General features: G+C 39.1%; 2 protein-coding genes and 2 pseudogenes across 2 annotated transcripts; 2 read left to right on the forward strand and 2 right to left on the reverse strand.

Moving 5' to 3' along the window:
* Window positions 1-579: 579 nt before the first annotated feature.
* Window positions 580-9,660, reverse strand: Eif1-ps6 (eukaryotic translation initiation factor 1, pseudogene 6; annotated as a pseudogene).
* Fth1-ps5 (ferritin heavy chain 1, pseudogene 5) lies at window positions 9,494-10,362 on the forward strand (annotated as a pseudogene).
* On the forward strand, window positions 14,832-17,489 carry Dpp3l1 (dipeptidylpeptidase 3 like 1). Its single transcript, XM_039106630.2, has one exon. The coding sequence runs from the start codon at window positions 14,866-14,868 to the stop codon at window positions 17,080-17,082; it is 2,217 nt and encodes a 738-aa protein (XP_038962558.1). The 5' UTR covers window positions 14,832-14,865; the 3' UTR covers window positions 17,083-17,489.
* A 37,409-nt stretch (window positions 17,490-54,898) lies between these two features.
* On the reverse strand, window positions 54,899-61,957 carry P22k15 (cystatin related protein 2). Its single transcript, NM_199266.2, has 4 exons — window positions 61,701-61,957; window positions 58,873-58,968; window positions 57,995-58,108; window positions 54,899-55,871 (listed from the first exon to the last, which is right to left on the reverse strand). Exons 1-4 carry the CDS (start codon window positions 61,935-61,937, stop codon window positions 55,788-55,790), a joined length of 531 nt encoding a protein of 176 aa, NP_954887.1. The 5' UTR covers window positions 61,938-61,957; the 3' UTR covers window positions 54,899-55,787.
* Window positions 61,958-72,089: the final 10,132 nt, after the last annotated feature.

Genomic DNA, 72,089 nt, shown 5'->3' on the forward strand with positions numbered 1-72,089 from the left:
TGGTCTTACCCTTCATGTTTCAGCATCCCTTCGTTAGTATAGATCTGCCTAAATATAATGCCCTAGTGGTGAGCTAGTGTCCATGACTTCTCTGGAAAGGTGGCCCTTTCTGAATTTTGCCTACCTGGTCAGACACCAGGGGTTCTTTTTATGGCCAGAGACTCTATATAGTGACATAGCTGTGTTAGTTACAATACTCTCAGTCACCTGAGCTGTTCAAATGGTGATACTCTTCTAGGGTTGGGGTCTCTCTCAAGGGAGTCCCAAGGAACTTCTGGTCACACATACCCATTACACAGCTGTGATTTGGGGGTTCTTGTCTTGCCTGAAACCCTGTTATTGCTTTGTTTCAGGGTAGAAACTGTCATGGATTATTGCTTAACCTATGTAAATGAGGTTCAAGACCTGGCTTTTCTCAGTTTATTGCATGAAGGAGTTACACTACTCCAAGGTAAAAGTGGACCCTAAATGAGTACATTAGACAAGCTGTAAGGTTTCTAAACTTGTGACAAGGGACACCAGGGAAATTCTACTCATTGGACGGAAATCCTCACTTAAGTTTCAGAGAGCTACAAGCACTTAAAATCCATGAATCTTCAACTGATCGTCCTTAGCCAGTCCAATTTCTATCAGGAACTGGCATATATTCTTTCATTGGTCATCTTGTAGCTGAATTATTTCTCCATATTCTACATGTTCAATTACAGTACAATTGCAAGCAAATTTCTTTTTAAACGCCTTCACTAGTTTCTTTTTAAAAAATTTTTATTAGACACATTTCTTTACTTACATTTCAAATGATATTCCCTATCTGAGTTTCCTGTCCATAAGCCTGCATCTCCTCTACTCCTCCTCCCCCATAGAGGTATTCCCTCTATACATCCTCCATATTGCACCCATCCCCATATTCCCCTGCACTGGGGTTCCAACCTTGCCAGGACCAATGGCTTCCCCTTCCCCTGGTGCCCCAATAAGGCTGTTCTCCGCTATACATGCAGTTGTAGCCCTGGGTCAGTCCATGTATAGTCTTTCAGTAGTGGTTTAGTCTCTGGAAGCTCTGGTGTATTGGCATTCTTGTTTTTATGGTGTTGCAAGCTCCTTCAACTCTTTCAATACTTCCTCTAACTTCCCCCAAGGGCGTCCTGTTCTCAGTTCAGTGGTTTGCTGCTAGTACTGTCCTCTATATTGGACATGCTCTTGAAATGTCTCTCGGGAGAGATCTATATCCGGTCCCTTTCAGCATGCATTTTTTAGCTTCATCAATCTTACATAGTTTTGGTGGCTGTAAATATATGGGCCTCATGTGGGGCAGACTCTGAAAGGCCATTCCTTCAGTTGCTGCTCTACACTTTGCTTCCACGTCCCCTCCCATGGATTATTTGTTCCCCTTTTAAGAAGGAGTAGGATCATCTGTATTTTTGTCCTCCTTCTTCTTGAGGTTCCTTTGGTCTGTGGATTGTATCTTGGGTAATTTGAGCTTTTCGGCTAAGTGGATACTTAACAATGCTTGCATACCAAGTGTGATTTTCTGTGATTGAGTTACCTCGCTCAGCATGGTTCTAGTTCACTCCATTTGCCTATGAATTTCATGAAGTCATTGTTTTTGATAGCTAAGTAGTACTCAATTGTGTAGATGTACCACATTTTTGAATCCATTCCTCTGTTGAAGGGCACCTGGCTTCTTTCCATCCTCTGCTTGTTATAAATAAGGTTGCTCTGAACATAGTGGAGCATGAGTCTTTGTTGTATATTGGCGCATCTTTTAGGAATATGCCCAGGAGAAGTATAGCTGGGTCCTCAATAAAGGAAATGTCCAATTTTCTGAGGAACCTCGAGAATGATTTCTAGAGTGACTGTACCAGTTTGCAAATCCATGAACAATAGAGGAGTGCTCCTCTTTCTCCACATCACTACCAGCATCTGCTGTCATCTGAGTTTTTGATCTTAGCCACTCTGACTGGTATGAGGTGGAATCTCAGGGTTGTTTTGATTTGCATTTCTCTGATGACTAAGGATGTTGAATGTTTCTTTAGGTGCCTTTTGGCCATCCATTAATCCTCAGCTGAGAATGTTTTGGTTTGCTCTGTACCGTATTTTTTTAATAAGGCTATTTGTCTCTCTGGAGTCTAACTTCTTGAGTTCTTTGTATATTTTGGATGTTAGCTGTCTATCAGATGTAGAATTGATAGAGATTTTTTCCCAATCTGTTGGTTGCTATTTTGTCCTAACAATAGTGTCTTTTGCTTTACAGAAGCTTTGCAGTTTTATGAGGTCCCATTTGTCGATTCTTGATCTTAAAACATAAGCCATTGGTGTTTTGTTCAGGAAATATTCCCCAGTGCCCATGTGTTCAAGACTTTTCCCCACTTTTTCTTCTATTAGTTTGAGTGTATCTGGTTTGATGTGTAGGTACTTGATCCACTTGGACTTAAGCTTTGTACATGCTGATAAGAATGGTTTGATTTGCAATCTTCTACATGTTGACCCTCAGTTAACTATCATCATTTGTTGAAAATGCTGTCTTTCTTCCATTGGATGGTTTTTGCTTCTTTTTCAAAGATCAAGTGACCATAGGTGTGTGGGTTCATTTCTGGGTCTTCAATGCTCTTCCACTGATCTATTTGCCTGTTGCTGTACCAATACCATACAGTTTTTATGACTATTGCTCTGAAATACTGCTTGAAGTCAGAGATGTTGAATCCCCAAAAAGATCTTTTATTATTGAGGATAGTATTTGCTCTCCTGGTTTTTTTTATTCCAGATGGATTTACAAATTGCTCTTTCTATCTCTATAAAGAACTGAGTAGGACATATGATGGGGATTGCATTGAATCTGTATATTGCTTTTGGCAAAATGGTCATCTTTCCTATATTAGTCCTACCAATCCATGAGCATGGAAGCTTTTCCATCTTCTGAGATCTTCCTCAATTTCTTTCTTCAGTGATTTTAAGTTCTTGTCATACAGATCTTTCACTTGCTTGGTGAAGGTCACATCAAAATATTTTATATTATTGGGGACTATTGTGAAGGGTGTCATTTACCTAATTTCCTTCTCAGCCTGTTTATCCTTTGAGTAGAGGATGGCTACTGATTGGTTTGAATCAATTTTATACCCTGACACTTTGGTGAAGATGTTTAAGTAGTTTCTTTTTATTGTATTCACCAGTGATCCCTTGGACAGTTGTAAGGGTCTTCCTGTTTCCCTGTTGAATTCTTATAAGGAAATAATCCTCAGTTCCAGCAGGAAGCTGGTCATCACCCTTATTTGCATCATCAGAGGGGTTGAAAGAGTGGAGGTTCTGGATAGCAGACCTACAATATGATTTCTTTTCCTTAGTGGAAATGGCCTGCTAATGCAGCTGCCAGAGAAGACAGGCTGCGGTTTTGGATGTGGGTGTTGGGGCATAGTGTTGGAAGCAGTGGGTTTGAGGGGGAGGCAGCTGAGTCCTTTGCAGCAGCTCAGTGACTAGGGTTCATAATTATTTTTTTAAAGCCTGGGTATTGACAAAATTGAGGTGTTCTAGACTCCAAACATAGGTAGATTTTTTCACATTCTTGTCTAATTTTCATAAAGGTATCAAAATACTCATTTAAGAGTGGAAGACAAACACTTTACATGTGTTTGGTCATAGAGTCATTGGAAAACATCTTTTGGTATTTCCTTTTCTTTATAAAATAATCTTTCTCTTTCTTTCTTTCTTTCCTTCTTTCTTGATGCTTTTCCATAGATACTGGGTATTTTTGAATTTTTTAAAATATTTTTATTCACATTTTAATTTATATTTCAAACCTTATTCTCTTTCATGGTTTACCATCCATAACCCCCATGCCTCCCCATCTCATCTCCTATCCCCCTTCTTCTCTGAGGGTGTTCCTGTTTCAAAAACCCCAAACCATTCCAGCCTCCCAATCCTGACATTTCCCTACCTTGGGTGATACAGCCTTGGCAGGACCAAGGGCTTCTCCTCCCATTCAGGCACAACAAGGCATACAGAACTCCAAATAAATAGGACCAGAAAAGAAAGCCCTCGCATCACAAAATAGTCAAAACCCTAAATGCAGAAAACAAAGAAAGATATTTAAAGCAGTAAGATATGATGGTAAAGTAACATACAAAGGCAGACCTATAAGAATTACACCAGACTTCTCACAGGGGCTATGAAAACCAGAAAATCCTAGGCAGATATCATCTAGACGCTAAGAGAAGACAAATGCCAGCCCAGGCTACTATGTCTAGCAAAACTCTCAAATAAAATAGATTGAGAACCCAAGATAATCCAAGAGAAAAGCAAATTTGCACAATAACGTTCTACAAATCTAGCCCTACAAAATATAATAGATGGAAAACTCCAACAGTGGGAGGAAAACTACACCCTAGAAGAAGCAAGAAACTAATCTTGCAACAAAACCAAAAGAAGAGATTCACACAAACATAATTCCACCTCTAACAAGGAAAATAACAAGAAGGAACCATGACTATTCCTTAATATTTCTTAAGACCAATGGAACCAATTCTCCAACAAAAAAATATTGACTAACAGACATGATATGTAAAGAAGACCCAGCATTTTACTGCATACAGGAAACAACCTCAGAGACAAAGAGAGGTACTACCTCAGAGTAAAAGACTGGAAAACAACTTTCCACACAAATGGTCCAAAGAAACAAGTTGGAGTAGCCATTGTAATATCAAATAAAATTGAGATTCAACCAAAAGAAAATGAATGACATTTCATGTTTATCAAAAAATTCCACCAAGTTGAACTCCCAGTCTTGAATAAGTTCCAAATGCAAGGTCACCTACATACATAAAGGAAACCTTATTAAAGGTCTTAGCACCCATTGTACCTCACACCATAATAGAGGGAGACTTCAACAGCCTCATCAATGGACAGATCATGGAAATAGAGGCTAAACGGAAACATATAGAAACTAAGAAGTGATGAACCAAAAGGATTTAACATATATGTGTAGAACATTTCATCCTAAAATGAAAGAATATACCGTTTTCTTAGTATGTCATGGTACCTTATCCAAAATAGGCCATAAAATTCCATAGTTACAGGAAGATTTAAATAATCACATGCACACTGTAAGATCACCATGGACTAAGGCTGGTTTTCAAAAACAAAACAAAAAAAAAAAATGACAGAAAGCCCACATATACATTGAGTTGAACAAAGCTCCCCCAAATGATAATTTGGTCAGGGAAGAAATAATGAAAGAAATTAAAGATGTTTTAGAAATTAATGAACAGGAAGACACAACATACCCAAAACGTATGGGGCATGATGAAAGCGTGCTATGAGAAAAACTCATAGGTCTGAATGCCTTCAAAAGGGAACATGAGCGAGCAAACATTAGCAGTTTGACAGCACATCTAAAAGCTCTAGCACAAATAGAAACCAATACACCCAAGAGGAGTATAAGGCAGGAATTAATTGAACTCATGGCAGACATCAACCAAGTAGAAACAAAAAGCACTATACAAAGAATCAACAAAACCAGGAGCTGGTTCTTTGAGAAAATCAGCAAGACAGATAAACCCTTAGTCAGCCTAACCAGAGGGCACACAGAGTCTATCCAAATTAATAAAATCAGAAATGAAGAGGGAGACATGACAACACAATCAGAGGAAATTTGGAAAACCATTTGATCGCACTACAAAAGCCTGTATTCACCAAACTGGAAAATATGGGTGAAATGGATAATTTTCTAGACAGATTCCAGGTCCCAAAGTTAAATCAGGATTAGATAAACTATCTAAGCTATCCGATAATTCCTAAAGAAATATAAGCACTTATTAAAAGTCTTCCAACCAAAAGAAGCACAGGACCAGATGGATTTAGGGCAGAACTTTCTGGAAGACGTCATATCAATACTGCCCACACTATTACACAAAATAGAAACAGAAGAATCACCACCCAATTCCCAATAAGCCAAAATTACGCTTATAGCTAAACCAAAGAAAATCTCAACCAAGAAAGAGAACTTCAGACGAATTCACCTTATGTGTACCCATGCAAAAATACTCAATAAAATTCTTGCAAACTGAATCCAAGAAAACAGCCCAATCTTATTGATTATTCCCTAAAGTTAAACTAGCCATTCTCTATTGATTTTATTCTATTTCAAGTTAGAATACAGTGTATTAGAACACCAGAAAATGTAGATTTTCACATATGACCATTCTATCTTAAATACAGTGCATACTTCTAGCTATGTTCTACAAATTTTTGCATGGCATCAGTAAATAAGGAAATTTACTGTATTTACATGGTTGTTCTCTCATTCTAGAGTGATGCTTTTTAAACAATATGGTTGTGTTTGCCTTTTTAAACTGTATTAACCTTCATTACTTTATTTCATCACATTCAATACATTTTTCCCTTGCTTCTTATCATGTGCTTTTATTATGCTCATTCTTTCAAATTTAGTTTCTTTGATATTGAATCAAGTAATAAGTAGATCCCTCCTATCAACTTTCCTCATCCTAGTCCACCATTCAGATAACCATCTATGGGCTTATTCGGAAAATTTCTATCTCTGTATATTCAATGTTAGTCCTGAGGTTTTTCCTCTGTCACATTAAACTTTCCTTCTTTAGCAATTTATATTTCTTATAATTTTTATATCTTTTAAAGGGATATTTTTCACAGTTATCATATGTTTTCTTTCTCAGGCTTAGTCTTTTTGCTAGAACATATTCAAAGCTAGTGATGACATGTGATCTTTTATTTGAATCAATTTAACTGTACGTCTCAGGTTCATAGATCCTGGCTCTTCACCATAAGAAAAGGTGATACTTTTTCCTTAAATAAGCTTTCTCCCTGGAGCCTTATCAGCTTACACTGCATACCTTAGACTTAGCAAGAGGCAGACAACCAGGGAAATGTCTTAATCCCTCTCCTTTTCAGAATTTTTGTTAGTGTATACTTACAAGTGTGATTCTGTCCCAAAGACAAGAGTGAAGTCCATAAACCCTCGAGTTATGAGGTAGCAACCGAGGTAGGAAAGACAATTCTCTTACAGAAGGAGTTTCTAGACAGTAACATGCTTTTGTCTAGAAAATAAGACCATGTGTCCATGGACTAAAGATGATGGCAATGATAAAAGTTTTGAATTGCAAACTCAGTGACCTCTTCTTCATCCCAAGCTTGGATTTGTATCTATCACATGACATCATTTATTCCAAAGTCAGTTGGGAGCTAACTTTCAGAAAAATTTATGTTTCTGTTGTATATATGGCTGGAACTTCTGAGTCAGGACTGTCCTGTCTGGATCTCATTTTTCTGTTGATATTGCAACCATATTCTATGATCTATATAATATCCTGATTCCCTTATTAATTAAGGGTTTTCTAAGTACTGTTGCTCATATGTGTCTGTTGATAAGTTTTAGTTGTATGGTTTATTTTCAGGACAGAGCAAGAAATATAAAAATAGCAGGGATTATAATGTACTTTAGTCATGATTTCCTCAGAACTGAATCTGGAGCTTTGGCAAACTAAAGGACAATACATGTAAGGGAGTTAAAACTGTCTGCTCTGTACTGTAGTTTTCTAGATAATGCTAGCTACATCTACCAAATATATCCCTGTTTTCTGTTATTTACCTTTCCTGTCTCTGCATCATCTCCAGATATTCATCCATTCCAAAGAATCCTTCCTTTCATTTCATTCCTTAGAGGACTCCTAACACTTATCCTGGTTTCTCAGCGTGTGCCTTTCCCAAATGCCCTTGCCATTCTTTCCTACATGCAAATTTCACATTAAAATGCTTCTGTAAACAGAGGACCTGATCATCTTCAAAGGCTTATAACCTCACATTATTTTTAGGGAAAAAATTTGAAGGCATGGATTTAATACCTGGAGTCCTGATTTTTCAGATCTAACCTCCTAACACCTGCATCAAAAATTTCAGTCCCTCACAGTGCTATTATATCAGGAGCTACAGGAAGTACCAACTTGCTGAGTTCGAATTTTCTTTTCAAATCAACTGAGAGTTCATTTATAGTAGAAAACGAAGTGACCCAGTCAGTAGTTATGAGCACCAATCTCTTTAGTCAAATTTGCCTATAGTTCTTCCAGAGCCTAACCCCACAAGGCCCAGATAAAAAGGAAATATAATTGGGCTTTTGTAATATCATCAGGGAAGTCAGAAGGTATTTTAACTGAAACAATATATACTTAATATTTACTAGTAAACGATGAATATTTCAAACTCTGAAATCTCCTAGTCCTGTACTTTTTGTAGTGATATTTATAGCATTGGTAGTATTTTAATACTATTTTTTATGTCAGATAAAGCACTAAATGTGCATTATCCATACTTATAGTCTTAATACTTGTCTTTAAGTTGTGTGATTTCTAAGCATTTCCTGGTGGTAGGGATACACACTTAAAGAGAGTATATAAACTCTTTGTATGTACATGATGATACATTCAAGAAGGTAAAGTTTGGACCTGACCTCGACCCACAGCTCACTATATTCAGATTACATGGGGGAGAGAGATGGACTCTCAGAAATGCACAGGGGAGATGACCACTTTTGCTCACATTCCTGGCCCAAAAGGAATCAGCCTGAAGCTGTCTGGATATAGGATCCTAGGAACAATCAGGGACAGGTTGTCTCTTGTTTATGCCTGTGCCTGGAGCTGAAAGCTGGTCTCCAGGAGCACTGACAAGTTTGAGAGCAGAAGTAAGACCACCACTTCTGCTCTGAGGGACCAACCTGAAGACCTCAGAACATAGGAATTGAAAGCAGTCTGGGAAAGGATCGCTCCACATTGTGCTTTTTCTCAGAGCTGACCTGGTTACGTATCTCCCCTGGGGAGAGAGCTGGATTCTCCAAAATGAGGACAATCCTGAGAGCACAGGTGAAACCACCACTTTTGCCCCCTTTTCTGGATCTAGAGGTATCAGCCTGGTGCCATTTGGACAGAGGCACCAAACAACAGTCTTGGACAGGATACTTCTGGCTTCTGCCTGGGCCCAGAGCTGACATTGTGACACAACTCTCTATACCCAGATATCACTGGAAAAAGTCAGCCTCCAGGAGTGCTAAAACAGAGGCTTACATGAGTATCAAGCTATTTTGAGAGATAGCAAGAGCAAATAACAGCAGAGATAACCAGATTGCAAGAGGCATGTATAGTACCTACAGAACAAACCAACACTACTTGGGAACATCAGAACACAGTTCTCCCACCAGAGCAAATATTGGATATCCCAACACACCAGAAAAGCAAGCTTTGTTTTCAAAATCATATCTCATGATGAAGATAGGGGACTTTAAGTAGGACATAAATGACTCTCATAAACAAATACAGGACAACACAGGTAAACAAGTAGAAGCCCCTAAAGAGGAAACAGAAAAATCATTTAAGGAATGATAGGAAAACAACCAAACAGGTAAAGCAATTGAACAAAACAATACAGGATTTAAAAATAGAAATAGAAACAAAGGATACACACTGGATATAGAAATCCTGGGAAACGTTCTCGCCCAGAGTCGCCGCGATTTCCTGCTTCAACAGTGCTTGAACTGAACCCGGTGCTCGACCCCTCCGACCCCCGCTGGCCGCTTTGAGCCTGAGCCCTTTGCAACTTGTCGCTCCACCGCTCCAGCGTCGCCTCCGCGCCTCGCCCAGCCGCCATCATGACCACCGCGTCTCCCTCGCAAGTGCGCCAGAACTACCACCAGGACTCGGAGGCTGCCATCAACCGCCAGATCAACCTGGAGTTGTATGCCTCCTACGTCTATCTGTCTATGTCTTGTTATTTTGACCGGGATGGTGTGGCCCTGAAGAACTTTGCCAAATACTTCCTCCATCAATCTCATGAGGAGAGGGAACATGCTGAGAAACTGATGAAGCTGCAGAACCAGCGAGGTGGACGAATCTTCCTGCAGGATATAAAGAAACCTGACCGTGATGACTGGGAGAGCGGGCTGAATGCGATGGAGTGTGCACTGCACTTGGAAAAGAGTGTGAATCAGTCACTACTGGAACTTCACAAACTGGCTACTGACAAGAATGATCCCCACTTATGTGACTTCATTGAGACGCATTACCTGAATGAGCAGGTGAAATCCATTAAAGAACTGGGTGACCACGTGACCAACTTACGCAAGATGGGAGCCCCTGAATCTGGCATGGCAGAATATCTCTTTGACAAGCACACCCTGGGACAGGGTGATGAGAGCTAAGCTGACGTCCCCAAGGCCATGTGACTTTACTGGTCACTGAGGCAGTGCATGCATGTCAGGCTGCCTTTATTTTTTCTATAAGTTGCACCGAAACATCTGCTTAAAAGTTCTTTAATTTGTACCATTTCTTCAAATAAAGAATTTTGGTACCCCCCCCCCAAAAAAAAGAAATCCTGGGAAAGAGATCAGGAGTCATAGATGCAACCATCTGCAACAGAATTCAAAATAGAAGACAGAATCTCAAAGGCAGAATATACCTTAGAAAACGTTGACACAACCATCAAAGATAATGTAAATTGCAAAAAGCTACTAACACAATACATCAAGGAAATTTAGGACTCAATAAGAAGGGCCAGGAAGTGCCTTTAACAAAATTACAGGAAAAAAAAAACTTCTCTAACCTAAAGAAAGATGCCAACAAACATACAAGAAGCCAACAGAACTCCAAAGAGATTGGACCCGAAAAGAAATTCCTTCATTGACATAATAAACAAAACAGTGAATGCACAAAACAAAAAAAAAAACACATTAAAAGCAGTAAGGGAATAAGGTCAAGTAATATATGAAGCAGACCTAACAGAATTACACCAGACATCTCAGCAGAGATTATGAAAGCCAGAAGTTCCTGGGAAAATGTCATGCAGACCCTAAGAGAAGACAGAAGCAAGTTCAGGCTACTATGTCCAGAAAACTTCTCAATTAACATTGATTGAGAAACCAAGATATTCTAAGGGAAAACCAAATTTGCTCAGTATCTATCCACAAATCCCACTCTATGAAGGATAATATATGGAAAACTCTGACACCAGGTGGGAGACTACATCCTAGGAAAATTCAGAGAATAATCTTCTTGCAACATACCCAAAAGAAGTGAGCCACAGAAACATAATTCCGCTTCTAACAACACACATAACAGGAGACAACAATCTCTATGTTATAATATCTCTGAATATAAATGGATTCAATTTCCCAATAAAAAGACATAGATTAACCGTCTGGATATTTAAAGAGATACAACATTTTGATGCATAGAGAAAACACACCGCAGTGACAAAGAAAGACAGTACCTCAGAGTAAAGGCAGGAAAACAATTTTCTAGCAAGTAGTCCCAAGAAACAAGCTGTAGTAGCTATTCTAATATTCAGTAAATATACTTTCAACCAAAGCTGTCAGAAAGATAAGGAAGGATATTTCATATTCATCAAAGGAAAAATCCTCGAAGATAAACTCTAAGTACTGAACATCTATGCTCCAGATGAAATGGCAACTATAATCATAAAAGAAAACGTATTAAAGCTCAAAGCACACATTGCACACATTGTGAGGACAGAAAATAGTTTGAGACTTCAAATCCCACTCCCAGCAATGGACAGATCATGGAAACAGAAACTAAACAGAGACATAGAGAAACTAACAAAAGTTATGAGCCAAATGGATTCAACATATATCTATAACACTTTCCATCCTAACAGAAAAGGATATCATTTTTCTCAGCAACTCATACTATCTTCTGTAGGGAGCGGCACATATAGATAAAAGATGGCGCTGACATCTGATGGTCCTTTGTGGTTAACACCCACAAAGCACATGTCCTGGCATTTCTCCGGCAGCTATCAGGCTGGAGTGATATTCATGCTAATGAGGTATTTCATGCTCCACCAATCCCTAGAGGACAAGTATATAGCCATAGCCTGTTTCGTATATAAGGCTGGTGCCTTTGTTGCTTGGGGTCCCCGTATCAACAATGAGGTGTTCCTGCAACAAAGGGCTGTTGAGAAGAATCCAACGGTGTTGCGTCTTCCTTGCTGGACGAGGTGGGCATTGCAATCTTCTCCAAAATTGACCATATAATTTGTGATAAAACAGGTATCAACTGATACAAAACGATTGAAGTAATGCCATGCATCCTTTCAAATCACCATGAACTGACTTTTTTTAAATAACAACAAAAATAACAGAAAGCTCAGTTCACATGGAATCTGAGCAATGTTATACTCAGTGATAACTTTGGGAAGACATTATAAAGTTTTTACAATTTACTGCAACTGAATCTACAACATACCCAAACTTATGGGACACAATGAAAGAAGTAAAAAGAGGAAAGCTCATAGCTCTATGTGCCTCTAAAAATAGACAAAGCTTACACCATTGGCTTGACAGAACACATAAAAGTTCTAGAATAAAAAGAAGCCAATACACCCATGAAGAGTAGAAGGCAGGAAATAATCAAACTCAGTGTGAAACCAACCCAGTAGAAGCAAAAATGAGTATACAAAGAATCCACAAAACCAGGAGCTGGTTCTTTGAGAAAAGGAACAAGATAGATAAACCAGGGCTCCAACTGGATATGTAGCAGAGAATAGCCTTGTTGAGGCACCAGTGGAAGGGAAAACCCTTGGTCTTGCCAGACTAACCAGAGCTCACAGAGAGAGTATCTAAATTAACAAAATCAGAAATGAAAGGGAGACTTAACAACAGAAACTGAAGAAATTTATAAATCATCAGATCCTACTGCAAAAGCCTATATTCAACAAAACTGGAAACTCTGGATGATATGGACAATATTCTACACAGATACCAGGTACCAAAGTTAAATCAGGATCAGATAAACCATGTAAACAGTTCCATAACTAAGAAAGTAATAGAAGCAGTTATTAAGAATGTCCCAAACAAAAATCCCAGGACCAGGTATTTTTAGTGCCAAATACTCTCAGACCTTCATAGAAGAAATTATACCAACACTATTCCTAATATTTCATAAAATAAAAACAGATGGAACATTATATAATTCCTACTATGAATACACAATTATGCTTATACCTAAACCACACGAAGACACAATAACTTCAGGCCAATTTCCTTTATGAATACTGATGTAAAAGTACTCAATAAAATTCATAGGCAAATGGAATGAACTAGAAAATAACATCCTGAGTGAGGTTACTCAATCACAGAAAAACACACTTGGTATGCACTCATTGATAATTGAATATTATCCAAAAAGCTCAAATTACCCAAAATGCAATCTACAGATCACAGGAAGCTCAAGAAGAAAGATGACCAAAATGCAGATGCTCCCACTCCTTCTTAAACGGGGGAAAATATTCATAGGAGGGGATATGGATGCAAAGTTTAGAGCAGTGACTCAAGGAATTGCCGTTCGGAGCCTGACACACATGCGGCTGTATATATATACAGCCATGAAAACTGGTTAAGATTGATGAAGCTAAAAGAGGCATTAGAATAGGGACTGGATATAGATCTCTCCTGAGAGACACATCCAGAGCATGTACAATATGGAGGTCAATGCTAGCAGCAAACCACCAAATTGAGAACAGACCCAATTGGGGGGAATTAGACGAAGTATTAAAAGAGTTGATGGAGCTTGAAACCCCATAAAAACAACAATGCCAACCACCAACCAACCAGAACTTCCAGGGACTAAACCACTACCGAAAGACTATACATGGCCTGAACCAGGGCTCCAACTGGATATGTAGCAGAGAATAGCCTTGTTGAGGCACCACTGGAAGGGAAAACTCTTGGTCTTGCCAAAGTTGAACCCCCAGTGCAGGGGAATATTGGGGAGGGCAATAAGGGAGATGTATTTGGAGAATACTTGTATGGGGAAGGGTGAGGGGAAGAAATCGTGACTTATGGACAGGAAACCAGGAGGGGGAATAACCTTTGAAATGTAAGTAAAGAAATGTATAATAAAAAATTTAAAAAATTCTCACAAAGAGAATTCAAGAACACATCAAAATGATCATCCATCATGATCAAGTAGGCTTCATCCCAGGGATTCACGGAGGTTTAAATATACAGAAATCCATCAAAGTAATCCAGTATATAAAAAATTCAAATGAAAAAAACCACATGACATCTCATTAGATGCTGAGAAAGCATTTGACAAAGTTCAACACCCCTTCATGTTAAAAGTCTTGAAAATGTAAGGAATTCAAGGCTTATACCTAAACATACTAAAAGCGATACATAGCAAATCTGTAGGCAACATCAAACTAAATGGAGAGAAACTTGAAGCAGTCCCACTAACATCAGGGACTAGACAAGGCTGCCTACTCTTTCCCTACCAATTCATCATAGTACTAGACGTTGTAGTCTGAGCAGTCAGAGAACAAAGTCAGGTCAACATGATACAAATCTGAAAGGAAAGAGTAAAAAAAAATCACTATTTGCAGGTGATATGATAGTATACTTAAGTGTCCAGAAAAGTTCCACTAGAGACCTCTTAAGTTTAATATACAACATCGGCAAATTGACTGGATATAATATTTGCTCAAAAATGTGTAGTCTTCCTTTACTCAAGGAATTAACAAGCTGAAAAAGAAATTAGGGAAACGACACCCTTCACAATATTCATAAATAATATGAAATTCCTTGGTGTGACTCTAACCAATCAAGTGAAAGATATGTATGATAAAACTTTAAGTCTCTGAAGAAAGCAATTGAAGAAGATCTCAGAAAATGGAAAGATCTCCCATGTTTCCTGGATTGGCAGGAATAATATTTTGTAAATGGCCATTTGGCAAAAAAAAAAAATCTGCAGATTCAATGCAATGTTCCTCAAAATTCCAAATCAAGTTTTCATAGTGTTAGAAAGAGAAATTTGGAATGGAGCAGCTGCAGCAGGGCTCATGGCAGATACCCAGTACATCCTGCCCAATGACATCGGTGTGTCTAGCCTGGACTGCCGGGAGGCATTCCGCCTGCTGTCACCCACAGAGCGCCTCTATGCCCATCACCTGTCTAGAGCCGCTTGGTATGGAGGCCTGGCTGTGCTGCTCCAGACATCTCCTGAAGCCCCCTACATCTATGCCCTGCTTAGCCGCCTCTTCCGTGCCCAGGACCCTGACCAGCTACGCCAACATGCCCTGGCTGAGGGCCTGACTGAAGAAGAGTATCAGGCATTCCTGGTCTACGCTGCAGGGGTCTACTCCAACATGGGCAACTATAAGTCCTTCGGTGACACCAAGTTTGTCCCTAACCTGCCCAAGGAAAAGCTGGAGCGTGTGATCCTTGGGAGTAAGGCTGCCCAACAGCATCCAGAAGAAGTCAGGAGCCTTTGGCAGACCTGTGGGGAGCTTATGTTCTCCCTGGAACCAAGGCTTCGACATCTTGGGCTGGGGAAGGAGGGAGTCACCACCTATTTCTCTGGGGATTGTGCCATGGAAGATGCCAAGCTGGCCCAGGACTTCCTGGACTCTCAGAACCTCAGTGCATACAACACCCGGCTCTTCAAGGTGGTCGGCCAGGAAGGGAAGTACCACTATGAGGTGCGACTGGCTTCAGTACTCAACACAGAACCTGCTCTCGACTCTGAGTTGACTTCCAAGCTGAAGAGCTACGAGTTCCAGGGGAATCATTTCCAGGTCACCCATGGGGACTATGCCCCCATCCTCCAGAAGGTGGTAGAACACTTGGAGAAAGCTAAGGCTTATGCAGCCAATAGCCACCAGGAGCAAATGCTGGCCCAGTATGTGGAGAGCTTCACCCAGGGTTCCATTGAGGCCCATAAGAGGGGCTCCCGCTTCTGGATTCAGGACAAAGGTCCCATTGTAGAGAGTTACATTGGCTTCATTAAGAGCTACCGTGACCCCTTTGGCTCCCGAGGAGAATTTGAAGGCTTCGTGGCCATGGTAAACAAAGACATGAGTGCAAAGTTCGAGCGGCTGGTTGCAAGTGCTGAGCAGCTGCTGAAGGAGCTGCCTTGGCCTCCTGCCTTTGAGAAGGACAAGTTCCTCACCCCTGACTTCACTTCCCTGGATGTCCTTACCTTTGCCGGCTCTGGCATCCCTGCAGGCATCAACATCCCCAACTATGATGACCTGAGACAGACAGAGGGCTTTAAGAATGTGTCTCTGGGGAATGTGCTGGCTGTGGCCTATGCCACAAAGCGGGAGAAACTCACCTTCATGGAGGAAGAAGACAAGGACCTGTACATCCACTGGAAGGGGCCGTCCTTTGATGTGCAGGTGGGGTTACATGAGCTGTTGGGCCATGGCAGCGGCAAGCTCTTTGTACAGGATGAGAAAGGTGCTTTCAACTTTGACCAGGAGACAGTGATCAACCCAGAGACTGGGGAGCAGATCCAGAGCTGGTACCGGAGTGGAGAGACATGGGATAGCAAATTTAGCACCATTGCCTCCAGCTACGAAGAGTGCCGGGCTGAGAGCGTGGGCCTCTACCTCTGTCTCAACCCCCAAGTACTTCAGATCTTTGGCTTTGAGGGAACTGACGCAGAAGATGTCATCTATGTGAACTGGCTCAACATGGTCCGGGCTGGGCTGTTGGCTTTGGAGTTCTACACCCCAGAGAAGGCCAACTGGCGACAGGCCCACATGCAGGCCCGGTTTGTGATCCTGAGGGTTTTGCTGGAAGCTGGCGAAGGACTCGTTACCGTCACCCCCACCACAGGCTCTGATGGGCGCCCAGATGCCCGTGTCCACCTGGACCGCAGCAAGATCCGGTCAGTGGGCAAACCTGCCTTGGAGCGGTCCCTCCGGAGACTGCAGGTGCTGAAGTCCACAGGGGATGTGGTTGCAGGGCGCGCCCTGTACGAGGGCTATGCGGCGGTCACTGACGCACCCCCAGAGTGCTTCCTCACTCTAAGGGACACGGTATTGCTGCGCAAGGAATCCCGGAAGCTTATTGTCCAGCCCAACACTCGCCTGGAAGGCTCAGAAGTGCAACTTGTAGAGTATGAGGCCTCAGCGGCTGGTCTCATCCGATCCTTCTGTGAACGGTTTCCGGAGGATGGGCCTGAGTTGGAGGAGGTTCTTACCCAGCTGGCCACAGCAGATGCTCAATTCTGGAAGGATCAGGTCCAGGAGGCCCCATCTGGCCAGGCTTGAGAAGATCTGTGTGGACTCTCCCCTTTCATCAAACCAGGGCTGTCTGTGGCCCTGAATTGTGTTTAGGAGGTGGGGGAAGGGCAGGAGCTCGGACTTTGGTGCTACCTCAGCTGAGGGTGGTGATGCTAACCCCTTCCATTTGTCAGCACTTTCCAGTTTACCATTATGTCCTCATTTCCTGGATCTGCACTGCCATCTGTGGCAGGAGCTCAACAGGGTGCCTAGTCTGGTTTTCCAAATGGGAAGGTGGCAGTTCTGAGAAGTAACTGTTCTAGATCCAGCAGGTGGCATGTGACAGAGCCAGGGCTCAAAGCATTCTCACCAAATCCAGTGCTCTTCGTGTATTACTTTTATAGCCAGAAAAATAAATATGACAACCAAAAAAAAAAAAGAAAAAAAGAAAGAAATTTGCATATTCATTTGGAATAACAAAATAACAACCAAAAAAAAAAGAATAGCTATAACAATCATCAATAATAAAACAACTCCTGGGAAATCAAAATCCTCAATCTCAATCTGCATTACAGACCAATAGTGATTATATCTTTACAGAATTGGTACATAGACAGGCAGGTAGATCATTGGAATAGTTTTGAATACCCAGAAATGAACCCACAAACTTATGGTCACTTGATCTTCAACAAAGAGCTAAATCCATCTAGTGTATAAAAGAGAGCATTTTCTTTTTTTTTCTTTTTTTTTCATCTTTATTAAATTGGGTATTTCTTATTTACATTTTGATTGTTATTCCCCTTCCCAGTTTCAGGGCCAACATCCCCTTAACTTCTTCCCCTCACTTTCTCTATGGTTGTTTCCCTCCCTATCCTCCCCACATTACCACCCTCCCCCCAACTATCACATTCACAAGTGGTTCAGTCATGGCAGGAACAAGGGCTTCCCCTTCCACTGGTGCTCTTAATAGGTTATTCATTGTTACCTGTGAGGTTGGAGCCCAGGGTCAGTCCATGTAAAGTCTTTGGGTAGTAGCTTAATTCCGGGAAGCTCTGGTTGGTTGGCATTGTTGTTCATATGAGGTCTCAAGCCCCTTCAAGCTCTTTCAGTCCTTTCTAGATTCCTTCAACAGGAGTCCCGTTCTCAGTTCAGTGGTTTAATGATGGCATTCACCTATGTATGTGCTGCATTCTGGGTGTGTCTCTCAGGAGAGATATACATCCAGTTCCTGTCAGCCAGCACTTCTTTGCTTCATCCATCTTACCTAGTTTGGTGGCTCTGTATGTATGGGCCACAGTTTGGGCAGGCTCTGAATGGGTGTTCCTTCTGCTTCTGTTCTAAACTTTCACTCCCTATTCCCTGCCAAGGGTATTCTTGTTCCCCTTTTAAAGAAGGAGTGAAGCATTTTGCATTTTGGTCATCCTTCTTGAGTTTCATGTGTTCTGTGCATCAAGGGTAATACAAGGATTTGGGCTAATATCCACTTAAAGGATAGGATTTTCTGTGTATGGTGCTGGTTCAACTGGCTCTCAGCATGGAAAAAATGCACATTGGTCCATCCTTATCAACTTGTTCAAATCTTAATTCTACGTGGATCAAGGACCTCTGCATAAAACCAGATACACTTAAGTAAATACAGTAAATTGGGGAATGGCCTTGTTCTCATGTGCCCTGGTGAAAATTTCTTGAAGAGAACAATAATGGCTTATGTTCTAAGATCAGAATTGAGAAATGGTACTTCCTAAAATTGCAAAGCTTCTGTAAGGCCAACGACAAAGTCTCTAGGGCAAAACGGCAACCATCAGATTGGGAAAATATCTTCACCAATCCTACACCTGATAGTGGACTAATATCCAATATATAAAAAGAAATCAAGAAGGTTATCGCCAGATAATCAAATAACAGTAGTAGTAGGAGCTTCAATAAACAGAGGAATTAACATGCTTAGCAAGCAAAAAGTGCCACTCTTTATAATGCTGATCAAGGCTAGATACATGGTCCAAGTGTTCCCATCTTAACATTTCTCTTTTCTATTTCTTGTAGCCATCATCCTCAAATCTCTGTCTATACCAAAGCTACCCTTCATCTCAAGTTATCCTCTAAAGGAACCTACCACATCTTCAGCTTCCTCAGATCTGACACTTCCTGCTTGTCCAGATCTGACACTTTCTTCTTGGCTTGCCATTTTAAGGTCTTTTTAGTCTTTAGCATGTAAAAGAGTGCTTGGATATACCTCAATCTTTTTTTCTTCTTATTTACCTACTTTCTCATTTAGACCAAACATTGATAACATACCAGGTATTTCAAGTTGGATACTGAACGAAGTAGGGAAGAAATTCTAAGTATGGCAGCAATATATAGCAATAGTAGAAGACAACTTAGGATGCCATCAAAAAGAAGATTGGTAGAGCAGCTGGATTTAATTCATTGGACACTTACTTCCTAAATAGCATTTTCTATTTGTATAAATGCTTAGTTTCACCTTATATTTCACTTTTATATTCCAAAGCACTTAGAAATTTATTTTACCTTAATTAAAAACAATAATTTGTCCTTAATTTCTTGATGGTTCTGCAAATTTCAGATATGGAAAGATGAAGGTGAATGTTTTAAAACAGTGTATTACCATGATAACCATGTCAGTTTGTGTTGACTTGTGTTGTATTTTTTGTTATAAAAAAATTAGACTCCTGGCACAAAGTTGAATCAATGTAGTTCAGTAGCCCTATAACCAAATCTGTCTACCCTCAAACATACTGTTGAGTACAAAATAGAAAAGTATTTAGGAAATTTGTATAAAGGCTCTGAGGGATAGGAATCAGCTTCATTCCTTCAACTATATTTGCCTCATTATTATATTTCTTCCTTCAGAAGGATAAATTTTATTTTTGCTGTTTGATTTTTGAGGTTAATGAATTTGGTTCTTATTCATTTAAATGTGTCAAGTTCCCCATCTCTTTTTTTCATGTAGTATTATTAAATCATCCACTAAACCTTTTAAACTTTCATTTGGGTCTCTCTGGTTATACTGACCCTCATGTAAAACATTTTACAGTGAAAATTTAATTTGTTCTCTACTTTGTCATCATTATAACGGATTTTCAGGCAAAGAGTGAGGGAAGATACCTCAGGATATTCCCAGTTTCAGGTCATTTACCAGCTTCCACGTAATAATGTTTATTAGACTATCTTATTTAATGCCATTAAACAATCCATGTTGGAAGTTCCACTTATTGTTTTATTGTGCCCCTCTAAGGTCGTCTTGCATAATAGATCCTGTCCCAAGTTGGTGTAGATTTGCAGAGACTTAATTAAGATAGAGGATTTATCTATTTTTGGAAAATTAATTTGTGGAGTGCAAAAATCCTGCTTAAAGAAATTTAGGTAATATCCAAATTGCAGCCATCAGTTTCTATATCCTTTATAGGGAAGGATATTTGGCTAGTATTAGTAACCAATTGAGTTAATTGATTTGTGTATATGCTCAAATTAATGTCCTTGACCAACAATTATGGCAGAGACACAGCCATTCTTTCAATCTAGTGTTCTAGGCAAATGGATTGATCTAGATAATATCATCCTGAGTGATGTAACCCAATCACAAAATAACACACATGGTATGCACTCACTGATAAGTGGTTATTAGCTCAAAAGCTTGAATTAAACAAGATACAATTCATGGACCACATGAAGCTTAAGGAGAAGGATGATCAAAATGTGAATGCTTCAGTTCTTCTTAGAATGTAGAACAAAAATATTCATAGGAGGAGATATGGACACAAAGTTTGGAGGAGGACTTGCCATACCTGGGGATTTAGCCCATATATATACAGCCACCAAACCCAGATAATATCGCTGATGCCAGGAAGAGAGTGCTGATAGGAGCATGTTTTAGCAATCTCCTGAGAGGCTCTACCAGAACATGACAAGTACAGAGGTGAATGTTAGCAGCAAACCATTGAACTGTGAATGGGGTCCTCACTGGAGGAGTTAGAGAAATAATTGAAGGAGATGAAGGGTCTTGTAATCCCGTAAGAACAACAACCAACCAGAGCTCCCAGGGACTAAATCACTACCCAAAAATTACCAAGAGTACATGGATAGATCCATGACTCCAGCTGTGTATGCAATAGGTGATTGCCTTGTTGGGTACCAATGGGAGAAGAAGCACCTGGTCCTTCAAAGGTTGGACCCTTTCCTCAGTGTAGGTTCAAGCAATGGTGAGGAGGCAGGAAGGGTTGTGTGGTTGGGGAAGGGGAATACCCTCATAATAGAAGGGTGAGGAATGAATGGCTATGAGGTATACAGATGGGAAACCAGGAAAGAGGATAACATTTGAAATGAAGTAAAAATACAAACCCTCCCTCATATTTTCTTGAGCACACAGTACTGCTGGCAGACATTTTTTCCTTTTGATAAAAGCATTAGACAGGCTTAAAAATATATCTGGACATCTGCAATAGGATTTCAGATCCATAAGAGATATTAGAGATCATCTAGCATCTTCAATTTTATATATAGAAACTATGACCCTGGACACAGAGGATAAGCTATGCTTACTGATCCATGTTGCAGAATTAGGAGGGAGTTTGCAAAATTGGGAAGCAAGGGCATCAATGTTGAATACCACCCACACTTTATAAATGTGAAATACTAAGAAATTGCAGAGACTCAACAATAGACTGTGACATATCTAAAGTTCACTAATCTGTTTGTAAAATTAAGTTTCTTCATCTGGAAAAATGGAGATGATAAGCTTTCCAGTCAGCCTGAATATACAAAGTATTATGTATTACTATACCTTAAAAATAGATTGGTAGCTATTTTCACTTACTAGCAGAGGTTTTTAAGACCCTTGATTTTGCTCTTTCTTACAGATTATGATGTTCAAGTCAGCTATTCGTGCTCTTACATTCCATTAGTCAACAAACCCCTGCTTCTTGCAATTACCCTTCAATGGTGTCCTTATGAAGCCTATGTAGATGATTAAGCCATAGTATGGGCCTCAACACTGAACTTGATATGCTACAAGCAAACCACAGTGAAGAATTCAGGAAATTCCACAGTCTATGACTTTGGATTTGAAAGGCAGGGTTTATGAATATAGAAAAGTCTTCTAGAGAAAGAATTGAAGGAGCTTAAGGGGTTTCCTACCCCAGAAGAAAAATACCAACCAACCACAGCTCTCAGGGACTAATCCACCCTCCAAAGAGTACACATGGAAAGACCCTTTGCTCCAGCTGCATACGTAGCAGAGGATGACCTTGTTGGGCACCAATCGAAGAAGCCCTTGGTTTTGCCAAGTCTAGACTACCCAATGTACAGGAATGTCAGGTTGGGGTTGCGGGAAGAGGTGGTTGGTTGGGGAGAGAATACCCTCATAGTAGAAGTGGGAGAGGTTATGTATCGGGATGGGAGTTCATGTACAGAAAACTGGGAAACGGGATAACATTTGAAATGTAAAAATTATCCTCTAGAAGGAGTTTGATGTTTCAAAACAAAAAAAATATTAAAAAAAGAAAAGACCTCTAGAAAGCTCTGTAATAATAATAAGAAAAAGGCCAGATGCATTCCATCATGACAGGCCCACTTTTTTATACACTTTTAGGGGAAGATAGTTGCATTGCTGTTGATAGAAAAGCATCTTTTCTTACAAGTGACATTTGAAAATGCCAATATTGCATGTCAGGTTGCTATATGACACATTATAAAAACAAAGTATTTCTGAATTTATTTATTTGTATTCAGATATCATACCATCCTATTTGAAACCACTGGCCATTACCCTGTCCTTTCAAGTATTGGTTCATCAATAAATATTGCAAATGCATCATGGATAGTGTATGTGTGTGTGTGTGTGTGTGTGTGTGTGTGTGTGTGTGTGTGTGTGTGTGTGTGTGTGTGTTTCTGTGTGTTTCCCTTGTTTTTCATGGTATGGAATTGCTTATTTCCTGTGGTTGCTTCGATCTCTGAGTCAAGGAAGAAATAAAAAAATAAAGACTTTCTAGAATGCAGTGAAAATGAAGACACAACACACTCATTTTTATGGGGCATAGTACTAGCAGTATTAAGAGCAAAGTTCATAAAATTATGTCCCTCCTTCAAGAAATTATCATCCTTAGACAGTAATTTTTTAAATTTTATTTTTCTTGGAAAATTTATGTATTACCATTTCTAATGTTATCTCCCTTTCCCCCTCACTCTGCTTCTATGTGGTTGCTCTCATTCCCAGCACCCAATTTTCTGTGTGGTTTTGTTTGTGAATAGATATTGTTTGAATTTGCCTTTGTCTTTTAATATCTCATTTTCTCAATAAACGGTGATTGAGAGTTTGACTGGATGTACTATTCTAGGAGGGATTTTTTTCTTTTTTTAGAGAATGCAAGATATCTGACCAGGATCTTTTATCTTTTAGAGTCTTTGTTTATAAAATAACTGTAACTCCTATAGGTCTTCTTTTTGATGCCACCTTACCATAATCTCTCATTGCTTTTAATATTCTTTCTTCGTTCTGCAGATGTTTTTATGTATTGATTATTATGTGGCAGGGGGATTTTCTTTTCTGGTCTAGTCCAATTTGTAGACAATAAACTTTTTGTTTGTTTACTGGCATCTTTTTCCTTTTTTTATTTGTCATGGAAAATTTATTTTCTGGGGCTATTTTGGTATGAATGCTTTTTGTACTTTTTAAATTTTTTTTATTAACTTGAGTATTTCTTATTTACATTTTGAGTGTTATTCCCTTTCCTGGTTTCCGGGCCAATATCCCCCCTAACTCCTCTCCCTCCCCTTCTCGATGGCTGTTCCCCTCCCGATCCTCCCCCCCCATTGCCACCCTCCCTCCAACAATCATGTTCACTGGGGGTTCAGTCTTAGCAGTCAGAGGTCAGAGTCCAGGGTCAGTCCATGAATAGTCTTTAGGTAGTGGCTTAGTCCCTGGAAGGTCTGGTTGCTTGGCATTGTTGTTCATATGGGGTCTCAAGTCCCTTCAAGCTCTTCCAGTTCTTTCTATCTTTTTCTTTACTTTGAGAAAATTTTCTTCCTTGTTGAAAGTAATTTGTGTGCCTTGGAGCTGGAATAATTCACTTCTGCCAATTCCTTTTATTCTTCTGTTAGGTCTTTTTGTGGTATTCCAGATTTCCTGCATGTTTTGAGTAAGGAATTTTTAGATTTACCCTTTTTTCTAATGTATATATTTTTTCTATTGTATCTTCTATGACTGAATATCTCTTTTCCAGTTCTCTTACTATATTCGTGATGCTTGTATCTCTTCTTGTTCATTTCCCTAGGACTTTCATCTTTAGGATTCCCTCAGATTTTCTTTTCCTTATTGCTTCTATGTCTATTTTCACATCATGATCTATTTTATTTATTGCTTCATCTTTTATTGTATTTTACTATATATATATATATATATATTTAACCGATTTGTGTTCTTCTTCTTTAAAGACGTTTAAATGTTTGATTGTATTTTCCTTTATTTCTTTAAGCGATTCATGCATCTACTCTTAAGAGGCATATATCATCTTTGTTAGATTGTATTTAACATCATTTTCTTCTGTTTCAGTTATTTTAGGTTATTAAGGGCTGCTGTAGTAGAATAGCTTTGCAAGAAGTTCTTATATTGCCATAGCTCTTATTGATTGTGCTGTTCTCAGGGCCTTTAGCCATTCATATGGTCTTTTTTCCTGAATGTTCCTGTTGTAGTTGGTATTGGGAAGAAAGTTAGCCTCAGTAGTCCATATGTGGCAGGCTTTGAATGGATTTCCTTATAATATGATTCCTAAGTAGTATGTTTCTATGGTTCAGGTTCTGCAGGTTTGATGAAGGTGGTCAGAAGGATGGTCGAAAAATGAAAGTGCTACTTGGAGGGCAGACTGCTCAGGGCATCTTAGGGTGCCCCAGAGGACTCACAGAGAAAGGGAAATAGGTGAGGGAAGAAAAGCTATCATGAATGGTTCATGCTCCCAGGTCTGATAAATGTGGAGGGTGATAGGAGGAACATGGGGGTCTACTTGGGACAACGGACTGCTGAAGGCAGCCTGGAGTGTACCACAGAACTTACAGAGCAGGGGAAATGGGTGTCAGAAGTAAAGATAATATATATTATTCGAATCACATGTTTGATGAACATGAGGTGAGATATGGCTGAAGAATGAAGGTGCCTCTGGGATAGCAGGGTGCTCATGGTCTAAAGTTCTCAGTGAGTAGAGATTATGAGTGGGCCAAAGAAAGCTTTCCTGTATGCTTCATCAAACACAGGCCTGATGAAATTTGCTGGAGGGAGATTTGAGTTCCAGAAAGTATAGCAGACTGTAGAGGATGGATTGTATATTAATTTAATAATGCCAGGAGTTCCATAGAAATAGCAGGAATCAAGTCAATAAATGACATTTCTTGATCCTTGTCAGTAAAAGGTCATTCTTCACAGCTCAGATTAAATTGTAAAATTATTTCAGGAAGATCACTTGCTAGAATTTAGCCTGTCCTAGGTGGTCCCTGTCAGTTTAATTTCCCTTTTAGTATAGATTATACTCAAGAGGTTATATTGTGTATCGTCTGAATTTCTTTTCCTTCACTCTCTTATATTTCTCACCAGTACCAATTTGTTTGCACAGTTGCATTAAGTCTTTTCTCTTGATATAATATGGGCTCATGAATAGGTGTTGACTTTTTTCAATGCTTTTTCAGCCTCTAAGGAGATGATCATGTGAGGGTTTTTTTTTGTTTGTTTGTCTGTTTTTTGAGTTTGTTTATATCATGGATTATATTGATGGATTCCTATATATTGAACCATTCTTTCATCTCTGCGATGAAGCCTAATTGACCGTGGTGAATGGTCATTTTGATGTGTTCTTGGTTTTGGTTTTTGAGAATTTTGTTGAGTATTTTTGCATTAATATTCATGAGGGAAATTGGTTAGAATTTCTCTTTCTTCATAGTGCCTTGTTTGGTTTAGCATGAGTATAATTGTAGCTTCATAGAATAAATTGTGTAAAATTCCTTCTGTTACATTTTTTGTGGAATAGTTTGAAGAATATTGGTGTTAGGCCAATATTAGACCTTCTTTGAAGGTCTGATAGAATTCTGTACTAAATTCATCTTGTCTTGGGCTTTTATTGCTGGGAGAGTTTTCCCCTCGTTTTATTAAATTGGTATTTCTTATTTACTTTTGAAATATTATTTATTTCCAGGTTTCCTGTCAATCAGCCCTTGCCCTTTCCCCTCCCCTGCTTCATGGGTGTTCTCCACACCATCAACCCCCCCTAGTGCCCCCTAACAGTCCCATACACTGGGGGTCCAACCTTGGCAAGACCAAGGGCTTCCCCTTTCAATGGTGCCCCATCAAGGCTATACACTGATAAACATGCAGTTGGAGTCCAGCGTTAGTCCATGTATAGTCTTTAGGTAGTGGTTTAGTCCCTGGAAGCTCTGGTTGTTGGCATTGTTGTTCTTATTGAGTCACAAGCCCCTTCAGCTATTTCAGTCTTTTCTCTAATTCCTCCAACGGGGATCCTGTTCTCAGTTCAGTGGTTTGCTGCTGGCAATGGCCTCTGTACTTTTTGTGTGCTGACTATGTCTCTCAGGATTGACCTGTTACCAGTTCCTGTCAGCATGCACTTCTTAGCTTCATCCATCTTATGTAGTTTTGGTTGATATATATAATGTGGGCCACATGTGGGGCAGGTTTGAATGGCGGTTCCTTCAGTTTCTGCTCTAAACTTTGCCTATTCTCTGCTCTAAACTTTGCCTGGTTGGCTGACTTTTAATGACTGCTTCTATTTCTTCAGGGGTTATGGGACTCTTTATATGTTTTGTCTGATCCTGATTTAACTTTGGTGCCTGGTATCTGTCTAGAAAATTCTTTATTTCCTCTAGATTTTCCAGTTTTGTTGCGGACAGGTTTTTTAGTAGGGTCTGTTAGATTTTTTAATTTCTTCAGGTTTTGTTGTCATGCTGGCCTTTTAACTTTTGCTTTCTGATTTTGTTAATTTGGATACTACCTCTGTGTCCTCTATGGCTAAGTGTTGATCTATCCTGTTGATTTTCTCACAGAATCATCTCCTGGTTTTGGGAAATATTTGTATAGTTCTTTTTGTTTCTGTTTGTTTGAGTTCAGGCCTGAATTTGATAATTTCCTGTCTGCTAATCCTCTTCGGTGTATTTGCTTCTTTTTGTTCTAGAGCTTTCAGGTATTTGGTCAAGCACCTAGTGTATACTCCGTCCTATTTCTTTTTTGAGGCACTCAGAGATATTTGTTTTCCTCTTAGCACTGCTTTCATTGTGTCCCATAAGTTTTGGTACGTTGTGCCTTCTTTTCATTAAATTCCAAACAGTCTGTAACTTTTTTATTTCTTCCCTGCCCAAGTTATCATTGAGTAGAGTGTTTTTTAATTTCCGTGTGTATGTGGGCTTTCTCTTATGTTTTTTTCATTGTTGGTATTGAAGATCAGCCTTAGGCTGATTTGACATGATACATGAGATTATTTAATCTTCTTGTATCTACTGAGGCCTGTTTGTGACTGATTATATGGTCAATTTTGGAGAAAGTTTCATGAGCTGCTTAGAAGTTATGTTCTTTTGTTTTAGGATGAAATGTTTATAGATATCTGTTAAACCCATTTGGTTATAAATTCCAATAATTTCATAGACCTCTGTTTATTTTCTGTTTTTATGATCTGTCCATCCATGATAGTGGGGTGTTGAAGTCTCCCATTATTATTCTGTTTGGTGCAATATATTCTTTGAGGTTTAGTAAAGTTTCTTTTATGATTGTGGGTTTCTGCCCTTGCATTTGGAGCATAGATTTTCAGAACTGACAGTTCATCTTGGTAGATTTTCCTTTGATGAATATGAAGTCTCCTTCCTTACCTTTATTGATATATTTTGGTTGAAAGTTGATTTTATTTAATGTGAGAATGAGTACTCCAGCTTGTTTCTTAGAACACTTAGTTTGGAAATTTTTTCTCAGCCTTTTACTCTTAGGTAGTTTCTGTCTTTGTCACTGATGTGTATTTCATCTGTGCAGCCAAATGTTGGGTCCCCTCTACCCATCTCATCTGTTAGTCTATGTCTTTTTATTGTGGAATTGAGTCTAATGATATTGAAATATATTAGGGACAAATGATTGGTTTTCCTGCTATTTTTGTTGTTAGAGTTGAAATTATGTTTGTGTGGGTATCTTCTTTTAGTTTAGTTGCAATTAGATTACTTTTATGCTTTCTCATGCATGTAGTTTCTCTCCTTGTGTTGTAGTTTTCCATCTACTATCCTTTTTATGGACGGGTTTGTGAAAAGATGCTATGTAAATTTGGTTTTGTCATGAAATATCTTTGTTTTTCCATATATGTTAATTGTGATTTTTGCTGGGTATAGTAGCCTGGGCTGGCATTTCTGTTCTCTTAGTGTTCATATGATATCTTCCCCTGATCGTCTTGCTTTCAAAATATCTGGTGAGAATTCTGGTGTAATTCTGATAGAACTGCCTTTATGTGTTGTTTCACATTTTCCCCTTTGTGCTTTTAATATTCTTTGTTTTGTGCATTTTGTGTTTTGATTATTGTGTGACAGAAAGTGTTTCTTTTGTGGTCCAGTCTATTTGTAATTCTGTAGGCTTCTTCAGTGTTCATGGTCATCTCTTTTCTTAGGTTAGGTAAGTTTTCTTCTATAATTTTGTTGAAGGTATTAGCTATCCCTTTACATTGGGAATCTTTGCTCTCTTCTATACCTATTAACATTTGGTTTGGTCTTCTTATTGTTTCCTGGGTTTCCTGGATGTTTCACGTAAGGAGTGCTTTACTGTGTCAATGGTTTTTATGGTATCTTTTGCCACTGAGATTCTCTTGTCTATGTATTGTATACTGTTGGTGATGCTTGCGGTTATGACTCCTGATCTCTTTCCTAGGTTTTCTATCTCGATAATTGTCTCCCATTGTGATTTCTTTATTGTTTTTATTTCCAGTTTTAAGTCCTGTTTTGTTTGTTGAATTCCTTCACCTCTTTGGTTGAGTGATTTTAAATCCAAATCTTGCTTTTCTTGTGTGATGGGGTATCTAGGATTTGCTGTACTGGGAGAATTTTGTTTTGATGATGCCAAGTAGCCTTGGTTTCTGTTGCTTATATTCTTCTGCTTTCCTTTTGCCACCTGATTTTTTCTAGTTCTACCTGCCCTTGCTGTCTCTGACAAGAGACAGTCCCTTCTCTGATTCTGGTTGTGTGAGAACTCATCAGCGTTCAGCTCTCTCTGTGATACCTGTGATTCTTGGTTCCTGTGATCTTGAGATCCTTTTGTATCAGAACTATTGATAATCAAGCTTTCTTAGGGTGTTGCAGTGGTGGGTGGGGAGCCAGAGCCCTGGCTTTGCTCCAGGCACAGTTGCAAACTGTGGTGAACTGGTGATCTGGCTGGGCAGTTGTTCATGTTTTCCTTGTTCCTGTGGTGTTCCCAGTTATGGGGGTTGTTCAGAAAGCTGTTGTGGCCTCAGTTGTGATCTTGAGAGTGTCAGAGCTCCAGTGTTTCTAGTTGTGTCTTGTATCCCAGGAGTCAAGCTTCCTCTGTGATTCTGTGATCCTGGGCATTTCAGAGCAGCTGGGAGTGAAGCCTCTTCTGGGTTTTGTGGGACTGTGATCCTTGGCCTTTTAGAGCACATGGGAGTGGAGCTTCCTCTGGGTATTGTGGGACAGGGTGCGAGCCTGTGACCAAGGTCTGTTCAGTGTAGTAATTCAGACTGTAAGGGTCCTGTGTCACTGACTGCATAAGGGTTCCTGCATCCCTGGATCCTGGGGTACCTAAATACTCTGGGTGTTGGGCCAGTTGTTGTAGCCTCCTTATCTGAGATTCTGGGCATGTTAGAGCACCTGGGTTTTGAATTTCCTCTGGGTGTTGTGAGACTGGGTGTGAAACCAGCGCCCAAGGTCTGCACAGAGCCCTATATCCTTTATTAAATGGAGAGTTATTAGACATCTTATAATGAGATGTGAAGTTGAGATTACTAACTCTCAAGTAATTAGTTATTGAGTTAGGCTGTGCTTTCCATTTCCCTTCCAAACTAATGCCACAATATTTTATAAGTTATGGTGATTTATAACCCTTTAAGAGCCTTCAACATCTGTTCTGTATTATGCTCAAAATATCTGTGCATGTAAAGCATTTGATGGTGTTGGGAAATCTGTTGGCTTTGGAGACTTGGAAAGTTCTTGGAAACTCAGACACAAGTAACTCATCTTTATTTTGAAAAAATAAAAAGGAGAAGGGAAAGTGTTGAGGGCCAGCATAATCTAAGGAGGTTTTTCATATCCCAATGTATGAGTAAAAAACATAGTTCCATCTTTAAAACCAGAAATATGTTTGGCAAAAGTAGTTATGGTCAGGTAACAGGTTTTTTGAAAACCTATGCCTGCACATTAGATAACCCAACTCTCCTTACCCTAATGTGCTATACAAACCAGTTTCAAGAGAGAATTTTCCCACACTGCGAGCATGCCATGTTCTACTTGTGCATCGTTGATTGTTTAGTCTCATCTTATTGTGTCATGCTTTTCTTTTTTTTTTTTTTCTTTTTTTTTTTATTAACTTGAGTATTTCTTATATACATTTCGAGTGTTATTCCCTTTCCCGGTTTCCGGGCAAACATCCCCCTCCCCCCTCCCCTTCCTTATGGGCATTCTCCTCCCAACCCTCCCCCCATTGCCGCCCTCCCCCCATAGACTAGTTCACTGGGGGTTCAGTCTTAGCAGGACCCAGGGCTTCCCCTTCCACTGGTGCTCTTACTAGGATATTCATTGCTACCTATGGGGTCAGAGTCCAGGGTCAGTCCATGTATAGTCTTTAGGTAGTGGCTTAGGCCCTGGAAGCTCTGGTTGCTTGGCATTGTTGTACTTTTGGGGTCTCGAGCCCCTTCAAGCTCTTCCAGTTCTTTCTCTGATTCCTTCAATAGAGGACCTATTCTCAGTTCAGTGGTTTGCTGCTGGCATTCGCCTCTGTATTTGCTGTATTCTGGCTGTGTCTCTCAGGAGAGATCTACATCCGGCTCCTGTCGGTCTGCACTTCTTTGCTTCATCCATCTTGTCTAATTGGGTGGCTGTATATGTATGGGCCACATGTGGGGCAGGCTCTGAATGGGTGTTCCTTCAGTCTCTGTTTTAATCTTTGCCTCTCCCTTCCCTGCCAAGGGTATTCTTTTTCCTCATTTAAAGAAGGAGTGAAGCATTCACATTTTGATCATCCGTCTTGAGTTTCGTTTGTTCTAGGGATCTAGGGTAATTCAAGCATTTGGGCTAATAGCCACTTATCAATGAGTGCATACCATGTATGTCTTTCTGTGATTGGGTTAGGTCACTCAGGATGATATTTTCCAGTTCCAACCATTTGCCTACGAATTTCATAAACTCGTTGTTTTTGATAGCTGAGTAATATTCCATTGTGTAGATGTACCACATTTTCTGTATCCATTCCTCTGTTGAAGGGCATCTGGATTCTTTCCAGTTTCTGGCTATTATAAATAAGGCTGCGATGAACATAGTGGAGCACGTGTCTCTTTTATATGTTGAGGCATCTTTTGGGTATATGCCCAAGAGAGGTATAGCTGGATCCTCAGGCAGTTCAATGTCCAATTTTCTGAGGAACCTCCAGACTGATTTCCAGAATGGTTTTACCAGTCTGCAATCCCACCAACAATGGAGGAGTGTTCCTCTTTCTCCACATCCTCGCCAGCATCTGCTGTCACCTGAGTTTTTGATCTTAGCCATTCTCACTGGTGTGAGGTGAAATCTCAGGGTTGTTTTGATTTGCATTTCCCTTATGACTAAAGATGTTGAACATTTCTTTAGGTGTTTCTCAGCCATTCGGCATTCCTCATCTGTGAATTCTTTGTTTAGCTCTGAACCCCATTTTTTAATAGGGTTATTTGTTTCCCTGCGGTCTAACTTCTTGAGTTCTTTGTATATTTTGGATATAAGGCCTCTATCTGTTGTAGGATTGGTAAAGATCTTTTCCCAATCTGTTGGTTGCCGTTTTGTCCTAACCACAGTGTCCTTTGCCTTACAGAAGCTTTGCAGTTTTATGAGATCCCATTTGTCGATTCTTGATCTTAGAGCATAAGCCATTGGTGTTTTGTTCAGGAAATTTTTTCCAGTGCCCATGTGTTCCAGATGCTTCCCTAGTTTTTCTTCTATTAGTTTGAGTGTGTCTGGTTTGATGTGGAGGTCCTTGATCCACTTGGACTTAAGCTTTGTACAGGGTGATAAGCATGGATCGATCTGCATTCTTCTACATGTTGCCCTCCAGTTGAACCAGCACCATTTGCTGAAAATGCTATCTTTTTTCCATTGGATGGTTTTGGCTCCTTTGTCAAAAATCAGGTGACCATAGGTGTTTGGGTTCATTTCTGGGTCTTCAATTCTATTCCATTGGTCTATCTGTCTGTCTCTGTACCAATACCATGCAGTTTTTATCACTATTGCTCTGTAATACTGCTTGAGTTCAGGGATAGTGATTCCCCCTGAAGTCCTTTTATTGTTGAGGATAGCTTTAGCTATCCTGTGTTTTTTGTTATTCCAGATGAATTTGCAAATTGTTCTGTCTAACTCTTTGAAGAATTGGATTGGTATTTTGATGGGGATTGCATTGAATCTGTAGATGGCTTTTGGTAAAATGGCCATTTTTACTATATTAATCCTGCCAATCCATGAGCATGGGAGATCTTTCCATCTTCTGAGGTCTTCTTCAATTTCTTTCCTCAGTGTCTTGAAGTTCTTATTGTACAGATCTTTTACTTGCTTTGTTAAAGTCACACCGAGGTACTTTATATTATTTGGGTCTATTATGAAGGGTGTCGTTTCCCTAATTTCTTTCTCGGCTTGTTTCTCTTTTGTATAGAGGAAGGCAACTGATTTATTTGAGTTAATTTTATACCCAGCCACTTTGCTGAAGTTGTTTATCAGCTTTAGTAGTTCTCTGGTGGAACTTTTGGGATCACTTAAATATACTATCATGTCATCTGCAAATAGTGATATTTTGACCTCTTCTTTTCCGATCTGTATCCCCTTGATCTCCTTTTGTTGTCTGATTGCTCTGGCTAGAACTTCAAGAACTATATTGAATAAGTAGGGAGAGAGTGGGCAGCCTTGTCTAGTCCCGGATTTTAGTGGGATTGCTTCAAGTTTCTCTCCATTTAGTTTAATGTTAGCAACTGGTTTGCTGTATATGGCTTTTACTATGTTTAGGTATGGGCCTTGAATTCCTATTCTTTCCAGGACTTTTATCATGAAGGGGTGTTGAATTTTGTCAAATGCTTTCTCAGCATCTAATGAAATGATCATGTGGTTCTGTTCTTTCAGTTTGTTTATATAATGGATCACGTTGATGGTTTTCCGTATATTAAACCATCCCTGCATGCCTGGGATGAAGCCTACTTGATCATGGTGGATGATTGTTTTGATGTGCTCTTGAATTCGGTTTGCCAGAATTTTATTGAGTATTTTTGCGTCGATATTCATAAGGGAAATTGGTCTGAAGTTCTCTTTCTTTGTTGTGTCTTTGTGTGGTTTAGGTATAAGAGTAATTGTGGCTTCGTAGAAGGAATTCGGTAGGGCTCCATCTGTTTCAATTTTGTGGAATAGTTTGGATAATATTGGTATGAGGTCTTCTATGAAGGTTTGATAGAATTCTGCACTAAACCCGTCTGGACCTGGGCTCTTTTTGGTTGGGAGACCTTTAATGACTGCTTCTATTTCCTTAGGAGTTATGGGGTTGTTTAACTGGTTTATCTGTTCCTGATTTAACTTCGGTACCTGGTATCTGTCTAGGAAATTGTCCATTTCCTGAAGATTTTCAAATTTTGTTGAATATAGGTTTTTATAGTAAGATCTGATGATTTTTTGAATTTCCTCTGAATCTGTAGTTATGTCTCCCTTTTCATTTCTGATTTTGTTAATTTGGACGCACTCTCTGTGTCCTCTCGTTAGTCTGGCTAAGGGTTTATCTATCTTGTTGATTTTCTCAAAGAACCAACTTTTGGTTCTGTTGATTCTTTCTATGGTCCTTTTTGTTTCTACTTGGTTGATTTCAGCTCTGAGTTTGATTATTTCCTGCCTTCTATTCCTCCTGGATGTATTTGCTTCTTTTTGTTCTAGAGCTTTTAGGTGTGCTGTCAAGCTGCTGACATATGCTCTTTCCTGTTTCTTTCTGCAGGCACTCAGCGCTATGAGTTTTCCTCTTAGCACAGCTTTCATTGTGTCCCATAAGTTTGAGTATGTTGTATCTTCATTTTCATTAAATTCTAAAAAGTTTTTAATTTCTTTCTTTATTTCTTCCTTGACCAGGTTATCATTGAGTAGAGCATTGTTCAACTTCCACGTATATGTGGGCATTCTTCCCTTATTGTTATTGAAGACCAGTTTTAGGCCATGGTGGTCCGATAGCACGCATGGGATTATTTCTATCTTTCTGTACCTGTTGAGGCCCGTTTTTTGACCAATTATATGGTCAATTTTGGAGAAAGTACCATGAGGAGCTGAGAAGAAGCTTTAGGATAGAATGTTCTATAAATATCCGTTAAGTCCATTTGGCTCATGACTTCTCTTAGTCTGTCGACATCACTGTTTAATTTCTGTTTCCATGATCTGTCCATTGATGAGAGTGGGGTGTTGAAATCTCCCACTATTATTGTGTGAGGTGCAATGTGTGTTTTGAGCTTTAGTAAGGTTTCTTTTACGTATGTAGGTGCCCTTGTATTTGGGGCATAGATATTTAGGATTGAGAGTTCATCTTGGTGGATTTTTCCTTTGATGAATATGAAGTGTCCTTCCTTATCTTTTTTGATGACTTTTAGTTGAAAGTTGATTTTATTTGATATTAGAATGGCTACTCCAGCTTGCTTCTTCTGACCATTTGCTTGGAAAGTTGTTTTCCAGCCTTTCACTCTGAGGTAGTGTCTGTCTTTGTCTCTGAGGTGTGTTTCCTGTAGGCAGCAGAATACAGGGTCCTCGTTGCGTATCCAGTTTGTTAATCTATGTCTTTTTATTGGGGAGTTGAGGCCATTGATATTGAGAGATATTAAGGAATAGTGATTATTGTTTCCCTTTATATTCATATTTGGATGTGAGGTTATGTTTGTGTGCTTTCATTCTCTTTGTTTTGTTGCCAAGACGATTAGTTTCTTGCTTCTTCTAGGGTATACCTTGCCTCCTTATGTTGGGCTTTACCCTTTATTATCCTTTGTAGTGCTGGATTTGTAGAAAGATATTGTGTAAATTTGGTTTTGTCATGGAATATCTTGGTTTCTCCATCAATGTTAATTGAGAGTTTTGCTGGATACAGTAACCTGGGCTGGCATTTGTGTTCTCTTAGGGTCTGTATGACATCAGTCCAGGATCTTCTGGCCTTCATAGTTTCTGGCGAGAAGTCTGGTGTGATTCTGATAGGTCTGCCTTTATATGTTACTTGACCTTTTTCCCTTACTGCTTTTAATATTCTTTCTTTATTTTGTGCGTTTGGTGTTTTGACAATTATGTGACGGGAGGTGTTTCTTTTCTGGTCCAATCTATTTGGAGTTCTGTAGGCTTCTTGTATGTCTATGGGTATCTCTTTTTTTAGGTTAGGGAAGTTTTCTTCTATGATTTTGTTCAAGATATTTACTGGTCCTTTGAGCTGGGAGTCTTCACTCTCTTCTATACCTATTATCCTTAGGTTTGATCTTCTCATTGATTCCTGGATTTCCTGTATGTTTTGGACCAGTATCTTTTTCCGCTTTACATTATCTTTGACAGTCGAGTCAATGATTTCTATGGAATCTTCTGCTCCTGAGATTCTCTCTTCCATCTCTTGTATTCTGTTGGTGAAGCTTGTATCTACAGCTCCTTGTCTCTTCTTTTGGTTTTCTATATCCAGGGTTGTTTCCATGTGTTCTTTCTTGATTGCTTCTATTTCCATTTTTAATTCCTTCAACTGTTTGATTGTGTTTTCCTGGAATTCTTTCAGGGATTTTTGTGTCTCCTCTCTATGGGCTTCTGCTTGTTTATTTATGTTTTCCTGGAATTCTTTCAGGGATTTTTGCGATTCCTCTCTGTAGGCTTCTACTTGTTCTCTAAGGGAGTTCTTCATGTCTTTCTTGAAGTCCTCCAGCATCATGATCAAATATGATTTTGAAACTAGATCTTGCTTTTCTGGTGTGTTTGGATATTCCGTGTTTGCTTTGGTGGGAGAATTGGGCTCCGATGATGCCATGTAGTCTTGGTTTCTGTTGCTTGTGTTCCTGCGCTTGCCTCTCGCCATCAGATTATCTCTAGTGTTACTTTGTTCTGCTATTTCTGACAGTGGCTAGACTGTCCTATAAGCCTGTGTGTCAGGAGTGCTGTAGACCTGTTTTCCTCTCTTTCAGTCAGTTATGGGGACAGAGTGTTCTGCTTTCGGGCGTGTAGTTTTTCCTCTCTACAGGTCTTCAGCTGTTCCTGTGGGCCTGTGTCTTGAGTTCACCAGGCAGCTTTCTTGCAGCAGAAAATTTGGTCTTACCTGTGGTCCCGAGGCTCAGGTTCGCTCGTGGGGTGTTGCCCAAGGGCTCTCTGCAGCGGCAGCAATCAGGAAGACCTGTGCTGCCCCTTCCGGGAGCTTCAGTGCACCAGGGTTCCAGATGGTCTTTGGCTTTTTCCTCTGGCGTCCGAGATGTGTGTGCAGGGAGCAGTCTCTTCTGGTTTCCCAGGCTTGTCTGCCTCTCTGAAGGTTTAGCTCTCCCTCCCACGGGATTTGGGTGCAGAGAACTGTTTATCCGGTCTGTTTCTTTCAGGTTCCGGCGGTGTCTCAGGCGCAGGGGTCCTGCTGCTCCTGGGCCCTCCCCCACGGGAGCCCAGAGGCCTTATACAGTTTCCTCTTGGGCCAGGGATGTGGGCAGGGGTGAGCAGTGTTGGTGGTCTCTTCTGCTCTGTGTCATGCTTTTCTATTTATTTACTTTTATTTACCTCTAAATGAATCAATCTAACAAGCTACCAATCTATCTATCTATCTATCTATCTATCTATCTATCTATCTACCTACCTACCTACCTATCTATCTATCTATCTATCTATCTATCTATCTATCTATCTATCTATCTATCTATCTATGTAATCATCTATCATCTATCACGTGCTTATCTAATGCTATACTCCATAATAAATTTACTTGGTGTAAGTTATCAGTGGGTGCAAGATTTTCTGCCATAAATTGTTTATCTACATGTTCTTACCACATCACTCTTTCATGTTAGTTATTACCACTGAAGAAAGATTTTCTGGCCAAAGTGAAACATAGTTTAAGTGTGCTTATTTATTTATTTATTTATTTATTTATTTATTTATTTATATATTTATCTTTTTATTCATTTTTAATTTTATTAGATATATTTCTTTACTTATATTTCAAACGTTATTCTCCTTCTCAGTTTCCTGTACATAAGCCCCCATTCCCTCACTCCCCCTCACCCATACCGGTTTTCCCCCTATACATCCCTCTTATTGCCACTCCCATATTCCCCTGCACTGGGGTCCAACCTTGGCAGGATCAAGCGCTTTCCTTTCCGCTGGTGCACAACAATGCTATTCTCTGCTACATATGCATTTGGAGCCCTGGGTCAATCCATGTATAGTATCTCAGTAGTGGTTTAGTCCCTGGAAGTTCTGGTTTGTTGACACTGTTGTTTTATGGGGTTGTAAACTCCTTCAAGTATTTTAATACTTACTCTAGTTTCAACCAAGGGGGTCCTATTCTATGTTCGGGGGTTTGGTGCTACCATTGATCCCTGTATTGGACATGCTGTGGATGTATCTGTCAGGGAGAGATCTATATCCAGTCCCTTTCAGCATGCATTTTCTAGCTTCATCAATCTTATCTAGTTTTGGTGTCTGTATATGTATGTGTATATACATGGGCCACATGTGGGTCGGGATCTGAATGGCCATTCCTTGTGTCGCTGCTCTAACCTTTGCTTCCATATCCCCTCCTATGGATTTTTCCCCCTTTTAAGAAGCTCTGGTAGCACCCTAATTTTGCTCATCCTTCTTCGTGAGATTCCTGTTGTATGTGGATTGCATCTTGTGTTATTTGAGCATTTTGGCTAATATCCCCTTATCAATGAATGCATACCAAGTGTTTTCTTCCCTATGATTTAATAACCTCACTCAGGAAGATATTTTCTAGTTCATTCTATCTGCATATGGATTTCATGAAGTCATTGTATTGGATAGTTGAGTAGTACTCCATTGTGTAGACATACCACATTTTTAAAATCTATTCATCTGTTGAAGGGCATCTGGGTGCTTTCCATCTTCTGGCTATTATAAATAAGGCTACTATGAACATAGTGGAGCATGTGTCTTTGTTGTATGTTGGACATTTTTTGGGTTTATGCAGAAGAGAGGTATAGCTGGATCCTCACGTAGAGGAATGTCCAATTTTCTGAGGAACCTCCAGAATGATTTCCAGAGTGGTCGTACCAGTTTGCTATCCCACCAACAATGGGGAAGTGTTCCTCTTTCTCCACATCCTTGCCAGCATTTACTGTCACCTTAGTTTTTGATCTTAGCCCTTCTGACTCTTGTGAGGTGGAATCTCAGTCTTGTTTTCATTTGCATTTCCCTGATGACTAAGGATGTTGAACATTTCTTTAGGTGCTTTCTGGATATTCGATAATCCTCAGCTAGAATGATTTGTTTAGTTGTGTACCCCATTTTTTACCTCTTTTTTTTGGAGTTGGGTACCGAACCCAGGGCCTTGTGCTGCTGGGCAAGTGCTCTACAACTGAGCTAAATCCCCAACCAGTACCCCATTTTTTTATTAATTTTATTTGGCTCTCTGGAGTCTAACTTCTTGAGGTCTTTGTCTATTTTGGATATTTGACTTCTATCAGATGTAGGATTATTAAAGATCGTTTCCCAATCTGTTGGTTGCTGTTTTGTCTTAATGACAGTGTCTTTTGCTTTACAAAAGCTTTGCAGTTTTGTGATGTCCCATTTGTCGATTCTTGATGTTAGAGCATGAGCCATTGATGTTTTCTCCCAGAAAATTTCCCCAGGGCCCATGTATTTGAGACTCTTCCCATTTTTCTATTAGTTTGAGTGTATCTGGTTTGATGTTGAGGTACTTGGTCCACTTGGACTTAAGCTTTGTACAGGGTGATAAGCATGGATCGATCTGCATTCTTCTACATGTTGCCCTCCAGTTTAACCAGCACCATTTGTTGAAAATGCTATCTTTCTTCCATTGGATGTTTTTAGATTCTTTGTTAAACATCAAGTGACCATAGGTTTGTGTGTTCATTTCTGTGTCTTCAATTCTCTTCCACTGATCTATCTGCCCGTCTCTGTACCAATACCATAGAGTTTTTATGACTAATGCTCTGTAATACTGCTTGAAGTCAGGGATGTTGAGTCCCCCAGAAGTTCTTTTATCATTGAGGACAGTTTTCACTATCCTGAATGTTTTTTTTTCCCAGATGAATTTGCAAATTGCCTTTTGTATCTCTATAAAGAATTGAGTAGGACTTTTGATGGGTACTGTATTGAATCTGTAGATTGCTTTTGGCAAAATGGTCATCTCTACTATATTAATTCACCAATCCATGATCATGGAAGATCTTTCCATCTTCTAAGATCTTCCTTACTTTCTTTCTTCAAAGACTCGTAGTTTCTGTCATACAGATTGTTCACTTGCTTGGTTAAAGTCACACCAAGATATTTTATATTATTTGGTACTATTGTGAAGGGTGTCATTTCCCTAATTTCTTTCTCAGCCTGCTTATTCTTTGAGTAGAGGAAGGCCACTGATTTGTTTGAATTAATTTTGTGCCCGACAGTTTTCTGAAGTTCTTTATCAGGTTAACTATTTCTCTGGTGGAACTTTTGGGGTCACTTAAGTACACTATCAAATCATCTGCAACGGGTCATTTTGATATCTTTCCTTTTAATTTGTATCTGTTTGACCTCGTTTCAGCGTCTGATTGCTCTGGCAATGACTTTGAGTACTATATTGAATAAGTAGGGAGAGAGTGGGCAACCTTGTCTAATACCTGATTTTACTGGGATTGCTTCAAGTTTCTCTCTATTTACTTTGTTGTTAGCTACTGGTTTGCTTTTACTAAGTTTTGATATGGGCCTTGGATTTCTGATCTTTCCAGGACTTTTATAATGAACGGGTGTTGAATTTTGTCAAATGATTTCTCAGCATCAGTTGAAATGACCATGTGGTTCTTATCTTTGAGTTTGTTTATGTAGTTGATTACAATGATGGATTATCAAACCATTCCTGCATCCCTGGGATGAAGCCTACTTGATCATGAAGGATGATTGATTTGATGTCTGCTTGGATTCAGTTTGTCAGAATTTTATTGAGTATTTTTTCATCAATATTTGTAAGGGAAATTGGCCTGAAATTCTCTTTCTTTGTTGGGTCTTTGTGTGGTTTTGGTAAAAGAGTAATTGTGGCTTCATAGAAGGAATTTCTTAGTACTCCATCTGTTTCTATTTTGTGGAATAGTTTGGTCATTGTTGGTATGAGTTCTTCTGTGAAGGTCTGATAGCATTTTGCACTGAATTCATCTGGACCTGGGCTCTTATTGGTTGGGAGACTTTTAATACCTGCATCCATTTCTTTAGGAATTATGGGATTGTTTAAATGTTTTATTTGTTCCTGATTTAAAATGTTACCTAGTATCTGTCTAGAAAACTGTCCATTTCCTCCAGGTTTTCCGGTTTTGTTGCACATAGGCTTTTGTAGTAGGATCTGATGTATATTTTTTAATTTCTTCAGATTCTGTTGTTATGTGTCCCTTTTCATTTCTGATTTTGTTAATTTGGATGCATTCTTTTTGACCTCTGGTTAGTCTGGCTAACAGCTTGTCTACCACATTAATTTTCTCAAAGTATCTGCTGTTGGTTTTATTGATTCTTTTTATAATCCTTTTCATCTCTGCTTGGTTGATTTCAGCTCTGAGTTTGATTATTTCCTGCCTTCTATTTCTCTTGGGTTTATTTATCTCTTTTTGTTCTAGAGCTTTTAGGTGTGTTATCAAGCTGCTGACATATGCTCTTTCCTGTTTCTTTTTGCAGGCACTCCGAGCTATGAGTTTTCCTCTTAGTACTGCTTTCATTGTATAATATAAATTTGGGAATGTTGTATCTTCATTTTCATTAAATTCTAAGAAGTCTTTAATTTCTTTCTTTATTTCTTCACTGACCATGTTGTCACTGAGTAGAACATTGTTCAACTTCCATGTATCTGTGGGGTTTATGTAATTATTTTTGTTATCGAAGACCAGTCTTAGAGTGTAGAGATCTGATAGGATGCGTGGGATTATTTCTGTGTTCCTTTGTTTGTTGATGCCTGTTTTATGACTGATTATATGATCAGTTTTAGAGAAGGTTCCATGAAGTGATGAGCAAAGCTATATCCTTTTGTTTTAGGACGGAATGTTCTATAAACATCTGTTAAATCCATTTGGTTCATAACTTCTGTTAGTTTCTATACGCTTCTGTTTAATTTCTCTTCCCATGATCTGTCCAGTGATTAGAGTGGGGTGTTGAAATCTGCTACTATTATCTACTATTATGCTACTATGTGACATGGAATGCGTGATATGAGTTTAGCAAGGTTTCTTTTATGAATGTTGGTGCATTTGCATTTGGAGCAGAGGTATTTACAATTGATAGTTCATCGTGGTTGTTTTTTCCTTTGATGAATATGAAATGTCCTCCCTTATCTTTTTTAATGACTTTTGGGTTAAAGTCAATTTCATTTGATATTAGAATGGCAAGTCCAGCTTTTTTCTTCATGCCATTTGCTTGGAAATTTGTTTTACAGCCATTAATTCTGGGGCAGTGTCTGTCTTTGTCTCTGAGGTGTGTTCCCTGCTTGCTGCAAAATGCTGGCTCCTCTTTACGTATCCAGTCTGTTAATCTATGTATTTCTATTGGGGATTTGAGACTGTTGATGTTGATATATGAAGAAATAGGGGATGTCACTTCCTGTTACTTTCATTTTAGAGGTAGAATTATGTTTGTTTGTCTCTCCTTTGGTTTCCTTGAAAGTAAAATATATTCTTGCTGTCTGTATGGTATAGGATTGTTCCTTGTGTTAGAGTTTTCCATCTAAAATCATTTGTAAGACTGGATTTGTAGAAAGATATTGTGTAAATTTGGTTTTGTAATGGAATATCTTGGTTTCTCCATCTATGCTAATTCAAAGTTTTGCTGGATACAATAACTTGGGCTGGCATTTATATTTTCTTAGGGTCTGTATCACATCTGTCCAAGATCTTCTGACTTTCATAGTCTCTGGTGAGAAGTCTGGTGTAATTCTGATAGGTATGCTTTTATGTATTACTTGACCCTTTCCCCTTACTGCTTTTAATGTTCTTTCTTTGTTTTGTGCATTTGGTGTTTTAACTATTATGCAACTGGAGGAATTTATCTTCCAGTCCAATCTATTTGGAGCTCTGTAGGCTTCTTTTATGTTTATGAGCATCTCTTTTTTTAGGTTAGAGAAGTTTTCTTCTATAATTTTGTTGAATATATTTACTGGCTGTTTAAGTTGGAACTCTTCCTGTTTTCTATACTTATTATCCTTAGGTTTGATATTCTCATTTTTTCCTGCAATTTCTATATGTTTTGGGCTAGGAGCATTTTGTTTTTTATATTGTCTTTGACAGTTGTGTCACTGTTTTCTATGGTATCTTCTGCTCCTGAGATTGTCTCTACTATCTCTTGTGTTCTGTTGATGATGCTTGTATCTGTGGTTCTTTGGCTCTTCCTTAGGTTTTCTATATCCAGGGTTGTCTCCTTTTGTGCTTTCTTTAATCTTTCTATTTTTCCATTTTCAATTCCGTCACCTGTTTTATTTTGTTTTCCTATAATTCTTTCCTGGAGTTTTGTGTTTACTCTATGGGCTTTTACTTGTTTACTTGTATTTTCTTGCATTTCTCTAACGGAGTTTTTTATGTCTTTCTTAAAGTCCTTCATCATTATCAAAAAATGTGATTTTAAATCTAAATCTTGCTTTTCTGTTGTGTTTTGATATCCAGTATTTTGGGTAAATTTGCTATAAGCATGGTTCATAATCTCATTAGTAGGAGATGGTTCTAATTGCATTCTTGATGTTGAGTATACAAACTTTAAGGAACCCTGTACAAAGCTTAAGTCCAAGTGGATCAAGGACCTCCACATCAAACCATATGCACTCAAACTAATAGAAGAAAAAGTGGAGAAACATCTTGAACACATGGGCAATGGAGAAAATTTCCCGAACAAAACACCAATGGCTTATGCTCTAAGATCAAGAATCTACAAATGGGATCTCATAAAACTGCAAAGCTTCTGTAAGGCAAAGGACACTCTGGTTAGGACAAAATGGCAACCAACAGATTGGGAAAAGATCTTTACCAATCCTACAACAGATAGAGTCCTTATATCCAAAATATACAAAGAACTCAAGAAGTTAGACCACAGGGAGACAAATAACCCTATTAAAAGATGGGGTTCAGAGCTAAACAAAGAATTCAAAGCTGAGGAATGATGAATAGCTAAGAAGCACCTAAAGAAATGTTCAACATCTTTAGTCATAAGGGAAATTCAAATCAAAACAACCCTGAGATTTCACCTCACACCAGTGAGAATGGCTAAGATCCAAAACTCAGGTGACAGCAAATCCTGGTGAGGATGTGGAGAAAGAGGAACACTGCTCCATTGTTGGTGGGATTGCAGACTGGTACAACCCTTCTGGAAATCAGTCAGGAGGTTCCTCTGAGGACACATCTATATCTCTCTTGGATATACCCAAAAGATACCCCAACATATAACAAAAACACCTGCTCCACTACATTCATAGCAGTCTAATTTATAATAGCCACAAGCTGGAAAGAACCAGATGCACTTCAACAGAGGAATGGAAACAGAAAATGTGGTACATCTATACAATGGAATATTACTCATTTATCAAAAACAATGACTTTATGAAATATATAGGCAAATGGATGGAACTGGAAAATATCATCCCGAGAGAGGTAACCCACTCACAGAAAAACACACATGGTATGCACTCATTGATAAGTGGCTATTAGCCCAAATGCTTGTATTACCCTAGATGCACAGAAAATATGAAACTCAAGAAGGATAATGAAAATGCGAATGCTTCACTCCTTCTTTAAAAGGTGAACAAGAATACCCTTGGCAGGGAATAGGGAGACAAAGTTTAGAACAGATGCAGAAGGAACACCCATTCAGAGCCTGCCCTACATGTGGCCCATACATATACAGCCACCCACGTAGATAAGATCCATGAAGAAGTGCAGGCTGACAGGGACCAGATGTAGATCTCTCCTGAGAGACAAGCCAGAATACAGCAAATACATAGGCTAATGCTAGCAGAAAAACACTGAACGGAGAATGTGACCACCATTGAAGGAATCTTAGAAAGGACTGAAAGAGCTTGAAGGGGCTTGAGACCCCATATGAACAACAATGCCAACCAACCATAGCTTCTGGGGACTAAGCCACTACCCAAAGATTCTACATGGACTGACCCTGGGCTCCAACCTCATAGGTAGCCATGAATAGCCTAGTAAGAGCACCAGTGTAAGGTGAAGCCCTTGTTCCTGCCAAGATTGAACCCACAGTGAAAGTGTTTGTTGGGGCAAGGGTTGTAATGGGGGGAGGATGGAGAGGGAACACCCTTAGAGAAGGGAAGGGGGATGGGTTAGGGAGATGTTGGCCTGAAAACAGGGAAGAGGTATAACAATCGATACGTAAATAAGAAATACTCAAGTTAATAAAGATGGAAAAAAAAACATAGCAAAAGGAATCACAGTGAGTCACTTCCTGGTTTCTTATCCTTTCCAGGCTATCAACACATCTCTCAGTATATCGGGCTATTATGCAAAGTAAGTCTTGATCAACTTTCAGGATATTTGTCTTCTTTTCCTATCTGATTTTCCTTGACTTTTCCAATATCATGCCCACACCTAGTTATATATACAATAACATGTACAACCACACAGGGATAAGGATTCAGTACTTCAGAAGCCATGTAGCATCATCTGAGTGTCATGAAAATACATGAAAGTTATATATACGATTGGAATTTTGAAAGTTATCAATATCTCATGTGGATGCCTAGGGGAGATGAAAGACTCAGAGGATATCATCAATGTTGAAGTGGTGTAAAATGAATGAGAACTGGAAGTACCATTAGAGCATGATATGTGACTGAGAATTGTTTTAGTACCATGGAAAACTTTTATCTATTTTTTTCTTCTGAGTACTTTCTTGAAGGTACTATCATTCTGATATTATCACCAGAATTGATTAAAGGTACTGATCAAGTAATTAGTAGAGTGGAAGATGGTAGCCACAGTAATATTTCCCCCCCTCAATCTTTATCTACTTTTATGTGTCACTAGTGGCTATATTAGATATTCAATTGGTAATAATAGAAGGGATATGTAATGTTGTTCTAAACCCTCAAAGCAATCAGGAACATGAAAATGCACAAGCATGAGCATGGATGATTTGATTTCTAGGCAGGACTTAAAAACAATTCAAAATGGTAGATGGTAAATTTGCATATATTATCTTCAGTTATGAAGTTCTAATATTGTAAAATGACTTTTCATACCACACTGAAACACTTTGAGAAAACGAAAGTAATTTTATGGGATCTGGTTCATCCTTATCTTTTAAAAATAAAACTTCAGCTCCCGTGGGGGAGGGCCCAGGAGCGGCAGGACCCCTGCCACAGACACCGCCGGACCCTGAAGGAAACAGACCGGATAAACAGTTCTCTGCACCCAAATCCCGTGGGAGGGAGAGCTAAACCTTCAGAGAGGCAGACAGGCCTGGGAAACCAGAAGAGACAGCTCCCTGCACACACATCTCGGACGCCAGAGGAAAAAGCCAAAGACCATCTGGAACCCTGGTGCACTGAAGCTCCCGGAAGGGGCGGCACAGGTCTTCCTGGTTGCTGCCGCTGCAGAGAGCCCCTGGGCAGCACCCCACGAGCGAACTTGAGCCTCGGGACCACAGGTAAGACCAAATTTTCTGCTGCAAGAAAGCTGCCTGGTGAGCTTGGGACACACGGAAGCAGAATTTCTCTAGAACCGGGCACGATCTGTGTTTACCGGAAGTCCCACACCCGCGGATCCCGGCCCGAAGCAGCTCTCTGCTCCCAGACCCGGTGAGAGAGAGACCCAACCGCCTGGTCAGGTGGGCACTCCTGAGGCTGCAGAGCGGAAGAGACCACCAACACTGCTCACCCCTGCCCACATCCCTGGCCCAAGAGGAAACTGTATAAGGCCTCTGGGCTCCCGTGGGGGAGGGCCCAGGAGCGGCAGGACCCCTGCCAGAGACACTGCCGGACCCTGAAGGAAACAGACCGGATAAACAGTTCTCTGCACCCAAATCCCGTGGGAGGGAGAGCTAAACCTTCAGAGAGGCAGACAGGCCTGGGAAACCAGAAGAGACTGCTCCCTGCACACACATCTCGGACGCCAGAGGAAAAAGCCAAAGACCATCTGGAACCCTGGTGCACTGAAGCTCCCGGAAGGGGCGGCACAGGTCTTCCTGGTTGCTGCTGCTGCAGAGAGCCCCTGGACAGCACCCCACGAGCAAACCTGAGCCTCGGGACCACAGGTAAGACCAAATTTTCTGCTGCAAGAAAGCTGCCTGGTGAACTCAAGACACAGGCCCACAGGAACAGCTGAAGACCTGTAGAGAGGAAAAACTACACGCCCGAAAGCAGAACACTCTGTCCCCATAACTGACTGAAAGAGAGGAAAACAGGTCTACAGCACTCCTGACACACAGGCTTATAGGACAGTCTAGCCACTGTCAGAAATAGCAGAACAAAGTAACACTAGAGATAATCTGATGGCGAGAGGCAAGCGCAGGAACCCAAACAACAGAAACCAAGACTACATGCCATCATCGGAGCCCAATTCTCCCACCAAAACAAACATGGAATATCCAAACACACCAGAAAAGCAAGATCTAGTTTCAAAATCATATTTGATCATGATGCTGGAGGACTTCAGGAAAGACCTGAACACACTTAGGGAAGCACAGGAAAACATTAATAAACAAGTAAAAGCCTACAGAGAGGAATCGCAAAAATCCCTGAAAGAATTCCAGGAAAACACAATCAAACAGTTGAAGGAATTAAAAATGGAAATAGAAGCAATCAAGAAAGAACACATGGAAACAACCCTGGATATAGAAAACCAAAAGAAGAGACAAGGAGCTGTAGATACAAGCTTCACCAACAGAATACAAGAGATGGAAGAGAGAATCTCAGGAGCAGAAGATTCCATAGAAATCATTGACTCAACTGCCAAAGATAATGTAAAGCGGAAAAAGCTACTGGTCCAAAACATACAGGAAATCCAGGAATCAATGAGAAGATCAAACCTAAGGATAATAGGTATAGAAGAGAGTGAAGACTCCCAGCTCAAAGGACCAGTAAATATCTTCAACAAAATCATAGAAGAAAACTTCCCTAACCTAAAATAAGAGATACCCATAGACATACAGGAAGCCTACAGAACTCCAAATAGATTGGACCAGAAAAGAAACACCTCCCGTCACATAATTGTCAAAACACCAAACGCACAAAATAAAGAAAGAATATTAAAAGCAGTAAGGGAAAAAGGTCAAGTAACATATAAAGGGAGACCTATCAGAATCACACCAGACTTCTCGCCAGAAACTATGAAGGCCAGAAGATCCTGGACTGATGTTATACAGACCCTAAGAGAACACAAATGCCAGCCCAGATTACTGTATCCAGCAAAACTCTCAATTAACATTGATGGAGAAACCAAGATATTCCATGACAAAACCAAATTTACACAATATATTTCTACAAATCCAGCACTACAAAGGATAATAAATGGTAAAGCCCAACATAAGGAGGCAAGCTATACCCTAGAAGAAGCAAGAAACTAATCGTCTTGGCAACAAAACAAAGAGAATGAAAGCACACAAACATAACCTCACATCAAATATGAATATAACTGGAAGCAATAATCACTATTCCTTAATATCTCTCAATATCAATGGCCTCAACTCCCCAATAAAAAGACATAGATTAACAAACTGGATACGCAACGAGGACCCTGCATTCTGCTGCCTACAGGAAACACACCTCAGAGACAAAGACAGACACTACCTCAGAGTGAAAGGCTGGAAAACAACTTTCCAAGCAAATGGTCAGAAGAAGCAAGCTGGAGTAGCCATTCTAATATCAAATAAAATCAATTTCCAACTAAAAGTCATCAAAAAAGATAAGGAAGGACACTTCATATTCATCAAAGGAAAAATCAACCAAGATGAATTCTCAATCCTAAATATCTATGCCCCAAATACAAGGGCACCTACATATGTAAAAGAAACCTTACTAAAGCTCAAAACACACATTGCACCTCACACAATAATAGTGGGAGATTTCAACACCCCACTCTCATCAATGGACAGATCATGGAAACAGAAATTAAACAGTGATGTAGACAGACTAAGAGAAGTCATGAGCCAAATGGACTTAACGGATATTTATAGAACATTCTATCCTAAAGCAAAAGGATATAACTTCTTCTCAGCTCCTCATGGTACTTTCTCCAAAATTGACCATATAATTGGTCAAAAAACGGGCCTCAACAGGTACAGAAAGATAGAAATAATCCCATGCGTGCTATCGGACCACCACGGCCTAAAACTGGTCTTCAATAACAATAAGGGCAGAATGCCCACATATACGTGGAAATTGAACAATGCTCTACTCAATGATAACCTGGTCAAGGAAGAAATAAAGAAAGAAATTAAAAACTTTTTAGAATTTAATGAAAATGAAGATACAACATACTCAAACTTATGGGACACAATGAAAGCTGTGCTAAGAGGAAAACTCATAGCGCTGAGTGCCTGCAGAAAGAAACAGGAAAGAGCATATGTCAGCAGCTTGACAGCACACCTAAAAGCTCTAGAACAAAAAGAAGCAAATACACCCAGGAGGAGTAGAAGGCAGGAAATAATCAAACTCAGAGCTGAAATCAACCAAGTAGAAACAAAAAGGACCATAGAAAGAATCAACAGGACCAAAAGTTGGTTCTTTGAGAAAATCAACAAGATAGATAAACCCTTAGCCAGACTAACGAGAGGACACAGAGAGTGTGTCCAAATTAACAAAATCAGAAATGAAAAGGGAGACATAACTACAGATTCGGAGGAAATTCAAAAAATCATCAGATCTTACTATAAAAACCTATATTCAACAAAATTTGAAAATCTTCAGGAAATGGACAATTTCCTAGACAGATACCAGGTATCGAAGTTAAATCAGGAACAGATAAACCAGTTAAACAACCCCATAACTCCTAAGGAAATAGAAGCAGTCATTAAAGGTCTCCCAACCAAAAAGAGCCCAGGTCCAGACGGGTTTAGTGCAGAATTCTATCAAACCTTCATAGAAGACCTCATACCAATATTATCCAAACTATTCCACAAAATTGAAACAGATGGAGCCCTACCGAATTCCTTCTATGAAGCCACAATTACTCTTATACCTAAACCACACAAAGACACAACAAAGAAAGAGAACTTCAGACCAATTTCCCTTATGAATATCGACGCAAAAATACTCAATAAAATTCTGGCAAACCGAATTCAAGAGCACATCAAAACAATCATCCACCATGATCAAGTAGGCTTCATCCCAGGCATGCAGGGATGGTTTAATATACGGAAAACCATCAACGTGATCCATTATATAAACAAACTGAAAGAACAGAACCACATGATCATTTCATTAGATGCTGAGAAAGCATTTGACAAAATTCAACACCCCTTCATGATAAAAGTCCTGGAAAGAATAGGAATTCAAGGCCCATACCTAAACATAGTAAAAGCCATATACAGCAAACCAGTTGCTAACATTAAACTAAATGGAGAGAAACTTGAAGCAATCCCACTAAAATCAGGGACTAGACAAGGCTGCCCACTCTCTCCCTACTTATTCAATATAGTTCTTGAAGTTCTAGCCAGAGCAATCAGACAACAAAAGGAGATCAAAGGGATACAGATCGGAAAAGAAGAGGTCAAAATATCACTATTTGCAGATGACATGATAGTATATTTAAGTGATCCCAAAAGTTCCACCAGAGAACTACTAAACCTGATAAACAACTTCAGCAAAGTGGCTGGGTATAAAATTAACTCAAATAAATCAGTTGCCTTCCTCTATACAAAAGAGAAACAAGCCGAGAAAGAAATTAGGGAAACGACACCCTTCATAATAGACCCAAATAATATAAAGTACCTCGGTGTGACTTTAACCAAGCAAGTAAAAGATCTGTACAATAAGAACTTCAAGACACTGAGGAAAGAAATTGAAGAAGACCTCAGAAGATGGAAAGATCTCCCTCCCATGCTCATGGATTGGCAGGATTAATATGGTAAAAATGGCCATTTTACCAAAAGCCATCTACAGATTCAATGCAATCCCCATCAAAATACCAATCCAATTCTTCAAAGAGTTAGACAGAACAATTTGCAAATTCATCTGGAATAACAAAAGACCCAGGATAGCTAAAGCTATCCTCAACAATAAAAGGGCTTCAGGGGGAATCACTATCCCTGAACTCAAGCAGTATTACAGAGCAATAGTGATAAAAACTGCATGGTATTGGTACAGAGACAGACAGATAGACCAATGGAATAGAATTGAAGACCCAGAAATGAACCCACACACCTATGGTCACTTGATTTTTGACAAAGGAGCCAAAACCATCCAATGGAAAAAAGATAGCATTTTCAGCAAATGGTGCTGGTTCAACTGGAGGGCAACATGTAGAAGAATGCAGATCGATCCATCCTTATCACCCTGTACAAAGCTTAAGTCCAAGTGGATCAAGGACCTCCACATCAAACCAGACACACTCAAACTAATAGAAGAAAAACTAGGGAAGCATCTGGAACACATGGGCACCGGAAAAAATTTCCTGAACAAAACACCAATGGCTTATGCTCTAAGATCAAGAATCGACAAATGGGATCTCATAAAACTGCAAAGCTTCTGTAAGGCAAAGGACACTGTGGTTAGGACAAAACGGCAACCAACAGATTGGGAAAAGATCTTTACCAATCCTACAACAGATAGAGGCCTTATTTCCAAAATATACAAAGAACTCAAGAAGTTAGACCGCAGGGAAACAAATAACCCTATTAAAAAATGGGGTTCAGAGCTAAACAAAGTATTCACAGATGAGGAATGCCGAATGGCTGAGAAACACCTAAAGAAATGTTCAACATCTTTAGTCATTAGGGAAATGCAAATCAAAACAACCCTGAGATTTCACCTCACACCAGTGCGATTGGCTAAGATCAAAAACTCAGGTGACAGCAGATGCTGGCGAGGATGTGGAGAAAGAGGAACACTCCTCCATTGTTGGTGGGATTGCAGACTGGTAAAACCATTCTGGAAATCAGTCTGGAGGTTCCTCAGAAAACTGGACATTGAACTGCCTGAGGATCCAGCTATACCTCTCTTGGGCATATACCCAAAAGATGCCTCAACATATAAAAGAGACACGTGCTCCACTATGTTCATCGCAGCCTTATTTATAATAGCCAGAAACTGGAAAGAACCCAGATGCCCTTCAACAGAGGAATGGATACAGAAAATGTGGTACATCTACACAATGGAATATTACTCAGCTATCAAAAACAACGAGTTTATGAAATTCGTAGGCAAATGGTTGGAACTGGAAAATATCATCCTGAGTGAGCTAACCCAATCACAGAAAGACATACATGGTATGCACTCATTGATAAGTGGCTATTAGCCCAAATGCTTGAATTACCCTAGATCCCTAGAACAAACGAAACTCAAGACGGATGATCAAAATGTGAATGCTTCACTCCTTCTTTAAATGAGGAAAAAGAATACCCTTGGCAGGGAAGGGAGAGGCAAAGATTAAAACAGAGACTGAAGGAACACCCATTCAGAGCCTGCCCCACATGTGGCCCATACATATACAGCCACCCAATTAGACAAGATGGATGAAGCAAAGAAGTGCAGACCGACAGGAGCCGGATGTAGATCGCTCCTGAGAGACACAGCCAGAATACAGCAAATATAGAGGCGAATGCCAGCAGCAAACCACTGAACTGAGAATAGGTCCTCTATTGAAGGAATCAGAGAAAGAACTGGAAGAGCTTGAAGGGGCTCGAGACCCCAAAAGTACAACAATGCCAAGCAACCAGAGCTTCCAGGGACTAAGCCACTACCTAAAGACTATACATGGACTGACCCTGGACTCTGACCCCATAGGTAGCAATGAATATCCTAGTAAGAGCACCAGTGGAAGGGGAAGCCCTGGGTCCTGCTAAGACTGAACCCCCAGTGAACTAGTCTATGGGGGGAGGGCGGCAATGGGGGGAGGGTTGGGAGGGGAACACCCATAAGGAAGGGGAGGGGGGAGGGGGATGTTTGCCCGGAAACCGGGAAAGGGAATAACACTCGAAATGTATATAAGAAATACTCAAGTTAATAAAAAAAAAAATAAAAATAAAACTTCAACTTTGATTGTCCTCCATTATTAATTTTCTGTATCCTGTTTATAGCTTCAAAATCATTACCAGATAAATGTTCAAATTTAATACATTAGAATATTATAGACTTTTGTATTAAATCTATTCTTTGAAATAATATTTAGACTTTATGTTATTAGATAATGCATCCACTTTATGTTATTAGATAATGTTGTTGAAGTAAAATACTAACATCTATTGTGAAACTACAGTTTACCTGTTTAGATTTCTTTGGCCTTGTCTATATTTCTGTTACCTAATACAATGTCATTACTAGCTGAGAACTGTGCTAAGGACATTCTTCATGCACAGTGGTTAAACATAAGTGTTTTGCTGAGTTCTGTATGTCACTTAAGTGTATGAGTAAACATCTAGAATGGGATCAAATTTCTCCCATTGTGGCTATAGTGATTTGTAGGAGAAATAAGGATTCATCCTTATTGACTGAGCCTCAAAGTGTCAGATATGACACCATCTCCAGGTTTAAAAAAAAGATAAGGTAGAATAAGTCTAGAGTATTATAAATATGTGTTTACCAGTAAGGACAAACTGTTCCCTAGTGGAGAGAATTCTCCATACAACTGCATGAAACATGATGTTAGGCTTGATGAAATCTTTCAATGGTTAAGTGACTGCAATACAAGAATCAGGGCCTTATTTAAGATCCCCAGCATCCATGTAAATAGCAGTGCAGCAACTGCTATCTGCAAACCTAGTAGACCCCAGGAGATTCTGGAACTCAGTAAGACATGAGACCTGCATTAAAAAAGAGACTGGCTCATTTATTACAGTAAATACAATTAAGTAAGACAGATGATATATTCATATTAATACATAATTATATGCACAGATTTTTTTAAATTTTTGTCGGATATTTCATACAATTACATAATGGTTTTTCAAATGTTATCCTATTTTCCTTCTGTTCCATATCCCCTCTTCCTCTCCCTGCTTCTACTAGGATGCTCCCAAGGACTTTTCCTCCTATTGATGCTGTACAATGGCATCTGCTGCAACATATTTGGCTGGAGCAATGGGTCCCTCTATGTGCCCTCATTTGGTGGTGATTTAATCCCTGTGAGCTCTGGTGGCATCTGGTTGGTTGATATTTTATTCCTCCTATAGGGTTACAAACACCTTCATGTCCTTCAGTCTTTTCTCTAAGTCCTTTATTGGGGTTTTCTTGTTAACTCCAACGGTTGTGTTTTCCTGTCTTTCTTTATGGTATTTTTGTGTTTCTTCTTTAAGGGCTTCTACTTGTTTACCTGTGTTCTCCTGTCTTTCCTTTTTTTTTCTTTATCTTTTTTTTTAAGAGAGAAAGGGTTTATTTTGCCTCTCAGTCCAAGTGCACATATCACATAAAAAGTAACAGAAGGATATCAAGGCAGATGATCTGATTACATTCACAGTCATAAATCACGAAGTAATAATTAGTGCTCAACTTATTTATCTTTTTTACTCTCCAAGACACAAGTGATGGATTGTTGCTATCCAGAGTGAGTATGTCTTTTGACTCTCTTCTTTGCTGAACTAATCAAAATAGTGTCCTATTTCTCAGGACATGAGTGATATAAAGAAGTTTCTCCTATATTTCTTTAAGGGAGTTATTTATGTCCTTCTTAAAGACATCTCTCATCATCATGAGATGTGATTTTTAAATCCAAATCTTCCTTTCCAGTGTGTTGGAATATCCAGTAGTTGCTGTGGTGGGAGAACTGGATTCTGATGATGCCAAGTAGTCTAGGTTTCTGTTGCTTAGGTTCTTGTGCTTGCCTCTCATCATCTGGTAATATCTGATGTTTGTTGGTCTTGCTGTCTCTGAGTGGATCTTGTACCTTATGTGCACTTGTAAGCCTATAAGCCTCTGATCTTAAGAGTGTGAAAACTCTTTGGAGACTTGCTCTCTGTGGGCAGGTTTTGGGTCTTAACAGCTGTCAGACAGCCTTATCTCTGGACTCGATGGAGATGGGAAGTATCCTGTAACAATCTGCCTTGTGGGTCCAGTATCCTACATACTTCTGGAAGCTGATCGAGACAGGGTTGTAGAGTCTTAGGTAGACCTGTGGCTCCTGCTCACCATGTACTCTAGGCAGCTCTCTCTTTGGATAGACAGTGGAGAGAAAGTGGGCTCTTATCTGTGAGCTTAGGTGGAAGAGCTCTTCTGGCAGTCCAGTTCTCTGCCAGCAGGTTTTGGATCCAAAGGTTGTGGACAGCCTCATCACTGGGTGCAGATGGAGCTATACACAGATGTTTATATATTTCAAACACGTTTAATTGTATGATTTTAATTTAGACATCCATATGGGCACAGAATATACATTTTCCCTTCAGCATCCTCAGATCATGTATAATTCTTAAAATTTAAAAATAGAATCAGCATGCATATTTATATATAACACATCTGTGATATGTACTATATAGGATGTACTATCTAGCTCATTAGTTCTGTGCATACAACCTGAGATTTTCTCCCAGAGAACACTAGTTTTACATTCTCCTATCCAGAAGAGAGATTATTCTTTTCCTCTAAATGTTTAAAACAACAGATCTGATACAAAGTCAACCCTGTGAGGTATTCACTGTGATTCCTTGAGCTATAGATAGAAGGATAGTAACAAAGGGCTGGCTGGGATGTTGTGAATGTTAGACAACCACATGAGTCAGTTATATGTAACTGTAACTTTTCTGTTAACTACAGTGCATATCTTCCTTGAGATAGAATATTATCTACTATATTTTGATCTTCTTATGTAGAAAGTCAGAATCTTCATTTATACGGAAGGAACTACATGTGCCTATGAAATGTGGATATTATCACAGAGAATACAGCATACTTGACACAGTCTTGTTGATAAGAGCCTCACGGTTCTTTGCATTTGATTCCATCTACCTACAAGGCAGTTGTTCCCAGACAATTCAAGATGAATGGCAGTACTTTTATTGAGCAAAGTATAGGTTTGTCATGGCTGGCTTACAATGGTTTATTTAAAAGAAGTGTGTGAAAGGTAAAATGAAGACAATTGTTCAGGTGTACATAACTAGACTGCATGTCTCTGCGACTCCTGGCATCCAGACTGAAGGGTGATTCCATATTAGAGGTCCAGAACTAGAATCAACGTCTGCAAGTGGTGGGTAACAGCCCAGTCAGTCCCAGAGTCTCATTTGGTATAACAATTGAATCTTACAGAACGTATATTTTGCTCAATATAATCAGGATACAGTTGAAAGTAGCATATTTCTCTCTAAAAATTGAAAGTAATATAGATCATTAGGGATATTGAAATTAAATGGAATATAATCATCCTGGTAACCGAAGTGGAAATGGTAACCATGTAAATGATACACTGGTCATTCCAGTGTCCTTGGGTCCCTGAATATTCAGCATAACTCTTCAGTGGACAATGATCATTTCCCCAATTGTTTACAGTCCACAAGATTTTATGTGCACAAACAAGAACTCATGAGATCCTGAATCCTGGTACACAATGCAGGAGTCCACAGGGTCAGGGCTCATCTAGTTCTAGACATTGACAAGTCATTAAGTGTGGCACACGGAAAAATCAAAGAAGGGAATATTGATGTGAGAATAAGAGATGATACAAATATTTGGGAAGATAAGCGCTGCCTCCGCAGAATGTAGTATCACAGGAACTCAATGTATAAGACAGCATGTGGTGGTAGAAGCAGGATTTCAGCCAGAATGCTTAAAGTCAGGAACATGTGGCAGACCTTTTATGTGCACGGGTCCAACCTTGTAGGTTGATGGCAAGGAAATAGGTTTTCTGGAGATGGCCCACCATTTTTCATAGCTATGATTTGTGTGCTCTGAATGGCATAGGTCCATCCCAAAATAGCTTCTCACTTCTGATATTGCTTTCCTGCCACTATTACTGCTTAATTTCTGGGCATCATCTCACAATATTGAACACAGATTCTTCAAATCAATATGAAGACATACTTTTAAATAATAGTGCTGTTTAGATGAATTAATGACTATAGAATTCTTGATTTGATTCAATAATTTAAGAAAGAAATTTAAGATTGTTTTAGTTGTTTTCCTAGAAAGATGTAGTAAAGTTAAAATCAAGAATAGAGCATGCACCTCCTCATAGTATAATTAGTTAGTTATAATGAATGTAACAAACTTTAAAAATTAAAGTAAGAAGAGAAATAAATTTGGGAGATATTTTAGTTCAATGAAAAACTTTAATTGTAGGTAATATCCATTGATGATGCTACCAATGTGCACTGTAATTTAATAAGGACATGTGAAAATGTTGTTTTAAACTTATAATGAGTTTATGAAGTGAAACACTACTTTGAACTGACTATCTACAAACTTCTGTAGCTCCTTTCTTTGAAATTTTATCTGTGAGGTAAATTTTTAAACACCTTTTGTCTAAAAAGCTATAAAATTCTGAGAGAAAAGTAAAGTGTAGTTTGTAGCTGTTATTGGATCTTCTCTATTCACAAAATGTTTATATTTTTAGATAGTATATATGTATATCTGTTGGTCTGTTTGTGTGTATATACTTACACATGTATGCTTAATAATTTCCATTATTAACATGTTTGTCTATATGTAGACGTGTGCACTTTTGAAGTTGAATGTTTGGCATCAGCCAAATTCGTGTGTGTATGTGTGTGTGTGTGTGTGTGTGTGTGTGTGTGTGTGTGTGTGTGCTTGACTCTATTTTTACCCTTTTTCATTTTCTGTGGCTCACTAAAGGTTAATGAATTCGTAAACTCTTAACTGTCTATCAAGAGATCCCCAAGTAAAAGCACCCAAGTAACTAAATTTCTTTTCCCAATACTTCCCTAACAGCAGGAATCAAAAGTCAGAAACTATTAGTTTCTGGAACCAGAACAGTAAGAGATAGCTAATAGCCAGAGGTCATGAACCATTTGTAGTCTTATAACCACCGCATATCAGTACCTGAATGATGGGATGGGACCTTTACAAGTGCACCCTGCAAATGAGGGTGAGGTTGGGAGTAAAAGACTCTCCTTTGACAACCAACCATCTCCACAAACTCTTTATTCTGTCAATGAGCAAAAATTCAATCATACCTTTGGTAGTAAAGTTCCTACTTAATGGAGAATATTGTTATGGACTCTTCCTCCTCTTCTGTGCACAGTGCTACTTTTGAGGAATGGTTGAACTCAACAAGTGTTTCTATTTTATTTATTGATAATCTCCGCTTTCTCTCTCCAAATGTTTGCACATGATCTTTTCCTGTGCACTTCATTTATAATACCTTGCCAAAAGCATAAAACACTAGCACAGAACCCTTCTCAGATATTATACATTGGTCCTAATTTTCACAAGATTCTTTCAACAAGAGGGGTCACTTAGTGTTCATACCTTCAGCTGTTCTGTTTGTTCTTCGAAGGGACAGTTGACCAGTTTAGATAGGAGCTTCCTGCATCTGACACTTCCAGGCAATGTTATATAGTATATTGTTACTCCAGGAGTCCGCTTTAGAAAAGGAACAGGATTAATTGCATCACTTCTCATTGGTACGTTTCTCTTTTCAGTAACCCTTTGTAATTAAAGTAATTAATTTGTTTATCATTTGTTTCTGCATTCTTTAGCTTCATGGATTATTCCTCACATAACAAATAACACATCTTCATAGAAATTGATGCCCACCCTACTGATTGACTTATGGTCATCATTTATGCGGTATCGTGTGCTGTTGAAGAAGAAGGAAACAAGACAAAAGAGAAGAATAAAATCCATTCAGTGGAGTTGGGAATGAAAGGATTATATCTGAGAGTTATGATGTGGCCAGAAATAACTCTATACACATGGAAACGTTTAAGGGGCAGCTCTGGTTACCTTTGTCCTGTTTGGGGCTCTTTTCTTTCATGGTCACATAAAAAGCTGCTGAAACTCAGGTTATTTAATTATCATCTACAAAGGAAATGTCCTTGTAAAAGGTCTTCTAGTCCAGAGAGGAACACCAACTTACAGAAGGTTTTCTGCTCAGTATGAAGAATTCAATGGCAGACACTTAAACATTTAAGTTTATGATTTGTGCGCATACACTTACTCTAACACACAAGTTCATGTATATTCATCCCCAGCTATATCCCTTCATAAATAACTACATTTCTACATATTTCTCTCCAATACACACATTTTCTCAAAATATCCATATATCTATACAAATGCATGACCGTAGTACCTCTGCCACCCTGCCCAACTTGTCAGGAAACAAGGCATTACCAATTACACACCTTTATGTTACAGAATTCCCACTGGAAAGAACATTTGTAGAAGTCAGAGTCAATCTTTCTACATTTGGTTTTAACCACTTCAATTTCACCAAATCCCTATGAAGAAAAAAGCAAAATTGATGTGTACTTCTGTATTTTCATTTACATGTATGCTTTAATTTACTTTTGTAGCTAACACTTTTATTTTGGATCCATGTCAATATGATTGCCATCTGAGCACACACACACACACACACACACACACACACACACACACACACACAACTTCCAACAGGATCATTTTCAGGACCTTTTTCTTTGTACATCTTTATAAAATAGAAGGAATGGAACACCCAAGGTGAAGGCTGGGACTAACATGTTTCAATATTGTTAGTAAGGTAGAACCAGCCTGTAAGAGAAACCATAAGGACAGGTAAGAACCATTACCAGTACATGATCTGCTCTGAGAAGAAGGGAAGGCTTTAGAATGCAGCATGAAGTGAATGATCCTATTGATTTTGGGATAAGAGGTAGTCACACTTTGTAACTCTAAAAAGGTTTCAGGCTGGTTTTATCAGCTAATGATCACCATTAGTAGCTACATTTAACACAGAGCATCAGTTTCATTTGTTTTCCTACTTTACTCTCTTCAGTGGACAGCAGAATTTGGAATGCTTCACACAACGGGAAATTTCAGATCAAATAAATAGAGCCTGTGAGTGTCTCAATTCTAAATTTGATCACTGATGCTAACATATCTCTCGGCATTTTAGTCACTTGCTTGTGCAGTTAACAAATAGGAACTTATATATTCATTGCAGAGGGAATGTCAGATATATTTCCTGGAAGACACCAAGCTGAATTAATAGAATTTGTCCTTTGAAACCATGAGTAAGGACAATTATGCCTGGAGTGATGCTTATCCTGTGTCTACAATTCGACTCAGGTACACACTGAACAATAGGTATCTTTGTTATATGTTGGATTGCACATTTACCTATTTTGTAATTTTATAATTTTAACAATTACTCAGGTTTTGGAAAGTGGTGTATTTGTGCCTTGACTAACAAATCTAATGACAGTTGTATGTCATTGTATATACATTGCTGAAGGAGGTAGTATGCAAGGTGTTCATACTTCACAGTTGGTGACTAGTTGCATGGGACATATGTCCCTATGTATTATTATTATTTTTTTTCAAAATTAGGACTCTAGTTCCTAAGTGGTGCTCCAGGAATATTCCAAGGTCACTGTGATAAAAGATGTTGAATCTCCATCTACATTAATTTGTTAATACCAGTCTACGAATCCCATGCTTGGAATTGCTCAGATGACGTTACCTCTCCTTTAGAGGTCTCCATGGAATTTGAAATTTGGCTCATTCTGCATGGTGAATTATTATAAAGGACACATACGCACATTTGGAAATATACCCTTAAATTCTTTTTCTGTAGTTTCTCACTTAGCACATTTAACATCTAAGAAGTCTATGGCATTACTGAGTGCTATCATTTTTTTGGGGGGGTCTTGCCATTGTCAGTCATTTTTTTGGGGTAACAGCATCTGCATCTAGCATAGAATAAATGGCCGTTTTTTTCCCCTGTGGGATGGAATCTTTCTCAACATACATATTAGAAAACTACCTCAGGTTCTTTACATAAAGCACAGCTGAACAGAAAATGTAGGAGCCATAGTCTGCCCTGGGTGTAGATGTCAGTGGTCATCTACAAGAAGGAAATAAGTACGATATTATTAGAGCAAGTACAATGACTCTCCATTTTCCTGATCGGAATATTTACCATATAGAAAATTCCATTGTTTGCTGAAGTATACAAATTGTTATTATCAAGAGAATCAGAAAAACATATTGACATAAACACACATACCAGGAGCCCCTTGCACTAAATGACAGTGAGGAGGATGAAGCAAACATGGCCACATGTAATAGCGTACAGAAGGGAGGCAGGATCAACAAGGATGCTGTGAACTCATAATCAGTACTATGAGGGAAACTTCATTTCCCATAATAATACTTAGAATTAAGCTGTCTAGAGATTGAAGTAAGGGAAGATGCAATTAATAAAGCTGAAATACCAAGATTTTTCCTGTACCTCCATTGATATAAAAAGATATTTAAGTAAACAAAGGCATCTATGACCTCCATACATACCCTGACATATTGGCCCGAAACAATACATACGTACAGACACAGACACAGACACAGACACAGACACAGACACAGACACAGACACAGACACAGACACAGACACAGACACAGACACACACACACACACACACACCCCACACACACACAAAAAAAAACTGAAGTAGTTGAAAGAGTATGAAAAATTTCTTCTTCAATAATAAATGTTTGTGTGTCTGTTTGTCTTATTGCATGGCCATTCATTTAACAGTGTACATTGGCATCTGGTATTTAATGTCATTTAGACAAATTAGAGGATACCTTATGCTAACTGTGAAACAGAAACACATAGGTTCCTATTTACTATCGGCAAATTTAAACAGAATAAGGTGTAGAGCTCCCATTGTATACTAGTACTTTTTGTTGTGCAGGATTTCTGGTATGTGTTTGGATACTATCTCTTAGGAGTTCTTTGAAATCAGGTATAAATAATGAAATTTTGTGGATACATTTTAGTACTAAGAATGCGTCATTCTATTTGTAGTCTGATGAGGCCCTCTTTTGCCATCTGTTTCAGAAAATGAATATTATATATTGGAAATATGTAAGCATGGTTAGAGAAAAGATTGTAGTAATAGACTAAAAAAGGGATAGTACTACACATGGACAAATCAACATTGTCTCTCACCCTGGGAGAAGTACTTACCCATGTGTTCATGGTGAATGACTGATTTTTTATGTTGCTGAGATATGTGTCATGACTGAACTTGTTGTAAAGAAATTTGAAGATATCATATACATCATTCAGTTTGTTCTTTTCCATGAAGTTTTTCTTAAAAATTTCCATAGGTCCCCTGGTTCCTTTTGCAGTTGCATGGCTGAAGTTCAGAAACAGGACAAAGATGGCCAGTAGGAGCTGTGTGCCACATAGGGTTTTGTACATTTTCTTCTCAGATATGAAAGGGGAACTTCAGAGGAGAAGATGTTTCAAGATGCTTGGGCAGGAAGCACACATCTTTTATCTGATTAACCTCCTATTCAACCACACCTTTCAATTGCAATCCTCTTTTGTTTACCTCACTATCCTGATTCTTGCCAACTTCATTCCCTATAGTACACTTTTTACCTCACCCAGAACTATTTGGGATTTCTGCCACTTGTCTGGCTTCTCAGCTTAGACCTCTCCATCACTAGATCTGGATCTCCTCCTCTGCTTTCCAATATTGAATTCTTTTGCTTTTCTGAGTGGTAAAACTTTTATTGGCCCTGAAAATCAAAGTAGAAATTCAATTCTTATTTTCCTCAGAACATTCTGAATGGCATTTTTGAGTTACCTCTGTCATCATAGTTCATGGGTATTCTTGAGCCCTTGTTTAATATCTGGTGTACCTCCCTGGCTCTTCTGTTATATGCTGTAATGATTTAATTCTCAAATTTCTGGAGAAGTATTTTTTTGCTAAAACTACTGTAGTAGCCATTATTGTGGAAAGCTTAGAGTGTTAGTTTTTCAGGACTCCTAAAAACCCTTATGAATGTAGATGACAAAGGTCCCAAGGTCCTAAAGGATCTTTCTAGGCCAAACATTTGGCATCTAGTGATAGAGGCTTGGGTACATTGTATCAGGGAATCCCAAAGACACACTGCCTGAAACACATAATTACTATTTAAAACTTGGCATTGGAGATTTTAAAACATAGAACTATTTTCATATTATAATATTTGCATTAGTGTCCACAATATTTTTAAATATTAATATGTAATACCAGAATCAGCTCTCCACCTAGGAATGTCTTTGATTAATTTCAAATGGTTGTGCTTTGCATACTGGTAAGAATGGAATTTTATTCTCATTTATTTATTTAACTGAAGTTATCTTCAATTCACGAATTCTTTACAATAGTTTGCCCATTTAAATCTGAGAGGTAAAGGCTAATTTACTTAAATTAAATTTAAGAATCTTATCATTAGTTTTATACTATGAACTGAATACTTTAGAGTATATGCTGAATAAAACATCTTAATATGAGTATACTAGCCCCAGTTAAGTCCCTTGGGGAAGATCATAGTAGGGTATCACAGAGGTCCCTAGAAAAATTACCTGAAGCAATTAGTAATTAATATTTACCCCTCTTCCCTGTTTGCACTTGTGCCCAGAGCAAACCTAGGTCTCATGCTCCCCACCCACTCCAACAACATCCAGAGTAAGCTTGACTCCCAGGAACTGTGACATACCAAGAACACAGGTGAAGGCACAACATCTTCACCAATAGTGGGTCTAGCTTGGTTCCTCTGGGACATGGACAACACAGGAACATTCCCTAAACAGAGGCATGCATCCCTTCTGGTTTGCACCTGTGTCTGGAGTGGTCCCAGGACTCTGGATCCCCAACCCACTCCTACAAAACTTAGAAGAAGCTTGATTCCCAGTAACTCAAACACACCAGAATAATAGGATCTCATAGGCAGCATGACTCACAGGAATGCTGACACACCCAGGAGAAAAACATCAAATAAACAGAACAAAGAAAGAATATTGAAAGTGGTAAGGAAAAAAGATCAAGTAACATATAAAAGCAGGCCTTACAGAATTACAGTCAACTTATAAACAGAGATTCTAAAAGCCAGAAGAACTTAGGCAAATGTCATACAGATCCTAATAGAAGACAAATGCAGGCTCAGGCCACTATACCCAGCACAACTTTAAATCACCATAAATAGAGAAACAAGATATTCTATGACAAAACCAAATTTAAACAATATATTTCCTTTATTAATACAGCTATACAGCAAATAATAGAACTCCAAATCCAACACAAGGAGGGGAAATACCCTGAAGAAATGCAAGAAATTATACTTTTCACAAGGAACTAAAATGAGATAACTACAAAAACATAATTTTACCTCTAACAACAAAATTAACGAGAATCAACAGTCTTTAGTCCTTAATATCTTTCAACATCAATGAACCCTAATCCACACAACCTAGAAGACATAGACCTGAAAGCTTTAGAAGAAGAAAGACCAAATACATCCAAGAGGAGTAGATGGCAGGAAATCAAACTCATGGCTGAAATTAACCAAGTAGAAACCAAGAGAACTCTACAAAGAGTCAACAAAACCAGCAACTGGTTCCTGAAGAATATCAACAAGATAAACCCTTAGCCAAACTAACTAGAGGACATAGAGACAAAATCTGAACTGTACCTAAAGATATAAAAACAGAACTGAAGAATTTTTTTAAAAAAAATCAGATCCTACTGCAAAAGCATATACTCCATAATAGTGGAAAATCTGGGTGAAATGGATGATTTTCTAGACCAATATTGGTATCCAAGTTAAATTAGGATGAGATATACTACTTAAACAGCCCCATAACTCCTAAAGAAATAGAAGCAGTCATTAAAAGTCTCCCATTCAAAAAAGCACAGGACCAGATGGTATTTGTGCTAAATTCTTTCAGAACTTCAAAGAAGACCTAATACCAGTACTTCTCAAACTATTTCATCAATGAGAAACAGAAGGAACACTACCCAATACATTCTATAAAACTAAACTTACACTGGTACCTAAATCACAGAAAGACCCACAAATAACGGAGCACTACAGAAAAATTTTACTCATGAATATTGATGGAAATATACTCAATAAATTCCTCACAAACTGATTTTAGGAACACCTCAAAATGATCATTCCCCATGATAAAATAGTTAGGTTACATCCTATGACCCAGGTACAGTTCAATATATGGAAGTCCATCAACTTATTCCACTACATAAACAAGCTTAAGGGAAAAAAATAAACATATGATCATCTTGTTAGATGCTGTAAAAGCCTTTGAAAAATACCCCTTCATGTTAAAAATACTTGAGAGATTAGCAATTCAAAGTCCATAGGTAAACATAATAAAAACCATATAAAGCAAACCAATAGGCAATATCAAACTAAATGGAGAGAAACTTGAAGCAATCTCAAGTTAGGCGCAAAACAATGGTGCCCAATCTTTCCATCTATTCAATATAGTACTACAAGTTCTAGCCAGAGCAATTAGTAAGAAGAGGAGCTCAAAAGGATACAAATTGAAAGAAAGAAATCAAAATATCGCAATTTGCAGATGATAGGATAATATTTATGAAAAAGCCAAAATAAATCCAGGAGAGAACTCCTACAGCTAATAATGAACTTTAGGAAGTAGCCTTCCTCTCCTCAAATGATAAATGGACTGAGAAAGAAATTAGGGAAATGACACCCTTCACAATTTTACCAAATAATATAAAATTTCTTTGTGTGACTATAACCAAGCAAATGAAAGCTCTATATGACAAGAACTTTAAGTCTCTGAAGAATGAATTTGAAGAAGATCTCAGAGGATGGAAAATCTCCCATGCCCACAGATTGCCAGGATTAACAAAGCACAAATAGCCATCTTACCAAAAACAGTCTAAAGATTTATTGCAATCACCATCAAAATTCAAACTCAATTCTTCACAGGGATAGAAAGAACAATTCTAAAATCCTCTTGGAGTAACAAAAAAACCTAGGAGATTTAAAACAATTTTCCACAATAAGAGAACCTATGGGGGAATTGCCATGCTTGACTTCAAGCTCTGTTACAGAGCAGTAACAATAAAAACATCATGGGATTGGTATAGAGACAGACTGGCTGATCGATGGAATAGAATGTTTTAGTGGATATTTTTATTTACCTTTCAAAGGTTGTCCCCTTTCCTGGTTGTTTTCCCACTCATAAAACTGACATCTCTTGATATTTGACAAAGAAACCAAAACCAGCCAGTGTGAAAAAAAAGCATTTGCAACAAATTCAACTGTTGTTAGGCAAGTAAAGGAATTCAAATTGATCCATACTTATCTCCCTGTACAAAGGATCAAGAATATGAACATGAAACCACATACACTGAATCTCATAGAAGAGAAACTGGGGATGAACGTCAGTATATGGGCACAGGGGAACATTCCCTGATCTGATTGTCAATGGCTTGTGGTCTAAGAGCAGTAATTGACAAATGGGACCTCATAAAGTTGAAAAGATTATGCAAGGCAAAGGACACTGTCAATGGAATAAAATGACAACTCACACATTGGAAGATCTTTACAAATCCTACATCTGATATTTGGCTAATATCTAAAATACACAAAGAACTTGAGAAGTTAAATTCAAGAGAACCAAATAGCCATATTAAAGTGGTGTACAGAGAAAAAGACTTCTCAACTGAAGATTCTAAAATGGCTGAGTATCTCCTAAAGAAATGTTCAACATCCTTATTCATCAGTGCTATGTAAACCAAAACAACCCTGAGATTCCACTTCAAACCAATCAGAATGACTTTGATCACAAAGTCAGGCAACAGCACATGCTGGTAAGGATTTGGAGAAAGAGGAACACTCATTCTGTCCTGGTTGTATTTCAATCTTTTAAAACCACTTTGGAAATCATTTTGGTGTTTCCTCAGAAAATGGAAATAGTTGTATCTGAAGCTATACCACTACTGGGCATATACCCCAATGATGCTCCAAGTAAAATATGGACACATGCCCCACTATGTTTAAAGCAGCCTTATTTATAATATCCAGAACCTAGAAAAACAGATGTACCTTAAAAGTAGAATGGATACAGAAATTTTGGTACATTTATACAATGCAGTACTACTGAGCCATTAAAACAATGTCTTCATGAAATTCTCAGGGAAATGGATGAAAATATAAAATATCATCCTTAAGTCCCTCATACAGAAAAGAACCCACAAGGTATGTATTCACTGATGAGTTGCTTATACTCTACAAGCTCAGAATACCCTTGATACAGTCCACAAACCATATGAAGCATAAGAAGAAGGCAGAACAAATTATAGAGTCTTTAATTCTACATAGAACATTGAACAAAAAAAATCAAAGGAGTAAGGGGGAGTGACAGATCAGGGAGGGAGGAAGGGGGGGAATAAAGGGGGCAAGAACAGGTTTGTAAGGGACCTGGGAGAAGTACAAAGGATCAGGATATTGAAGAAAAAACAGGTAGCAGAGGGGCATGGGAAACTAGGGTACCAACTAGAAAATCCCAGGCTCCAGGGAAGTGAGAGGTATCCAGGAACCAATGTCAAAGACCTTAAGTGAAATACCAACAAATTGGAGATACAACATGTAGAAACTACTTCTAGTATATAACCATGGTCCCCAGTTGAGGAATGTGGACCCCACACATCTGAAATTTTTTTCTTTTTTTTCAGAGCTGGGGACTAAACCCAGAGCCTTGCGCTTGCTAGGCAAGTGCTCTACCACTGAGCTAAATCCCCAACCCCACTTCTGAAAATTTTAAACCCAGAAATATTCCTTTCCAAAAGAAAGGCAGGGACAAGAAATGGAACAGAGACTGAAGGAAAGGCTATCCAGAGACCACTACAACTAGGGATCCATCCCATCTGCAGACAACAAAATCCACATTATTGCTGATAACAATAATCACTTGCTGATAGGAGACTGATATTGCTTTTGCAAGAGATATTACCAGCACCTGATCAAAACAGACACAGATATGTACAAGAATATATTGGACTGAACCCAGGGACCCCAGTAGAAGAGGTAGTGGAAGGATGGATGGAGTTGAAGGGGATTGCAACCTCATAAGAAGAACAATATCAACTGGACCACCCAGATCTCCTAGGGATTAAACCACCAACCAAAGAGCATACATGGTGGGAGCCAGGACTCCAAATAGATATGTAACAGAGAATGGTCTTCTTACCTGATATCAGTGGGAGGAGAGGGAGGCTTGATAACCCAGCATAGAGACATGCTGGAGGAGTGAGGCAGGACTAGAAGAATGGGGGGGGGCATGCTCACAGAGGCAAAGGGAGGAGGGTGAGGGATGTTTAGAAGGTGTGTGGCTAGACAGCTAATTGATAAGGAGGATATCATTTAAAATTTAAATTAATAAAAATACATGTAAATAATATTTACCCATAGACCTGGAGTATTCCAAATCACAGATCTAGTGTAGTACTCCAGGTTTTATATTGATGTTGAGAATACTTTAATATTGATATGTAATATGAGCATTAGTTCTCACAGAGGCAATGAATGAAGCAGGGACTGAAGAAAAGTTGATCCAGAGACTGCCCCAACTGGGAATCCATTCCATATGCAGTCACCAAATGCAATCACGATTGATGATGGCAAGAAATGCTTCATGACAGGAGCCAGATACATGTTTCTCCTGAGAGGCTCTGCCAAAGACCTACTGATACAGATGAGGTTTGTTGCAGCTAAACATTGGACACAACAAAGGGACCCAAATGGAGGAGTTAGAGAACAAACTGAAGGTGCTGAAAGTGTTTGCAACATCATAGGAAGAACAAAAATATCAGGCAACCAGACCCTGTCAGAGTTCCTAGGGACTAAACCACAAACCAATGAGTGCACATGGAAGGAACCATGACTCCAGCCACATATGTAGCAGAGAATGGCATTGTCCAGCCTCAGTAGGAGGAAAAGCCCTCAGTCCTGTGAAGGCATGTTTCCCCAATATAGGTTAATGCCATTGCATTAAGGTTGGAGTGGATGCATGGGAGTAGGTGCATCCTCATAAAAGCTGAGGGAGGGAAAGGAGGTATGGAACAGAGGGGAGGGGAGTGTAAGAAATGTAAATACATAAAATATCTAAGAAAAATAAAATGAAAAATGACAAGGTCTGCATATCCTGAAACTGTGAGACAAATGTCAGTCTTCCTTGAAAAGTTTAGAAATCTTAAGTTCTGCCTGAAAGAAATAATTTGGCATATGATTTGCTATCTTCACACTCATTCATTCTTTCTCCTCCCATTTCCATTATGTGGTTACCATACAGATTCTGATAAGAATAAATACCCATATATTATTATTTTCAGTACCTTTAATTGTTTTATGTTTTCACCCATTCATTTTTTCCAGCTAAGACTTCAGAGTTAATTATGTTTCACATGCGCAGTTTCACATAGTGAATTCTGGAAGCTTTCTTCCAGGGAACCCAATACTCCCTTCCTCTGAGACTAATTAAAACCATACATAAACACATCATGAAACTGCCACCTATGTAACTTTAATATCAGTATAACACACACAATACTTCTTAATTGTACTGCCATGTCTGGGTGGAACATTGATCCCTTGGACCTAAGCTGAAACATCCACTGTGTACTTCATTTTTGACTCAACAGATAAATTCCCCTGTTGTTTGACACGAGAACCTCCAGAATGACATTATGAATTCAGTTCCTTTATTTCCAAAAAACAAACACGTTCCCTGTTGTAGTCTTGATTAGGTGCAGTATTCTCTTCAGAACAGGTTTATTTGGGAATTTCTCCTTTCTTTTTTTCCCTCCATCTTTATTGAATTGTGTATTTCTTATTTACACTTCAATTGTTATTCATTTTCCCAGTTTTAAGGTCAACATCCCCTTATCCCTTCCCCCTCCCCTATTATATGGGTGTCCCCCTCCCCATCCTCCCCCCATTACCAACCTCCCCCCAACAATCACGTTCACTGGGTGTTCAAACTTGGCAGGACCAAGTTCTCCCCTTCCACTGGTGCTCTTACTAGGCTATTCATTGCTACATATGCAGTTGAAGCCCAGGGTCTGTCCAGGTATAGTCTTTGGGTAATGGCTTAGTCCCTGGAAGCTCTGGTTGGTTGGCATTGTTGTTCATAAGAGGTCTCAAGCCCCTTCAAACTCTTTCAATCCTTTCTCTGAATCTTTCAACAGGGGTCCCGTTCTCACTTCAGTGGTTTGCTGCTGGTATTCACCTATGTGTTTGCCTGTATTCTGGCTGTGTCTCTCAGGAGGGATCTACATCCAGTTCCTGTCAGCCTGTTCTTCTTTGTGTCATCCTTCTTATCTAGTTTGGTGGCTGTATTTGTATGGGCCACATGTGGGACAGGTTCTGAATGGCCGTTCCTTCTGCCTCTGTTCTAAACTTTGCCTCCCTATTCCCTCCCAAGTGTATTCTTGTTCCCCTTTTAAAGAAGTAGTGATGAATTTGCATTTTGGTCACCCTTCTTGAGTTTCATGTGTTCTGTGCATCTAGGGTAATTCGAGCATTTGGGCTAATATCCACTTAACAATGAGTGCATATGATTTGTGTTTTTCTGTGATTGGGTTACCTTACTCAGGATGATGTTTTCCAGTTCCATTTATTTGCCTATGGATTTCATAAAATCATTGGTTTTGATAGCTGGGTAGTATTGTATTGTGTACATGTACAACATTTTCTGTATTAATTCCTCTTTTGAAGGGAATCTGGGTTCTTTCCAGCTTCTGGTTATTATAAATAAGGCTGCTATGAACATAGTGGAACATATATCTTTGTTTTATGTTGGGGCATCTTTTGGGTATATGCCCAATAATGGTACAGCTGGATCATCAGGTAGTTCAATGCCGAATTTTCTGAGGAACCTCCAGATTGATTTCCTTAATGGTTGTATCAGTCTGCAATCCCACCGACAATGGAGGAGTGTTCCTCTTTGTCTATATCTTCACCAGCATCTGCTGTGTCTGGAGTTTTTGATCTTAGCCATTCTGATTGGTGTGAGTTGGAATCTAAGGGTTGTTTTGGTTTGCATTTGCCTTATGACTAAAGATGTCGAACATTTCTTTAGTTGCTTCCCAGCCATTCTGTATTCCTCAGCTGTGAATTCTTTGTTTAGCTGTGCATCCCATTTTTTGAAAGGTTTATTTGTCTCTCTGCAGTCTAACTACATGAGGTTTTTTTGTATATTTTAGAGATAAGCCCTCCATCAGTTGTAGGATTGGTAAAGATCTTTTCCCAATATGTTGATTTCCATTTTATCCTAACAACAGTATCCTTCCTTACTGAAGCTTTGCAGTTTTATGAGTTCCAGTTGTCGATTCTTGATTTTAGAGTATAAGCCATTGGTGTTTTGTTCAGGAAATTTTCTGCGGTGCCCATGTGTTCAAGATTCTTCTCCAGTTTTTCTTATATTAGTTTTAGTTTATCTGGTTTGATGTGGAGGTCCCTGATCTACTTGGACTTAAGCTCAGTACAGGGTGATAAGAATGGATTGATCTGCATTATTCTACATGCTGACCTCTAGTTGATCCAGCAGCATTTGCTGAGAATGCTACCTTTTTCCATTAGATGGTTTTGGCTCCTTTGTCAAAAATCACATGACCATATGTGTGTGGGAGTTTCTTCTTTCTTAATTTAATTATATTTTTACTTATTTAATTTACATTCCACTCTCTACTCCATCCCTCAGAGTTGTTTTGATTCTTAATTCCCTTATGACTATGGATATTGAACATTTCTTCAGATGCTTCTTTGCCATTCCATAGTCCTGAGTGGAGAATTCTTTGTTTAGTTTTCTACCCCATTTTAAAAAGGGTTATATGATGACCAAAGTATTGCAAATCAAAATGACCCAGAGAGTCCACCTTACACCTGTCAAAAGGACTTAAGTCAAAACCTCAGATGACAACATTTTGGCAAAGATGTAGAGAAAGGAGAAGACACCTACAGTGCTGGTGGGATTTTAAACTTGTACAACCAGTATGGGAATCAATTTGGAGATTCCTCAGAAAATTGGAAACAGACCTACCTAAAGATGAAGAAATTCACTCGGGATTATACTGAAATGATTTCTCAGCATGCCACAGGGGCACATGTTCGACTATGTTCATAATGGCCTTGTTTGTGATAGCCAGAAACGGTGTCACAACAGAAGAATAGATACAGAAAATAGTGTTCATTTACACAGTGGAATGCTACTCAGCTATTAAGAAAGAGGACATTCTGCAATTTACAGGCAAATGGATGGCACTAGAAAATATCATCCTGAGTTTGGTGAATCAGACGCAAAAGGACATGCATAATATGTTCTCACCAATGAGTGGATATTAACCAATTTAAAAAAACAAAAAACAAAACAAAACAAAACAAAAAAAAAAAAACAAAGCCACAGCTCCCTGCTCCCAAACTCTGTTGGAGGGAGAGGGGAGAGCTCACTGCCCAGACAGGTGGGCACTTCTGAGACTGCAGAGCCGGAGAGACCACCAATACTGCCACCCCTGCCCACATCCCTGGCCCAAGA

Source organism: Rattus norvegicus, chromosome 3 (assembly GCF_036323735.1).
Source record: "Rattus norvegicus strain BN/NHsdMcwi chromosome 3, GRCr8, whole genome shotgun sequence".
NCBI classification, from domain to species: domain Eukaryota; kingdom Metazoa; phylum Chordata; class Mammalia; order Rodentia; family Muridae; genus Rattus; species Rattus norvegicus.

Excerpts from the sequence above, each read along its gene's own strand:
- Dpp3l1 (XM_039106630.2), top strand. The coding sequence starts at position 14,866 with ATGGCAGATACCCAGTACATCCTGCCCAATGACATCGGTGTGTCTAGC.
- P22k15 (NM_199266.2), bottom strand. The coding sequence starts at position 61,937 with ATGTACAAAACCCTATGTGGCACACAGCTCCTACTGGCCATCTTTGTC. Across the intron at positions 58,969-61,700 it reads CATTCACCATGAACACATGG|GGATTTGGTGAAATTGAAGT; the intron begins GTAAGTACTTCT and ends TTTTCTTCATAG. Across the intron at positions 58,109-58,872 it reads GGGAATTCTGTAACATAAAG|CGGACTCCTGGAGTAACAAT; the intron begins GTGTGTAATTGG and ends CCTTTTCTAAAG.